Source organism: Cucurbita pepo, chromosome 3, assembly GCF_057944985.1.
Source record: "Cucurbita pepo subsp. pepo isolate OVF chromosome 3, ASM5794498v1, whole genome shotgun sequence".
Lineage (NCBI taxonomy): Eukaryota > Viridiplantae > Streptophyta > Magnoliopsida > Cucurbitales > Cucurbitaceae > Cucurbita > Cucurbita pepo.
The window spans coordinates 10,231,506-10,303,594 of NC_141800.1; the positions used below are offsets into that span (position 1 = coordinate 10,231,506).

Below are 72,089 nucleotides of genomic sequence, written 5' to 3' on the forward strand. Positions count from 1 at the left end.
GCACTTTTAGAACATCAATTATGGTAAATAACTAGCATGTTCATAAATATTAAAACTTAATGAGTTTGAATACTAACTTTTTGTAGTTCAAACTTCTTTTTCCTCACGAACCGGTTTCGAACCACCACTAGTGTCTTCCCTACTATTCTCCGGCCTTAGAACAAGATTGTGGAATCCGGTGAGTGACTAAATTTGATAGGAATTTAGTATATGTAAAGAGAGAGTTTTGAGAGATTTTCTCAAAGTTTTTCAAGAAGAATTTCCATGTACCTTGATCCCTCTATTTTATTTATTGAGTCATATTTGCATGTTGTAAATTTGAGATTACCAAATTTTGACACTCAAAATTCCACTCAAATTTGTGGGATTATGTGGCAAGCATGCAAGTTTGAGTTAAGAAAATTTTGACACTAAAAATTGCACTCAAATTTGTGGGGGTTTATTTGACAAACATACAAGTTTGGTTAAACCATATATTGACACTCAATATTCCACTAACTTAACACATGGATTTTTCCATTAAGTGAAGTCAACATTTTGACTTTCTCGATTTCAATTCAACAATTAATTTAAATAATTAATTTCAAATCAAAATAATATTAAATGATTAATTAAACAATTTAATTAATATTTAAAATTAAATCAAATGTCAATCTCAATCAATTCTGGAACATATAATCCTTATTCATCATTAAAATATTTAAATCTTATTTAAATATCTCCAATTCTCTCTTTTTGTTTAATTCGTAAATAAAACAAAAATGCGGTTAAATATATCGTATATATTTTGTGCATATTCCCTAATTTGAATTCGAACACTTCGAACTCACTCGTCACACTGTTCTATGGTTTAGTCCGATATGAGCTAGCAAGGGTCCTAATGGACCTATAGATCATGGGCTCCAACGATCCTAGATTAACCGGCTAAACTCATTAACCTTGTTTACCAACATTCGTTAACTACTAGGACACTCCACTATAGCCTAGTAGTTGCACTCCCCTCACTATAGATATATTTCTGTTCATAATTAGTAACTTGATCCTTCATAGGTTGTTCGAAACTAGAGCTTGGTCAATTTATCGTTTTATCCTTGAAGTTACTTCTTGTTCCTTATGTCCCACTAATCCTCTAATGAACAATTGGTTTGTGGTCCAACCAATAAACCGAATCGCTCCCAGGCCAATGAGAGGGTGGGGCCCCGTGTTCAAGACCTGAAGTTAGTACTTAAGAGAACTACCACTCTTCTATCCCTAAAAGAGGGTAGGAGCGAATTCCATCTTGCACCCCACGTCCCCAGCCAGTCACCCAGTCTTACCCCTGAAATGGGAGGCCTATTGAGTCGGCGAACTCGAGCCACTCTCATCCATGCAACTCTAAGGATAATTCTGAATAAACAGGAGTTCATGGTTAGCTAAGGATTAAGATCGAGTTACCTAGATCATCGAATGAAAAAAAAATCAGTCTCAACAGTAAACGACATTATAAAGTGAGTGATTTTCTTCATGGTCCGATCTTATTCCATACTCATTGCATAGGATGCCCCCACTCACATGTCTCAGCATGTACAATTTAGTGATCACATTGTTTATATCATATACAAAAGTTGGCCACATCCTTAGTGTCCTTAGGATAAGGTACTCAGCCTTATCCCTGTATACTATAGATCATTTTAACTATATACTTGAACTTGATCCACTCTTATGTCTCTACATATAGTTCAAGTAATCATACTATAGCCAGAGTGTTCTTAGTTTATTGGATTTAGATTAATAATCGTAAAATTCACTTTATTCAATAACGATTTTTACTGAATAAACATCAATAATAACTTTATTAAAAATAGAATATGTTTTTGTTTACAAACTATGAGTTTTAGGACATAAAACCCAACATCTCTTTACCACCCTCAACTTCTGATTCAGCCTCTATTGAACCTACTACTGATTCCTCTTCTTCTTTGGGCTCTCATCCTTTGATCACTCAAGCCAAAGTTTGTATCTTCAAGATTCATCATTCAACAAATCTTGGTATTTTGGGCTCATCTAGACTTCTTTTTGCTCTTCTTGCATCCACTAAGCCAAAAGGATTCGAATCTGCGGCTAAGAATCCTACTTGGGTCGCTGCCATGGATGAAGAAATTCGAGCTTTACAACAAAATGACACTTGGACTTTGATTCCTCACCCTGCCAACACCAACATCGTGGACTCTAAATGGGTGTTTTGCATTAAATATTTACTTGATGAATCCGTAGAGCGTTTCAAGGCTTGTCTTGTTGCCAAAGATTATACTCAGGTTCCTAGTCTCGACTACACTGACACTTTCAGTCCGATTGTCAAAGCTACCACCGTCCGTGTTATGCTTTCTATTGCGGTCGCAAATAAATGGCCTCTTTGGCAACTTAATGTCAAGAATGCTTTCCTCGATGACACTCTTATTGAACTTGTTCATATGTAACAACCTCCTGGGTATATTGATCCTCGATTTCCCACTCATGTCTGTCTATTAAAGAAAGTCTTATATGGCTTAAAGCAAGCTCCTCACGTCTAGTTTCAACGTTTTAGCTCACTTCTTCTAACATTTGGTTTTTCTTGCAATCGCACAGACACGTCCCTTTTTGTCTTTCATCAGCAATCTAATCTTATCTATCTGCTTCTTTATGTTGACAACACTATTGTTGCTGACAACAATTCATCTCTTATTGACAGCTTTACTCGCAAGGTTCATTTTGAGTTTCCTGCCAAGGATTTGAGTTCTCTCAGTTAATTTCTTGGTCTTGAAGCTTTATCCACTCCTAATGTTCTCTTTATTATTCAATTAAAATAGCTCGAGAATTCTTACTCGTGCTTAGTTGCTCAATAGCAAATCAGTCCAACCCTCATGGTTGTTTCTCAACACCTGACTGTTTATGGTTCTTCTTTCTCTAATCCTACTCTCTATCGATCTCTTGTTGGCGCCCTATAGTACTTGACCATTACATGTCCAGATACAGCCCATGCTGTCCATTTTTTCAATCAATTTTGGCATGCCCCTACGGCAGATCACTTTCCTGCTATCAAACATATTATTCGCTATGTCAAGGAAACACTCCACTTTGGTCTTACCTTTCATCCACCCACTGTTCCTAGTGTGCTAGTGGCTTATTCAAATGCTGAATGGGCTGGTTGAACCGACACTCGTCGTTCTACATCCAGCTATTCTATTTATCTTGGTAACAATCTCGTTTCTTGGAGTGCCAAAAAGCAACCTACTGTCTCATCTCTTGAAGTGCCTAAACTAACCAAAGGGCCATAAAAACAAGATGAATGCATCTACCCTAGCTTCGATTCCATGGCTTCCACAACGTCGACGTCATCCATGCAAGGGTACTTTACCTTTACCTAAAAATAAGAATAACACGTAGCTTGAGTATTTTAAGGAAACTTAGCAAGTAACCCTATTATTGAGGTCAGAAATGCCTACACAAGCAATCATGGTGGGACTTATTCTTTTAAAAATATCATAATATCATGACATGGCTTTGGGCTCCGCTTTCCAATTCAGGTAGGGTTGGACGTGCAGTGCTTCCTCACACATGGGCCACACACATGCCCATGGACCCACCAGATGAGCTGTATATGTAACCCAAGCTTGGTTCGTTGAGCTAGCGCACGCTAGCACTATGGACACCAACGACGGTAAGAACCCACATGATATCATGACAAACATAAATATCGTAAGGTACACGTCCTTACTAATCATAACGGAGAAGTATCTTGATGCACATAACACACATAAATGCATGAGATCTCCATATCTTAAAATCATGATATATGTTTAAGATACAAATTGTACCTCCTTTCATTCATGATATAACGTGAATATAGATTATACATAATTATACTTATCACATCTTTCATAATTAGTGTACATAAGTTCGAGGGTTGCGCATCATGTGTCATTGATAATATAATATAACTCCATATTATGGCATGAACATATTATAGCATAAATTACAACATGGCACAGTATAACATGACATAACCTAACAAAATGGAGCTCTACAACTTAGCATAATATAGCGTAAATGTAAGATAGTACACATCATACAACGATAAAATATTATACGTGTAGAGACACAGTGCATGTGTCGTTCATATAATAATCAAATCATCCAACCAAACCAACATTAAGGTCCCTTACCTGAGTAACTTAACTTAGAGTCAGTAATTTATCCGTGGAGCTAGTCCGGATCTTTCACTTGAAATTCAAGTCAACTTATATGAGTTTACAACATCAAGTTAAAATATGTTTGAGCGATTTAATTTACCTAATCTTCATAATTAAACCTCTAATTTAGCTTAGAACATTTTAAATTGGCCAAACAATGGTCGTACTTATCTTAAATGCCTCTGAAATGCAAAAATCGACTTTGATAGGGTCAGAAACGATAGGAAAGAGGTCCAAAATAGTGGAGTGGGTTAAAAATGGCTAATCGATTAGACTAAGTTGTTAGAGTTGCTAGAAGCCGAGCCAAGTCGTCATCGAGAAGAGGCATGGGTCTCAACGTCTGGTTGGGCGTGCGGGTTTGGGAACAAGTCACGGGATTTAGATGCGCGTAGGCCGAGTCACCGGGTCTGGTTGGGTTGGGCTTGGAGTCTGGCAGATCTAGACTGAAGGTTATTGGGTTGGATTTGGTGTGTCTGTGATTGCGTTGGACCGAAAATAAATGGGCTGAAGGCTATTGGATTTCATCGAAGCCTATGACAAGTTTTGCTCCAAACCTGTTGTCTAGGCGCTACCTTTAAAGCTCCGGTTTCTAACTTCACTTTCCAAGCTTCAAACTTGGATTTGGGAAAATTCCTTTTGATTTTTTCTTTTTTATTTATTTATTTATTTATTTATTTTGTGATTTTTCTGGCTTTTTGGCAATTTTTTTTAATTAAATTTTGCACGTGAAGGCTATGCCAAAATACCAACGCAAAACATGGGTCCCGGTCCAATACAATAGACACTCGAACTCCATGCAATCTAACGATTTCCCTATGTCTAACTATACCCAATTATCCTCCTTATAGGTGATCTTACTTGGTAGAAAGTGTGCCGACTTGGTCAATCTATCGACAATCACCCATATCATTGTATACCCTTTCAACATTCTCGGTAGACTTATAATAAAGTCTATAGCTATATTCTCTCACTTCCACTCTAGCACGCTCAGAGGTTGCAAAAATTCTGACGATCTCTGTCTTGGTGTCTTCACCTGTTGGCATACTAAGCACTTACTCACAAACCTGTGTTTCAAATCTTGGAAACTCGCTTCACATGCCTCAATCCGCATAAACTTAACGCCCTTCCTAGTCAAATACATCAGCGGTGAGACTATAATGGCAAAATCTTATACAAAATACCTATAGTACCCTGTCAAGCCCAAGAAACTACATACATTAGTATTCGTAGTTGAACGACCCACTTAGTGACTGCTTCCACCTTTGCGGAGCCTACTAAAACTCCATCCTTTGACACTATGTGTCTGGTGTCTGATAACTCTCTAGGAGTAGAGTTATAATGATCTCTTTTATATTTAATTTTGCATTCATACTCACCATTTTCTCATTAATTGTTCTATTTATTCTAATTAATAAGAATGAATTAGTTGATTGTCCTTCAACATGAAAAGAGGATCAATTTAAATAAATAGAGTCTAATGGTACATTTAAGTGAGTTATTTGGTAAACTTTCAGAACATTTATATTGAACCATGATATTGTAGCATATTTGGAAACAACCTTTCTAGCGATGACATGTCTGTACAAATTGTTGACCAGATGCCAAAGCAATTTTTTCGGAGATGACGTAAAATTTTTAATCTAAATCAAAAAGTCACGTGGGTCATTGACTACCAATTAGATGTTGTTGGATCGATATGACAACCCTAGAGAGGGGTGAATAGGGTTTCAACAATGTAATTATTAAATTTTTTTTAATAACAATCAAACTTGATAACATGTAATAAAACTTAAACAATAATTTAGAACTTAAATATGAAAAGGGTTAAGAAAATATAACACCGTAGTTTTTTAGTGGTTCAGTCAAACTCGACCTACCCCACTCCCCAAACACCTCTTGGGAATTTGAATAAAACTTTCTGACTCTCTCCTCGAATCAGAGCCCAACCGCTACACCGCTCTTTTCACGAGTGCAAGAGCAAACTCAATTCTTTCCACGGCTCAAGATCAAACCGGTACACCACTCTTTTTACGAGTTCAAGAGCAAACTCAATCATTTCCACGGCTCAAGATCAAACCTGTACAATTGTGTGAAATCTTATAAAAACACACCACAACACTCTGAAATAATAGACATCTCTCTCAAGAATAAGATAAAAAAAAATAGAATTGGAAGCTTTGTAGAGAGCAACAATGGAGGCTTTTTAAACAAAATTAGATCGAGGAAAGAAATGTTCTGTGTGTTGTGTTGTGAAAAATACTAAAAGGTGATGAGTTTAAATAGCGATAAGTTGTAAAAATAGGGATTGATACGGACCACACGTGAACCGAAATGTGGACCACGAAAAATAATATTTATTTATTTTTAAATTTATCGTAAAAAATTATAGACCACATGTTTCATTTATATATATATATATATATATATATATATATATATATATATATATAATAATAATAATAATAATAATAAAATGTTAATGAAAACGACGTAGGTAACCTTTTAAAAGTAATTGAAAAGTTTTATAAATATAATTAAAATCATTATAAATGTAATTGATATAATTTTGCAAACAATTTCTTTCTCAAAATTAGTTTTCATTGCATATAAATGAAATCATTATAATTTCTTTCTATTTATTTAAATCATTATAATTTCTTTCCATTAATTTAAATCAATAATTTCTTTCCATTTATTATAATTTCTTTCCATTTGAAATAACAACTAGTTTTCATAAATGTAAATAAAAAAATTATAATTAATAATTTTTCATTTAAGAGTAACACCAAGATTTTAGTTTTTGATAAATGTAAATGAAATCATTATAATTTCTTTTCATTTAAAAATAACCAAAAACTTTTATAAATGTAATAGAAATGATTTTATAATTCAAATACTCCTCTTTTAATTTAAAAGTAAAGGAAATCTTTTATAAATGTAATTAAAAACTCCACCATTTGTTACCCTACCAAATTTATAAATGTCATACTTCGTCGGTTTCTGATGTCAATTTTGCCGCTGGTCCATGATGTCAATTTTGTTACCACATCATCACGTCAGGTATCTCATTTTGAATTTGATTGGTTCATGATGTCAATTTTGCCGCCACATCATCACGTCGGATATCTTGTTTTGACTGAAACTTCTTCATTTTATCTCTAATTTGAGGAACTAAAAAAGACGTTGAATCGTTATTCCCAACCTTACACTATGGACAAAATACTGAGAATGATTAATAATTGAAGGTAGGTTTGTTATCATCAAAACATCAATTAATTAATTAATTAAAATTAATTAATTTGAGATTAAGGGCCAAAAAGCCAACTGATGTTTCCTAGGTGGACGAACTATCCCTTCTCAACCCTAAACGGGAAGAAAGAAACGCTGTAAAACAGTAAATATTTTCTTAAAAGAGGGTAGCCACCAAAGAGGAAAAATGGAAAGACAAGAACAGAGGATGCTGCTGTGATAACCAAAGAGAAGGAGGTAGAAGAACCCTAATTCAGCCGCGGATGACAGCAGAAAGAGAAGGAAGATTAAGAAAAGATAGATTAAGGCAAAAAGGTGGACGAGAGAGCTCAAAGGAGTTAAACTTCCATTGAAAAACGACAAAAAAAAAAAAAAAAAAAAAAAACTTGATAACTCTCTTTTCTTATTCTATTAATTTTTCATGATTAAGATGTTGATTTCTCTATTTAAATCAATTTTTATGGAGAGTTCTAACATTATAGCAGAGGCAGGAGAGTTTTATATAGTTAAAGCATGTTGACGATGTGATTTTAGTTTATTAAAAAGTTTTTATTAGTGATTTACATGTTTGTTTAGTAGGTCACTCTACATACACAATTGTTCTGTTGTTTGAAAGAAGAAAGAGAGCAAGAAAATTCTCTTTAATACTCCCGTTCCATTGCAATGATACTTGAAGGTTAGAAATATTTTCTCTTCTAGAGCCTGTTAATAGAAGTTACAAAATGGTTATGAAAGTAATCACCACACATGACCTCAGAAGAGGACTTGGAATCTATTAAAAGGAGTTTAAAGTCCACCACAAGTTTCTACAACTTATCTATTTAAGTTCTTCTAATCCAACCTTCCTCGTTGTTCTATGCTTTTTTACCGCAATTATCACTATGCATATATATTTTTTAGAGAGTTTAAACTCATGAACACGCTTTTGTGGTTTAAAAAAGTTACTAGAAAATAGGTTTTATGTAGAATCTATAATTTACTTATTACTTTCTACTCGTGAAATTGTATACTTGCACTTATTCTTGTGAACTTTACCTCATTTTACTATATATCTTCACGAGTGATCAATGTCCTAAAAATGAGACCTTTCGTAACCGAAATTCGCATTTGGAGCATTTGGCATACAACTTGTTCTCCCTCAAAATTGTTAGGACTTTCTGGAGGACTTCTCGGATCGTTTTAGAATACACAAGGATGTCATCTATGAACATGATAACAAACATTTCAAACACCCCTTGAACACTCAATTCATCAACTCCATGAACATGACATGGGAATTGATGAGTCCAAAATACATGACTAGGGATTCATAATGACCGTATCTAAACGTTGTCTTGGGTACATCCCCGTCTCTGATCTTGATTTGATGATAACCTAACCATAGGCCTATCTTGAAAAACACTGTTGCTTCCCTATACGAGGGAGAAGACACTTATTCTTCACTTTTCTCTTATTCAGTTCCCTATAATGTTGGATATGATCCACGATCGAAATATGTCGAAACAAGTAAAGGAAGCAATAGAACAACGTGAGGGGAGAGATCTTTTGAAGGAAAGAAACCTTAAGCAATTTGCTTTTCAATTCTCTTTGTTGTTATGGTGAAAAACATACATCTCATGAGTATTTATGGTGGAGAAAACACTAACTAGCTTCTAAGATCTTCCTCACTAAAGTATAAAACTTAGTCCACACACACAAAATTTGGTCCACAATTTGTCAACTACTACCAATTCTCCTATAGTTAGTTCCATAAGTTAGTAGCATATTATAATAAATCTACCCACAATTCTCTTGAAGTTACACCATAAGTTAGTGACTTATTTTACTAAGTCAAGTTTATAAGCTCACAATCTCCTCCGTTAACATAACTTTGTTCGAAATTTTCACTCCCAACAATTCCTGCATCTCTGCAAACTTAATCTTGTTAGGGCCTTGGTTAGAATATCCGCACGTTGCTCTCTAGTGCATACGAACTCCACAACGATTTGTCTCTTCTCAACACACTCACGGATGAAGTGGAAGCGAGTGTCAAGCTGCGTCCCTGAAATACAAGATTCTTCATCAGTGCAATCACAGATTTGTTGTCGACGTAGAGAGTTACTAGCTTTAGTTCACTTCTAGTCACTTCACTCAAAAAATTTCTCAACTACAAAGTATCTCACGCTTTTTTTTGAAATAGTTGCCCTTGCAATCTTCTCAAAGCCCGACTCGTCAATAGCCTGGAACAACATGTATAATGTTGCCTTATCCTTTGAACGTAATTCTTTTAACGCCTTGTTTTGTGCTGCTGTACCCGTGGTATCTTTTGGTTCTTTGAACCTTCTTCGACCACCTCTCATGCATCTTGAGAATCGGGAAGAGCTTCCATTTGGATGCTCCAATTCTCCATCGGCTCTAATGGTACCCACCACCTCCCATGCATCTTGAAAAACCATAAACATCCACTTTAGCAACCACAATTTTCATTCATGAAATGGTACCCACCATGCTCAAATTAATGTAAATAAAGAGCCTAAAACTTGCTTTGATACCAATTGATGGTGTTAATATAACACATGCGGAAGCAATTTGGAATCGGTTTCTTTTTCCTCACAAACCGGTTTCGAACCACCACTAGTGTCTTCCTACTATTCTCCGGCCTTAGAACGGAATTGTGGAATCCGGTGAGTGACTAAACTTAATAGGAATTTAGTATATGTAAAGAGAGATTTTCTCAAAGTTTTTCAAGAAGACTTTCCATGTACCTTGATCACTCTCCTTTTCTGACACGAATCCCTCCGCCGTTCGTCTTCTTCCTCTCATCTCTGCGATTTTCCAGAAAATCGATTATTTTCTATTTTCTTTGTATTTTCGTATTTCTTTCTACACAACTCGGATTAACGTGATTCTTTCACGAGATTTGTAGATCTCATATCCATCTACATATAGGTATTTTTCTTGTAATTTATTTCTAACCACATACATAATAAACTTAGTCCAAAATTGGCAAGATCATCAATACTTACATCCTTGGGTGAAAGCCGGAACTCCTATTTTCGATCTGAATCGATCAAGACTTCCTTCACGGATTATGAGTGCAATACTCTCTAGATTAACATACTCAAATTTCAGAATCTAACTCTCAATATTTCTCATAGATTTGAGGAAAATTCGAAAACAAAGGTTCAAGAACTTACCTACGGATTTTCTCCGTTCCTTGACGGTTTTGAAGGATTCAAGGGTCTAGAATTCTTCCTATAGATACTGTGAAGTATTTGTGAAGAAATCTTGACCTAAATTGAACTCCTCGTGGCCGGATCGGAAGTGGCAGTTACTTCTCCTTCTCTCTAGAACCTTCTTTTACTTTCTTTTCTTTTCTTTTTCTTTTCCTCTCCCACATTTCCATTTTTATTTCTTTTCTTTTATTCCTCCTTTACTATCCTCCATTTCATGTTCTTCAGAGGAAGATGGCAGAAAAACCAAAATACCCTTTCGAGGTTGACTTTGACCATTTTTCCTAATTTTCCACCATTTTTCTTTTTATATTTTTGAGATATTTCTCAACATTTTTCTCTTCTACCTCGTCTCAAAATTCTGTCTCTAAGATCCTCAATCAAATCTCGGAAGTTCAACTTAAAGAGGAAAAATTAGGTTTTGAGTTTCTCGTCGGAGCTCGGGTATTACAACTTTGGCCTTACCTCTCATCCATCCACTGTTCCTAGTGATGGTGTTAATATAACACATGCGGAAGCAATTTGGATCTTAGGCACTTTTAGAACATCAATTATAGTAAATAACTAGCATGTTCATAAGTATTAAAACTTAATGAGTTTAGATACTAACCTTTTTGTAGTTTAGACTTCTTTTTCCTCACGAACCGGTTTCGAACCACCACTAGTGTCTTCTCCACTATCCTCCGGCCTTAGAACGGGATTGTGGAATCCGATGAGTGACTAAACTTGGGAGGGATTTTGTATATGTGAAGAGAGTGTTTGTGAGAGGTTTTTCTCAAGGTTTTTCACCAAGAAGAAGAAGACCTTCCATGTACCATGATCACTCTATTTAAAGAGTCATGTTTGCATGTTCATGCAAATTTGAGATCACCAAATTTTGACACTTAAAATTCCACTCAAATGTTTGGGATTATGTGGCAAGCATGCATGTTTGAGTTAACCAAATTTTGACACTCAAAATTCCACTCAAACTTGTGGGGTTTATTTGGCAAGCATGCAAATTTGGTTAAACCAAATTTTGACACCTTAAAATTCCACTAACATGTATTTTTCCATTAAATGAAGTCAACATTTTGACTTTCTTCATTTTAATTCAACAATTAATTTGAATAATGAATTTCAAATTAAAGTAACATTAAATGATTAATTAAACTATTTAATTAATATTTAATATTAATTCAAATGTCAATCTCAATCAACTCCGACACATAATTGATTAAGATATTTAAATATTATTTAAATATCTCAAATTCTCTCTTTTTGTTTAATTCGTAAATAAAACAAAAATGCGGTTAAATATATCGTATATATGTAGCGCATATTCCCTAATTTGAATTCGAACACTTCGAACTCACTCGTCACACTGTTCTATGGTTTAGTCCGATATGAGCTAGCAGAGGGACCTAATCGAGCTATAGATCATGGGCTCCAACGATCCAAGATTAACCAGTTAAACTCATTAACCTTGTTAACCAACATTCGTTAACTACTAGGACCCTCCACTATAGCCTAGTAGTTGCACTCCCCTCACTATAGATATATTTCTCTCTATTTGATATAACCATGATTAGTAAGTCGATCCTTCACAGGTTGTTCGTAACTAGAGCTAGGTCAATTTACCATTTTACCCCTAAAGTTACTTCTTGTTTCTTATGTCTCACTGATCCTCTAATGAACAATTGGTTTGTAGTCCAACCAGTAAACCGAATCCCTCTCAGGCTAATGATAGGGTGGGGCCCCTTGTTCAAGACCTGGAGTCAGTGCTTAAGGGAACTACCTCTCTTCTATCCCTAAAAGTGGGTAGGAGTGAATTCCATCTTGCACTACACGTCCCCAGCCATTCACCCAGTCTTACCCCTGAAATGGGAGGCCTATTGAGTCGGCGAACTAGAGCCACTCTCACCCATGCAAATCTAAGGATAATTCTGAATAAACAGGAGTTTATGGTTAGCTCAGGATTAAAACCGAGTTACCTAGGTTATCGAATGAAAAGAAAATCAATCTCAACAGTAAACGACATTAGAAAGTGAGAGTGGTTTTCTTCATGGTCCGATCTTATGCAATACTCATTTCATAGGACGCCCCCACTCGCATGTCTCCACATGTACAATTTAGTGATCACATTGTTTATATCATATACAAAAGTGGGTCGCATCCATAGTGTCCCCAGAATAAGGTACTCAACCTTATCCTTGTACTATAGATCATTTTGACTATCTATACTTGAACTTGATCCACTCTTATGTCTCTACATATAGTTCAAATAATCATACTATAGCTAGAGTGTTCTTAGTTTATTGGATTTAGATTAATGATCGTAAAGTTCACTTTATTCAATAACAATCTTTACTGAATAAACAACAATAATAACTTTATTGAAAATAGAATATGTTTTTGTTTACAAACTATGAGTTTTAGGACATAAAACCCAACACCTAGTGCGCTAGTGGCTTATTTGGATATTGACTGGGCTGGTTGTCCCGATACTCGTCGTTCTACATCCAGCTATTCTATTTATCTTGGTAACAATCTCGTTTCTTGAAGTGCCAAAAAGTAACCTTCTACCTCACTCTCCAATTGTCAATCTGAGCATCGTGCTCTTGCCACGACTACTGCTGAACTTCTTTGGCTTACGCATCTTTTGCATGACCTCAAGGTCCCTATTTCACAACAACCCTTACTCTTATGTAACAACAAGATTACTATTTTTTTTTAGCTCTAATCTTTTCTCACAAGCAAACCAAACATGTTGAACTAGATTATCATTTCCTTTAGGAACTTGTTATTGCTGGCAAACTTCACACATAGTATGTACCTTCCAATCTCCAAGTTACTGACATCTTCACAACCTCTCTTTGAATTTTTCAGATCCAAGTTTCATGTCTGGTCAAATCCGACGCTCAGCTTGCGTGGGAGGGGGTGTTAAGGATATTTAGCCTTGAATTATGGTTTACCATATGCATCATATTTGACCGTTTATTATAGAAAAATATCTAGATATTTGTCTTCCATTATGGCTTAGCAAAGATATCATATTTGTCCTCTTATTGTAGTCAAATATCTTATATCCATTTATTGTTCTTTCCATATCATTTGTAATTATCCATAGTTCTCTATTCTGTAAATGATTATAAATAGAGAAACTTCACCACCATTTAGTTATGGTGGTTTTAGTAAATATTTTCAGAAATGATAGGCTTGAAGGCAAAGAGGAGGAATACAAATCCTCCCAACAGAAGGGTATGGACTCTAGCCAGAATAGTCAAAATCAAAACCATAGTCAAAATCAAAACCATGACCATCTGTCTTGCTTCATATGCAAGGGGGCTCATCAAGTATCTAAATGCCCACATAAGGTGGCACTATGTGACTTATAAAAAAAGCTCAAAGTGAATTCAAAAGTTAAGTATGAACGAGTAGAAATAATACCATTAGCTAAGAATTTTGGACACCTCCATGTGGGGGCACTAAAGTACTTGCCTGCTCTCCAAAAGAGAGTGGAAGAAACAGAAGAGCCAGTGGAACGCAATCTATGTATGTTGAAGCCTGGTTTAATCATAGAGCGGCCAAAAACACAATTGTCGACTTTGGAGCCACCCACAACTTTATGACAAAGACCGAAGTAAAACACTTGAATATCTTTTGGCATCGAGACACAAGAAAGACGAGGGTCATCAATTTGACATATTTACCCGCTTAGGAGTTGTGAAGAGAACTCCCATCAACCTGTGGACTTGGACTTGGACTCGACAAACTAACTTTACGATAATTAAGATTGACGATTTCGACATTGTGTTAGGGATGGACTTCCTACTAGAACACAAAGTCATTCCCATGCCCCTAGCAAAAATCTTAGTAATAACGAGGTTCAACTTGCGATTATCAAGACAAATACACGTCATCCAGGGTTGAAAATGATGTCAGCACTACAGTTGAGAAAGGATCTAAGCCATGATTAACCTATGTTCGCTGCCATTACCGTATTTGAAGAGGGAAGTCCAAGCGAGTCAACCCCAACACAAGCCTCATGGACGTGGAATGTTCTTGGTCGGGAGAAGCTCCAAGCAAAGAAAGTAGGAGAAGCTCCGACAGAGAAGACGCCAAGAGTCAACAAACCAAGAAGTGGTTTTCAACAGTTCCTTGCAGATTGGAAGAGACTCCTCAATGCTAAGATCAGCTGGAAGCGCGTTAGAGACCTGAAGTCAGCCTCAACCTACATCACTGAGTTTGTGAAGAGTCGATTGACAGAGATGTCAACCAATTGATTGAGGAAGGATGTCTCAATCATGCTTGTCCAAGGTGTGTTGTCTATAGCTATATGTCGAGTGTCCCAGTCATGCTTGTCTAGGACATGTTGTCCATGGTCGCATCAACTCAATCTTGTGGTCTATACCCAACGAGGAGGTAATGTTCTTGGGGAACTCTCTAGCATTACCCCACGATACTCATCTAGTACCTACCGAATTTCTATGGGGACGAAGTTTTTTGATCCCTCAACTTCGACCAAAGGTATGGCCATGAACGTGGGTTCGTTGTGTGCAAGCCCTCGTTTCAATTGGAGCACCGATATCAACCTTATCCCATTAGACTTCTTGATACTCGCCTGGAAAACGGTGGGGGCAGATCTTGATATAACCAAGCATTTGGCCAAGGGCTAAGGATGACTTTATGTTCCAATAAGAATTCCATTCCAAGTACAAACATCAAAATCGTCCATCTTGATGATCACAAATTTTACTTGCCCACTCCACATCCCCAATTTGAGACGGTCATCCTTGCTATTCCAAGGATAGGTAGGGCTACAGAGTTGATGGCCTTCATTTTTCTCGAGTCTCGATGCCAATTTATGTTCAGCCTATTTGCCTCTGTCTCAGTCATAAAGTTATGGGTGGCTCCTGAATCTGTTAAAGATCACGTATTTGTTTAGATTTGATTTGATTTTGATTTGTTTACTGGTTTGTTACCAGATTTTCTCCCGATATTTTAGGTAGATTTTCTGAATATCTTTTGTATTCTCTGTATAAATATGGAGCATTCTTGCTCTCCAAAATTCAATCTTCTCATCAATCATTCAATAACTCACTCTTTCACTAACAATTGGTATCAGAGCTATCTTCTTAAGGGATCTGTGAGATCAAAATGGGAGGAGAATCCAGTTTTTCCGCTGTTGCACCACCAATTTTCGATGGAAACAATTATCAAATGTGGGCAGTTTGTATGGAGACTTATTTGGAGGCCTTGGATCTTTGGGAAGCAATAGAAGAGGATTACGAGGTTCCTCCGCTTCCAGCAAATCCTACCGTAGCACAAATCAAATTACAGAAGGAAAAGAAGACAAGGAAATCAAAGGCGAAAGCTTGCCTATTTGCCGCTGTATCACAAATGATCTTCATGCGAATAATGTCCCTCAAAACAGCAAAGGAAATCTGGGATTATCTCAAGGCCGAATATGAAGGAGATGAGAGGATTCGTGGAATGAAAGCCCTAAATTTGATTAGGGATTTCAAGTTGCAGAAGATGAAGGAGTCAGAGTCGGTGAAAGAGTACTCTGACAGACTTCTCAGCATTGCCAACAAGGTGAGATTACTTGGTTCTGTTTTAAATGATTCAAGGATCGTTGAAAAGCTGCTAGTCACTGTTCCAGAGAAGTTTGAAGCCACCATTACTACTCTGGAGAACACCAAAGACTTGTCAAAGATTCCTCTTACAGAGCTCTTGAATGCTTTACAAGCACAAGAGCAAAGGAGGTCTATGAGGCAAGAAGGGGTGATTGAAGGTGCCTTACGTGTTAAGCATCAAGACAGCAACAGGTATAAAAACAATAAAAATTTCAAAAATCAATTGACATATGGAAATTCATCTGCCAATTATCAGAAGACAAAAGGAGGAGGTTTCAAAAAATCCTATCCACCTTGCCACCATTGTGAGAAGAAAGGTCATCCACCATACAAGTGTTGGAGAAGACCTGACGCCTTCTGCTCCAAATGCAATCAACTTGGACATGAAGTTGTGATCTGCAAAGCCAAAGATCTGGTGAAAGAAGTAGATGCACAGGTAGTTGATCAAGAAGAAGAAGAAGAAGAAGAAGAAGATCAATTGTGTATGGTCACTTCTTCCTCAAGCAAAGAATCAAGCGAGAGCTGGTTGATTGACAGTGGGTGCACAAATCACATGACATATGACAAGGAGTCTTTTGAGGAATTAAGAGATACCGAAGAAGATAAGAGAGTGAGGATTGGCAATGGTGAACACTTGGAAGTCAAGGGTAAAGGCACATTAGCTATAACAAATTATGAAGGTACAAAATTTATTCCAGATGTTTTATTTGTGCCTAAAATTGATCAAAATATCTTAAGTGTTGGTCAGTTACTTGATAAAGGCTATAAAGTGTTGTTTGAGAATAAGCAGTGCTTGATCAAAGATGCTAGTGGCAAAGACTTGTTCAATGTCAAAATGGAAGGAAAAAGCTTTGCTCTAAATCCGACGGCCTTTATATCCAGAGTTAGTGCCACTGAGATTTGGCACAAAAGACTTAGACACTTTCATCATCGAGGTTTGCTTCAGATTCAATCAAAGAAGCTGGTAGAAGAACTCACTGACATTGATGAGGACATGTCTCCTTGCCGTACTTGTAATTTTGGGAAGCAACATAGGCAACCCTTTCCTAAACAGGCATGGAGAGGCTCGAAAAAGCTGCAACTGGTTCTTACTAAGCTTTGTAGTCCTCAGCGAACACCATCATTAAATGGTAATCTTTATTACATTGCTTTTATTAATGATCTAACAAGAATGTGTTGGATATTCTTGCTGAAGCAAAAGTCAGAAGTTGCGGGTGTAATTTGGAAATTCAAAGCAAAAGTTGAGAATGAAGATGCATGCTTGATTCAGACTATAAGATCAGATAATAGCAAGGAGTACACTTCAGAAACTTTTAACTGGTTTTGTGAAGAGGCTGAAATTGAACATCAATTGACAACACCATACACTCCTCAACAGAATGACATCACTGAAAGGAGGAATAAATTCATAATGGAGATGATGAGATGCATGCTTCATGAGAAGGATCTTCCAAAACGTTTTTGGGGAAAAGCAGCAAACACTATTGTGTGCTTGCAAAATCGAATTTCAACAAAAGCTGTGAAGGATCTGACACCATTTGAAGTTTGGTATGGTTACAAACGTTCTTTAAAGTTCCTTAGAGTATTTAGGTGTAGCGCCCGAAAAAAAAATGGTTACAATAGGGGCAAACTAGTCATTTCGCCCTTATTAGTTGAGGGGTCTGTTTTGGCTGAGTTAAAATGGGGAAAAGAGAAAGAAGAGGGAAAGAAGATTAGGGTTTTGAGGAAGGGGAGGAGATCGGATTAGAACCGACGCCGGAGAACCGAGTCCCCAATCTAAACCGTTGAATAGCTCGAGGCAAGGTGCTCTCACGAATCGCACCTTCCTATTTCGACAAAACGTTCAAGAACTTCAGGTTAGTCCACGAGTATCTACATTGAGAAGTCATCAAGATTTTCGTGTGCTAGCAACGTTTTGTGTTGATCCTTGGACTCTTACCCCCCAACAGCACTATCTGGTTAAGTTTTGAAGTGAAGGCGGCCAAGATCGGCGTTCGAATCGGAGTTTAAAGATAACGTGATTTTCGGTAAGAACTTGTGTTTTTCTCCGAATTTGAACTCAAATAATAAGATCTGTGATCATCAGAAAAATTTAAGAAAATTCTTTCCAAGGAGTAGAATATGAGGTCTACAAGTTTCGTGAAGAAAATTTAACGAATCGGATTACGGATTGGAAGATAAAAAAATTGGGAGAAAATAGATCGAAACGGGAAAGAGACCTGAAAAATGAAGGCAGGAGAGAGGGTGGAGGCCGCCACGCGTCGGACGGCGTGCGGAGGAGAGCGGCGAAACTGGTGATTGACACGTGTCGATCACCGGCTGGTGAGGCGCGTCCTCACCCGGCAGCGGGCACGCGTCAGGCGCGCGGACCCGGCCGGCCCGACCCGCGCCGCACGCGAAGCGCCCGACCCGGTGCCTCTGACCCGCGCCTGCGCGGGGGAGAAGCGTATAGGGCACGCGCGCGTAGTGACCTTCCAGGGCGCGTGCGTCGCGCGTGAGGCACTGTTTTTCTTCCCGTTCGGTCTCTGTTTGCTTGTTTTCCGACCCGATTTTGATGCTGACCCTATTATTATGTGAATTAGGACCTGTGAAGAAAATTCCAGAATTGTTGGAATCCATTCCATCAAGAAAACTCGAACTCGGGAAGGCACGCGTCGACCAAGTAAGTAGCCATTTGGACTTCCACAAGCAGTACTTGTAGGAACCGCTAGGAACAAGCATGCATGCTACCACCTATGAAATTAGCTAGCCCGACTTAGCGTCTTATTATAGAAACTGCGAATATAAGATGATTATGGAAAGCTAGATACAAAATGTGTATTAAATCTGTTTTGGTTGAGACTCTGATAATATATGTATGAATGAGGGGGTTGGGAAACTTGTGAAATCTGCGTTACGGGTAAAGATGGACGTTATCTTCCCGTTGAGCATGTTTGATAATTTTGCATGAACTGCTGCGTGTAAACTCTATTGTATGATGATTGCTTGGATTATCTTTCTGGATGAATAGGAAGAAATTATGAGCTTAGATTAGGATGCTTATGGCTAAATAAGCTAGACGAGACCCTAGACTGGGGGACCTCTAGAATACCGTGCAATTAGACCCGTGAAATGATTACCGACGGAACCAGAACCCAGAATTCCAAACCCGATAGGTTTGTGACACCAGGCACGAGAATCCTAGAGAAACACGAATCTAAGTCCAAGGCACCAAGTTCCACCCTAGAAAGAATAATAGGTCACCACGGTAACTGTGGGTAGCCCGCTAGAGTTGAGCAGTGAAGATAGTGTCATCAGAACCTCCACTTCCCTCTCTCCTCCGATACCATACCGTCGAGATAGAGCTCTGGTACGGTGATCGTTGAGCTTTGCAGATCCGGATAGGGAAGTGTGACAGGTGTCCAGACCTAGTGGTGATAGCTAAGGGGTCTTCTGAACAGGACTCCTGGGCCGTAGAAACCCGTCCCTGAGCGAGGGACGTGGAGCCACTTAGGATGACTCAGTAGCTGACCGACACATAGGGGGTCGCACCCCGTTTTGTGGATGTATGGTCCCGTGTGAGGGTCGTCAATTAACCTCCACGGATGATGTTCAGAGAGAGAGTCACGTATTCAAATCCAGCCATACGATCCCCTCAGATTTGCTTATGAGGTCGCGCCTCACCTCAGGACACTGATCATTTCACTGCATAAGATGGGCAAGCCTTTTATGATACAGAAAAGAGAGTTGTAGCTTAGATCACCCTGATCAGAAACCCGAGAAAGACCGTGGTTACCTACCAAGATAAGGATGCGAAAAGAGCCTACAAGTAGGCTACTTACTGAGTATTCTTTTATACTCATTCCTTTCTACTCCTTTTTTTTCAGGCGAGTGAGGCCAGGGATCGAGGCGGGAATGCATGCTGAATCTTAATGCCACAGAAGAGTGTCCCGGGGCGTCTAGGAGTCTGTGCATAATTTTGTTTAGATTTGTCATGCATCGTTTTGTAAACCGCTTACTTACTATTCATATTTGAACACCTTGTTTTGGATTTTAAACCTCCTTCATAATTGTTAAAGTTTTCTTTTGTGTAATCTCGTTTCTCTATTGGTTCTTACACGATTTCATTACATAGTCTGTTGGTCCGGCTCTTAATTTCGAGATTCAAATTTTGGGCTGTGACAGTTTGGTATTAGAGCATGGTTTTAAGGTCCTGTAGACATTAGGTTGTAGAGTCTTATATCTCTGTGGCTTAAGTTTCGACACGCTCCGCCGCGACCTGGTAAGTTCTCTGATAATTGAGAAATAGGAAGACTTGAGTTATATGTTATGGGATCTAAGACGAGGATTAAAATATTAAGGATGTGCTTCTTTGAATTAGGCACAATGAGAACGCATTTTTGACTCACTCCCCTCTGTTGTCAGATAATGGCGCCTAAGAGAGGAGGAGATTACCTTGGGCCTGGTCCTAGGAGGGGCAGGAGAAGGGTCGAAGAGGACCCAAATCTTCATTTCCTCGAGATGGAGCAGCACCCACCTCTGGAGGAGAACCCAGAACTGACCTCGAATGAGGAACAAATGCCGCCACCGGCGCCCGTGCCGAGGCGAGCTCGAAGGAAGGCCGAGCCTCGAGTTATTCTTGAGACTGCTCCTCAGGATCAGGAACCTGAAGAAGCTCCACCAGCGCCAGCACCGATTCCTGTGGTGCCTGCTCAGTCGACGACGACAATTTCAAGGGATGAGTTTTAGGCTTTCATGACAGCCACCATGGAGACTCAGGCACAGATGGCTCAGATAATGCAAACTCTAGCAACAAACCAGACCACTGTGCAGGGGACGAGTGATCCGGGCACGACTATAGAGTCCCGTTATTTGAAGGACTTTCAGAGGTATAAACCGCCCACTTTTGACGGGGGTAAGATGGACCCAGTTGCAGCTGAGGTTTGGCTGGAGGCTGTAGAGACAGCTTTTATATACATGAAATGTCCTCCTGAATATCAAGTCCATTGTGGGACTTACATGCTGAAGGGCGAAGCTCATTTTTGGTGGAAAGGTGCACAGAGGGCCATTACACCAGAGGAAGGGTATATTTCTTGGAATCAGTTCAAGGAAGCCTACCTATGTAAATATTACCCAGTGGTTGCCCGACACAAGTGTCAAACAGCATTCCTAGAACTGAAACAGGGGGACAAAACTGTTGAGGATTATGATCTGGAGTTTAATAAACTGGCAAGGTTCTGCCCTGAGTATGTCAGTAACGAGAAGATGAAAATTGATCGTTTTATCGCTGGTCTCCGAATATTGCTTCAGGGTCCAGTTTTGGTACAAACAACTTCAGATTATGCTGTAGCCTTGAGAGTGGCAACAGTGATGGATATGCCACGGCAGGTGGCAAAGCAAAATGTGCTAGTGGTGACCACTCAGAATGCCTTTGGCCAACGAAGAAGGCCTAACAGAAACTCTTTTAGATCTGACAGACAGCCTCGAGGACGTTTTGAACGTAGGGGTAGAGCCCCAGTGTATAACAGACCTGAATGCCCTAATTGTAGGAAATATCACGAGGGAGAGTGTTTTGCTGGAACAGGAGGATGCTTTGGTTGTGGCAAGCTAGGCCATCGCATAGCTGACTGCCCTCATAAGAGAAACCATGAGGGAAATAGACCTGTTGAACAGTATTAGAGGGGTCGTGGAGCCACACAGCAAGCTCGAGCTGTGGCCCACGCTATCACGACTAGGAAAGCAGAAGAGACTGACACAGTGGTGACAGGTACACTACCTATCCTTGATCACCGTACTACCCACTCATTTATTTCTGAGGGGTTTGTGAAATCTGCAAACCTAGAATTAGAACCCCTAGAGATTCCTCTTACTGTGTCTACACCAGCAAATGAAGCAACTAAATGCTTGACTGCTACCCATAGGGTTAGGGGTGGTAGTGTGATAGTTGCAGGGCGAAAACTTGTAGCATCCTTGATTGTTTTGTGTATGCAAGACTTCGACGTGATCCTAGGGATGGATTGGTTGGGCGAGAATCGAGCCCTCATCGATTGCGAAGCAAGAAAGGTAACCTTTAGGCCCCTGATAGGAGAGAACTTTGAATTCAAAGGGGATATATCCAGAAGCACCCCTAGGGTCATCACGGCGTTGAAGGCTAGAAAAATGTTGAATCAGGGAGCCTGGGCAATTCTGGCTAGTGTGACAAAAGTCAATAAGACCAGTCTAAAGGTATCCTCTTTTCCTGTGGTTGGGGAATTTGAGGATGTATTTCCAGAAGAGCTCCCAGGGTTGCCCCCTAATTGAGAGGTAGATTTTGTTATTGACCTCGAACCAGGGACAATACCGATATCCAAAGCGCCATATAGAATGGCACCTGCAGAGCTCAAGGAGCTAAAGATACAGTTACAAGAACTTTTGGACAAGGGATTCATACGGCCTAGCGTCTCACCTTGGGGAGCCCCGGTGCTATTTGTTAAGAAGAAAGATGGAACTATGCGATTATGTATAGATTATAGAGAATTAAACAAAGTCACAATCAAGAATAAATATCCTCTCCCAAGGATAGATGACCTGTTTGACCAATTGCAGGGTGCAACGGTGTTCTCTAAGATCGATCTGCGATCAGGATATCACCAGATGAGAATCAGAGAGGAAGACATACCTAAAACAGCTTTTAGAAGTCGCTATGGACATTATGAGTTCATAGTCATGTCTTTTGGATTAACCAACGCTCCTGCAGTGTTTATGGAGTTGATGAACCGAGTGTTTAAGGAATTCTTAGACACCTTCGTGATTGTGTTCATTGACGACATCTTAGTGTATTCTAAGTCTGAAATGGAGCACGAGGAACACCTGAGGAGGGTCTTAACTCTACTGAGAAACCATCAGTTGTACGCCAAATTTTCGAAGTGCGAATTTTGGCTGTAGGAAGTGGCTTTTCTTGGACACGTGGTATCCAGTCAGGGGGTAACTGTGGATCCAGCTAAGATTGAAGCAGTCTTGAAATGGCCTAGACCAACCACGGTCACTGAAGTAAGAAGTTTTCTGGGTGTAGCAGGCTACTATAGAAGGTTTGTAAAAGATTTCTCAAAAATGTCTGCAGCGTTGACACAATTAACCAAGAAGGGAAAACCTTTTATCTGGACTCAAGAGTGTGAACAGAGTTTTCTAGAACTGAGGAAGAGGTTGGTCACTGCGCCTGTACTTACAGTGCCTGACGGATCAGGCGGACTTGTGGTGTACAGCGACGCTTCAGGAAAAGGGCTAGGTTGTGTACTCATGCAAAAGGGCAAAGTGATAGCCTACGCCTCTAGGCAGCTGAAAGAGTATGAGCGCAACTACCCCACCCACGATCTGGAACTAGCAGCCGTGGTATATGCATTGAAAACCTGGTGTCACTACCTGTATGGGGAGAGAGTTCAAGTGTACACGGACCATAAGAGCCTCAAGTATTTGTTTACACAAAAAGAACTCAACATGAGACAGCGGAGGTGGTTAGAACTAGTTAAGGACTACGACATTGAAATACTTTACCACCCTGAAAAAGCTAATGTAGTGGTGGACGCCTTGAGCAGAAAGACAGCCCACACATCTGCCCTGATCACGAGGCAGAAGTACCTACAGGATGAGATACAGAGGGCTGGAATAGAAGTCTTGGTTAGAGGCATTACCGCTCAACTAGCGCAACTGTCGGTCCAACTCACCCTCAAGAGACGTATCATTGAAGCTCAGAGAATTGATACGCACCTCAGTAGGATCTGAGGTCAGCAAGAAACTGAGAGACCAGACGGATATTCAGTCTCTTCTGAAGGGGGTTTGATGTGGCAGGACCGATTATGCGTACCTCGGGATGAGAAGATCCTACAAGAAATCATGACTGAGGCACACAACACGTCCTACACGTTCCACCCTGGTAGTACTAAGATGTATCAAGATTTGAAGTGTAGTTATTGGTGGCCAGGAATGAAGAAGGATGTGGCTGAGTATGTGAGTCGGTGTTTGACTTGTCAGCAGGTAAAGGCCCTGAGACAGCGACCAGCAGGGTTGTTGCAACCGTTGAATATCCCGCAGTGGAAATGGGAGGAAATAAGCATGGATTTCATCGCGGGCCTACCAAAGACTCGACGAGGCTTTAATGTCATCTAGGTCATTGTGGACAGATTGACTAAAGTGGCCAACTTTATACCCGGTAGAGCTACTTACCGAGTGGACCAGTGGGCCCGGTTGTATGTTAAGGAGATAATCCGCCTGCATGGCGTGCCAGTGAACATTGTGTCTGACAGGGATGCTAAGTTTACTTCTAACTTCTGGAAGGGGTTACAGAAGGCGTTGGGAACGCAACTCAAGTTCACTACAACTTTCCACCCTCAAACCGATGGGCAAACCGAGAGACTTAATCAGACCCTAGAGGATATGTTGAGAGCGTGTGTAATAGACTTTGCAGGTTGCTGGGACGAGCACCTGGCCCTCATGGAATTTGCCTACAACAATAGTTACTAGGCAACCGTCCAGATGGCACCATTCGAAGCTCTATATGGGCGGAGGTGCAGGACCCCTATATTCTGGGAGGAGGTAGGCAAGAAACAGTTGTTGGGGCCAGAGTTGGTACAGACTACCAACGCAGCGGTACAGAAAATCAAACAGAGGATACTCTCTGCACAAAGTCGGCAGAAGAGTTATGCAGACTCTCGTAGGAAAGACCTCGAGTTTGCAGTGGGTGATCACGTCTTCCTGAAGGTAGCCCCCATGAGAGGAGTGCTAAGATTTGGGAAGAAGGGCAAGCTGAGCCCGAGGTTCGTGGGACCCTTTGAAGTCCTAGAAAGGGTAGGGCTTGTGGCCTACAGACTAGCATTGCCACTCACACTCGCCGCGGTGCACAACGTATTCCATGTATCGATGTTGAGGAAGTACACCCCAGATCCCACTCACATCATTGATCACGAAACGCTTCCCATCCGGAAGGACCTATCGTATGAGGAGAAACCCATAAGGATATTGGCACATGATGTGAGAAGACTACGAAGAAGGGAGATTCCCTTAGTGAAGGTTTTATGGGAAAACCATAGAGATAACGAGGCCACCTGGGAATGTGAAGATGACATGAGGAGATCCTACCCCGAACTCTTCCGAGAAGGACCGACTTTCGAGGACGAAAGTTCCTAACGTGGGGAGGATTTTAGCGCCCGAAAAAAAAAATGGTTACAATAGGGGCAAACTAGTCATTTCGCCCTTATTAGTTGAGGGGTCTGTTTTGGCTAAGTTAAAATGGGGAAAAGAGAAAGAAGAGGGAAAGAAGATTAGGGTTTTGAGGAAGGGGAGGAGATCGGATCAGAACCGACGCCGGAGAACCGAGTCCCCAATCTAAACCGTTGAATAGCTCGAGGCAAGGTGCTCTCACGAATCGCACCTTCCTATTTCGACAAAACGTTCAAGAACTTCAGGTTAGTCCACGAGTATCTACATTGAGAAGTCATCAAGATTTTCGTGTGCTAGCAACGTTTTGTGTTGATCCTTGGACTCTTACCCCCCAACAGCGCTATCTGGTTAAGTTCTAAAGTGAAGGTGGCCAAGATCGGCGTTCGAATCGGAGTTTAAAGATAACGTGATTTTCGGTAAGAACTTGTGTTTTTCTCCGAATTTGAACTCAAATAATAAGATCTGTGATCATCAGAAAAATTTAAGAAAATTCTTTCCAAGGAGTAGAATATGAGGTCTACAAGTTTCGTGAAGAAAATTTAACGAATCGGATTACGGATTGGAAGATAAAAAAATCGGGAGAAAATAGATCGAAACGGGAAAGAGACCTGGAAAATGAAGGCAGGAGAGAGGGTGGAGGCCGCCACGCGTCGGACGGCGTGCGGAGGAGAGCGGCAGAACCGGTGATCGACATGTGTCGATCACCGGCTGGTGAGCCGCGTCCTCACCCGGCAGCGGGCACGCGTCAGGCGCGCGGACCCGACCGGCCCGACCCGCGCCGCACGCGAAGCGCCCGACTCGGCGCCTCTGACCCGCGCCTGCGCGGGGGAGAAGCGCGTAGGGCACGCGCGCGTAGTGACCTTCTAGGGCGCGTGCGTCGCGCGTGGGGGCGCGTGAGGCACCGTTTTTCTTCCCGTTCGGTCTCTGTTTGCTTGTTTTCCGACCCGATTTTGATGCTGACCCTATTATTATGTGAATTAGGACCTGTGAAGAAAATTTCAGAATTATAGGAATCCATTCCGTCAAGAAAACTCGAACTCGGGAAGGAACGCGTCGACCAAGTAAGTAGCCATTTGGACTTCCACAAGCAGTACTTGTAGGAACCGCTAGGAACAAGCATGCATGCTACCACCTATGAAATTAGCTAGCCCGACTTAGCGTCTTATTATAGAAACTGCGAATAGATGATTATGGAAAGCTAGATACAAAATGTGTATTAAATCTGTTTTGGTTGAGACTCTGATAATGTATGTATGCATGAGGGGGTTGGGAAACTTGTGTAATCTGCGCTCTGGGTAAAGATGGACGTTATCTTCCCGTTGAGCATGTTTGATAATTTTGCATGAACTGCTGCGTGTAAACTCTATTGTATGATGATTGCTTGGATTATCTTTCTGGATGAATAGGAAGAAATTATGAGCTTAGATTAGGATGCTTATGGCTAAATAAGCTAGATGAGACCCTAGACTGGGGGACCTCTAGAATACCGTGCAATTAGACCCGTGAAATGATTACCGACGGAACCAGAACCCAGAATTCCAAACCCGATAGGTTTGTGACACTAGGCACGAGAATCCTAGAGAAACACGAATCTAAGTCTAAGGTACCAAGTTCCACCCTAGAAAGAATAATAGGTCACCACGGTAACTGTGGGTAGCCCGCTAGAGTTGAGCAGTGAAGATAGTGTCATCAGAACCTCCACTTCCCTCTCTCCTCCGATACCATACCGTCGAGATAGAGCTCTGGTACGGTGATCGTTGAGCTTTGCAGATCCGGATAGGGAAGTGTGACAGGTGTCCAGACCTAGTGGTGATAGCTAAGGGGTCTTCTGAACAGGACTCCTGGGCCGTAGAAACCCGTCCCTGAGCGGGGAACATGGAGCCACTTAGGATGACTCAGTAGCTGACCGGCACATAGGGGGTCGCACCCCGTTTTGTGGATGTATGGTCCCGTGTGAGGGTCGTCAGTTAACCTCCACGGATGATGTTCAGAGAGAGAGAGTCACGTATTCAAATCCAGCCATACGATCCCCTCAGATTTGCTTATGAGGTCGCGCCTCACCTCAGGACACTGATCATTTCACTGCATAAGATGGGCAAGCCTTTTATGATACAAAAAAGAGAGTTGTAGCTTAGATCACCCTGCTTAGAAACCCGAGAAAGACCGTGGTTACCTACCAAGATAAGGATGCGAAAAGAGCCTACAAGTAGGCTACTTACTGAGTATTCTTTTATACTCATTCCTTTCTACTCCTTTTTTTTTCAGGCGAGTGAGGCCAGGGATCGAGGCGGGAATGCATGCTGAATCTTAATGCCACAGAGGAGTGTCCCGGGGCGTCTAGGAGTCTGTGCATAATTTTGTTTAGATTTGTCATGCATCGTTTTGTAAACCGCTTACTTACTATTCATATTTGAACACCTTGTTTTGGATTTTAAACCTCCTTCATAATTGTTAAAGTTTTCTTTTGTGTAATCTCGTTTCTCTATTGATTCTTACACGATTTCATTGCATAGTCTGTTGGTCCGGCTCTTAATTTCGAGATTCAAATTTTGGGCTGTGACATTAGGTGTCTTTGCTTCACTCACATTCCACAGGTCAAGTTTGATAAGCTTGACAAAAAGACAGAAGCTGGCATTTTTGTTGGGTATAGCATTATATCAAAAGCTTACAAAGTTTTTCAACCACACATTAGTTGTGTTATTGTGAGCCGAGATGTTCATTTTGCTGGAAATGAGCAATGGAATTGGGAAGAACTGACGAAGGTGAATCAGATTTCTAATGCACCAAACAATTTAATCTTTGGTAGCATGTTAGAAGAGTCTAAAGATGAACGACAAAATGCTTTGGTTGATGATGCACCTGCCCGAGGAGGAGCTTTCAGTGATCGAGAAAAACAAAATCTAGGGTTTGGTTGATCGACCTCTAAACAGAAAGATAATTGGAGCAAGATGGGTGTTCAGAAAAAAAAACTTGGAGTTCACAGCATCTAAACAAGGAGGAGTGTTAAAGATTACGTATTTGTTTAGATTGCTGTCAGTTAGTATCTAACTAAATCTCTGTTAGAGTTAGGAGTTAGATTTAGTTTTTGATTTGATTTGATTTTGATTTATTTACTGGTTTGTTACCAGATTTTCTCTCGATATTTTAGGTAGATTTTCGGAATATCTTTTGTATTCTCTTTATAAATATGGAGCATTCTTGCTCTCCAAAATTCAATCTTCTCATCAATCATTCAATAACTCACTCTTTCACTAACAGAATCGACCATTGTACTCGGCCAATTTGTGGTTAACCCATGCTTCTACGTGCATGAGGCCTCTTTCGATCGGCTATTTTGAATCCCCTACCTCCTTTTGTAGAGTGGAAGGAACTTCAAGGCTCCCATACAAGGATTTTCTATGTTTTCCAGCGGCAGTTTCCCGGTTTCTCCACCTTCTGACTTCGCCTCTGAGTCCGCGTCCAGAGCTGCTTGGAATGCTTGTAGTGATGCTTTCTTTGGACACTCATATACTCTGTGATTTTCTCTCATAGGAAGCAGAAGGGAGGGGACCGATTGAAATGAATTGAAATGATTCTGATTGTAGGGTCCTCGGCCTAAGATTCCAGATCCTTGTTGGGGTTGTCTTTGTTTTCCCCCTCTGACTCTCGATCTGCCACCTCCTCCACTTCTGAGCGGATTGGATACCTAGCTGCGAGTGCCTCCGCTCAAGGTAGTTTAGTTTCACCTAGCGTCTTAGGGCTGTTCGTTGTTCAGGTAAAACAGTCGTTCAGATGTAGCATAGGTCGTGGAGAGGTCTTCTATGTTTTGTTCATATAGTTTGGACTTCGTCATGACTTTAATCCTTATGTGAAATGGAAGACCTTGTCTATCTCAAACATGAATGTCAAAACATTTGTGTTGTGGACTGCTTGACATACTCCCAGATACTCCCCGTGTGTTTAAGGTCTCGCAACTTTCGTTTGGCCAAGATTTTGACATTATGTGGGAAAAATTGGGATTGAAGTTCCTGTTTTAGTTTTTCCCAAGTGTCTATTGTGTATCCACCCTCTTGGATATCTATGTACTTTGACTACCACCACAATTTTGCATCTTCCGCTAGATGCATGGTGACCGAGATGACCTTTGCTTCTTTTGTTTCAGTGTCCATCGCCTTAAAGTACTACTCAAGATCAAAGATGAAATTCTCTAGGGCCTTGGCGTCTTGAGCCCCAAAGAAGGGCTTGGGTTCCAAAACCTTGACCTTGTTGGGCTTACTCGTTCTCCTTGTAGGGTTTTGATTTTCCATTGCCCTTACGAGAAGGTTCACTCTAGCACTTATATCCGCCATTTCTGCCCTGACCACGTCGAGGGCATCCTTCACATCTTCAGATTGCCCAATACCATATATACAATTGCTTTTTGGGAGTTGTCTAAGTCATCGACTCACTCCTCAATCAAGCCAGCAGAGCCTGTCGAGTTGTCTCCCGCTCGAAACCATTAGTTTTTGTGGTTTTTGCTTCTATGTTGTCCATTCGATACATCAATTCCTGAATGGGCAATTCATCTAACCAACCCACTACTGTGGCAAGGGTCTTGTCGGTGAGTTCTTTCACCCCGCTTGTCTCAGTACCAAATACTGCCAGGGACTTCCCGCAAGTATTGCATCTGTTCTTCTATGTTGACTAGTCGGTTGACATGAGACTTCTTCAACTATTTGGTCATAGCCATGTCTATCGAATCACTTTGGAGCCAACTCAACTCTAATACCAAAGGTCACAATCACACTTTTCTTGACAGCGAATTTGACGATTGTGCAGCACTCACTCTCAACACTGAGTGAGCCAAGCTAACTTAGAATCGCGTCGACTATGGACGAGCAATGTATGCTTAAGTCTCTGGTCCCGTTTTGAGAATAAGGTTTTAGAAAACGGAGGTAGAGAGATTTTAAAAGAGAGTTTGAAAGCAAGATTGAGAAAGAAAGATTGAAAGTGACGTTTTATGACTACAAGCAAAAGGCAAAAGGCAAAAAAAAAAAAAAAAAACGACTTAAATAACATGTAACTTTTCGGGTAGGGAGAGTTTGACAACTAGTCGCATCGCCTGCCTTATAGTACATTTTGAGGCGATTCATGTATGACAGGCCTAGACGTGATCTCGCCGAACGATCATACAAAATCTAGGTGGGAGAAGTTGTCGACGGGTCGCATTGCCCTATAGTACCTTTTGAGGCATTTCATGTCTACCCGTGTGGACATGATTCTTCCTAACGATCATACATCTAGAAAATACAATAAAGAAAATATACATAGCAGTAAAGGAAAACAATAAAGTGACAATAAGAGTTTTGGCGCAACCATGGGCAAAGGACTCTTAATACGACTCTTAGTTGTTAGAACGCTGGGAGTGTTTTTATCTTGCCATTACCGCCGCTGATCTTTGGGGTAGCACATGAAAATGTTAGTCTCTGATGCGTATTGGGAGCGAAAATATGGGTTTATTTCGTGCTGATTTTGAGGTAATGCATTAGTGGGGCAGCTCCAACTTAAAATTCAACTGTGAGCATTAAATTGCTTGAACAAAATATCAGCGAGCATCTGATAAACGGCATTGAATTGATAAGAAAAATCAGCGAAACTGATTATTACATCCACCTACCAGCATTCAAGAGTGATGCAACCAAAAATGAGAAAGGGGAATGGGCAGAGGCCGCTTTGTTCCAATCCCTGGTTCATTGAAGAAGGAAGCGACCAAGTTGTGTGCGTCGTGGTGGGAGCGAAAATATGGGGGCGATTTGGGCGGTTTCAATCGTGCAGACGCTGCTATTTTTGGCTTTCTTCCATTTGGCCGCTTCCTATACTGATTCCCGCGATGGTAAGTTTCTACTTAACCTTGTTTCTTTGTTTTCTTAATCTGCCATTTTTCAGTATGAAGCCTTCCATTGCAAAGAAGACAAAGCCAAGATTTCGTTTACTTTACTTCTCCAATCAAATCATTTCTTCCTGATGGATGAACAAAAAAGGGGCGCTTAATAAAATGTCTTCTATTCGCCCACGCTATCAATTTTTCTTCCCGACTTGCCTTACTTTCATTTCAATTAACTCACCACATGATGAGGTTCATTAAGAACCGTTAAAGTATTGATATAAAGATTGATGAGTGATTTTATATTGTTTATGTGCAAGAGCTCATGTATTTGAATATTATTTTCTTCCAATTAGTGTTAATTTCTATTTCTTACACCTACAATTTTCCAAGTTGTCTGTAACCATTCATTTAAGCTCTTGGAAGGATGTTTTGAAATTGATTGACGATTTAAGAGCTAGAGTTTTTTAGTTCCTATACAATTTGTTAGAATGATCGTTTAGAAACTACTGAGTGTCACAGTGAAGCAGATTTTGAGTACCAGTTAACTTTGACAATGTGAAGAGGGTGGATGGGAGCCTTCTAAGCTTCATGCTCATGTTGTTGGTGCAGCTACAGTTCTTCGAGCTTTGAAAGATGATTGGCAAAATACACCACCAAGCTGGGGTGCATCAAATGATCCCTGTGGAGCCCCCTGGGAAGGAGTTCTTTGCAACAATTCAAGAGTCGTTGCATTGTAAATATCAATTCCTTATGATTTACAACATTTCTCTTCCCTTTAGTTTTACTCCTTATCAATCCTTGAACAAGGTTTCGGTTCTGTTCATTTCTCTTTAATATTTTGGTTAAACCCACTCACTCAGTATGTGTGCTAACCTCTTAGGAGATTGTCGAGTATGGGCCTAAAAGGTAAACTTGGTGGTGACATTGGAGGCCTTACTGAACTTAAATCATTGTGAGTCGCATCAATCTCTTAGTGGTTGAGTTAACAGGAGCAATATGAAATAATATGAATTCTGACCATACTTGCAAGAAACTTTTCTGTTTTCTAGTTTAGCAAGCAGTACCAAACTGTTGATTGAGGTCATTGAGTTTCTAAATGTTGTGTAATTGCAGGGACCTTTCAGCGAATCGAGGCCTCATTGGTTCGATCTCCCGGGCGCTTGGGAGTTTGCTGAAATTGGATACCTTGTAAAGAGCGCTGATAAGCAAACAAATTTGATGCCATTAAACTTTTATGCTTTTGTTTTTCTAGAGCTATGATAGTTATTTTCATTTTCAATTTTCAACTTTCAGGAGCCTTTCTGCGTGTGGATTTAGTGGTACAATTCCGGAAGAACTAGGCAATCTTGCTGAGCTAACCTTCTTGTGAGATATAATTTATTGATAAGAAAAAAAGGATCTTCATAGTGTCTCTTTTCCAAGTAGAACTTTTATCTATCTCAGGTCTTTATATTCAAACAATTTCTCTGGAACCATACCGGCTACTCTAGGAAAACTCTCCAAACTCTACTGGCTAGACCTGGCAGATAATAAGTTGACTGGTCCTCTTCCAGTTTCCACTTCCGAATCTCCGGGTTTAGATCAACTTTCTGGGGCTAAACATTTGTGAGTATTATTTTCTCCAAGCAGCCCAATCAAGTGCGAAGCAATATATGTAGAAATAGATGTATCTACAGAGCCCCAACAACATCAAATTAAACCTTGACTTCGTGAATTGCAGTCATTTCAGCAAAAACAAGCTGTCAGGAGCCATTCCACCTGAACTTTTTAGCTCTGAGATGGAATTATTACACATGTAAGTGGATATCAATTCAACAGCTCTGTTCAATCATATTGTCTTCCAAATCTTACTCAATTCTTTCCTCAGATTATTTGACGGGAATAATTTTTCTGGGAGTATCCCACCAACATTAGGACTTGTTCAGTCCCTTGAGGTTCTGTGAGTATAAGTTACTTAGCCTTCAATGTACTATATTGTTATCTTATATAATTTCCTCTCCACGACTTATTGAAGCTGTTCAAATATGTTACAGTCGACTTGATCGAAATTCTTTAACAGGAAATGTCCCATCAACTCTGAGCAACCTAATTAATATCAATGCATTGTGAGTACTTATCATATAAAAATTACTTTTTTGGGTAGTTAATCAACTTCCTTTTTGATCTCCTTTACTGCGTGCTTCTTTCAGGCATTTGGCCAACAATAAGCTAACAGGTCCACTACCAAACTTTACTCAAATGAGTTCACTAAGTCACGTGTAAGCATAGGACAAGGAGCTAACATTTCCATTTTGATCTTCATTATATTAGTTCACTGACTTGTTAAGTTTGTCTTTGCAGGGACCTTAGTAACAACTCATTTAACTCATCAGTAGCTCCGGAATGGTTCTCAACTCTACAATCTCTCACCACTCTGTAAGTTCTACATCACCGTTTTTTGAAATTTTTGACATTTAATGGTAAATGTCTATCCTAACATGGTTTCAGTATTGTTGAATATGGGTCAATACGAGGAACGCTGCCAGAAGGAATCTTTATCTTACCACATATACAGCAAATGTAAGCTTTGTTTAAACATTAAGGTGGAATTCTTAATTGCAATAAATAATTTAATGTTATCTAAAATTTTCACAGAAAACTGAAGAACAACGCATTTGGTGGGACATTAATTATGGGTGACAGCATCAGCCAATCGTTGCAGCAAGTTGATTTGCAAAATAACGATATTTCCTCAGTTACCTCTTTTTCGGGATATACTAACACATTGATGTGAGAAAAATGCTTACCATTTTCTTAATGTTAGATTCCATGTTGTTCTTTGCATTTACCTTTATTCATTCATGAGTATCATTTGTAGGCTGTCGGGAAATCCTGTGTGTAAAAGTAGTGTCCTCTCAAATACGAACTATTGCCACCTTCAACAGCAACAAACAAAACCATATTCTACGAGCCTTGTCAATTGTGGTAGTAAGTCATGTCCTCCTGATGAGAAGCTGAACCCTCAGAGTTGTGAATGTGCCTATCCATATGAAGGGACCTTATACTTTAAAGGATCCTCTTTCCGGGAATTGTCCAATATAACTCTATTTCACTCATTGGAAACGAGCCTTTTTAAAACTTTCAACAGCACGCCTTTTATTCAAAGCCCTTTCGTTAATATTGATGATTATCTTCAGATACAACTTGCACTTTTTCCATCCCACGATAGGTATTTCAGTAGGGAAGACATCCAGAAGATTGGGTTTGAATTGTACCATCATAATTTCCAGCCTCCCGATATGTTTGGGCCATACACTTTCAATGCATCTCCTTATCATTTTCCAGGTAATCTTAATAATCATTTTACCTAAAAAGGTTCCTTAGTTATGCCTTAGCATTAGCCATGATGAACTGATGATAAAAGCATGAATGCCTCAAGCCATCAATGGGGGATCAGATTCAACGAACACCAGAATGGTAATTGGAATAGCTGTTGGCTCTGCCTTTCTTGTTCTATGCCTCATTGGAGTTGGAACATATGCAATTCAACAAAAGAGACGTGCAGAAAAGGCCCAGCCACATGGTAAATGATGTTAATCATTATTGCTTTTATCACCATGCTGTGAGTTTGTACGGTTGTTGGTCGGTCAGAGATCTTGTATTCTAACCAAATTGCTCTAAGCTTATATCTAATCCATCTTTCTGGGTACCAAAAGGAAACGATAGTGGAGATGCGCCACAATTAAAGGGAGCTAGATGGTTTTCTTATGATGAACTTAAACAATGCACAAATAATTTCTCCACGAGTAACGTGATAGGATCCGGAGGATTTGGCATGGTAAATGTACTAATGATTGGTCATTGCTTTCCTGAACGTCCCTTCCTGTTTATCCTGTTGTTGTACAAATTGCTACAGAGTTGTTTTAGCACGGTCGTCATCATTGGTACAGGTATACAGAGGAACGCTGAAGGATGGAAAAGTAGTTGCAATCAAAAGAGCTCAACAAGGATCAATGCAGGGTGGCCTTGAGTTCAAGACAGAAATTGAGCTTCTTTCACGAGTTCATCACAAGAATCTTCTAGGCCTAGTGGGATTTTGTTCCGAACAAGGAGAACAGATTCTTGTTTATGAATTCATGCCTAATGGGACACTTAGAGAGAGCCTATCTGGTAAGTTTCCTCGACTCTTTTGGGCTGTCTATCTCATTTATGTCAAAAAAAAGTGGTGTGAAATTGAAGTTGGGAATATTGGTGCTTTTTTTGTGTTAATGCCCCATTGAATATCTAACTGCAAATAACACGTGTTTAGGAAAATCGGGTATTTATCTTGATTGGAAGAGAAGACTTCGTATCGCACTTGGGTCGGCCAGAGGCCTGACTTACTTACATGAGCTTGCTAATCCTCCCATAATCCATAGAGATATTAAGTCCACCAACATTTTACTAGATGAACGTTTAAATGCAAAGGTTGCAGATTTTGGCTTGTCCAAGCTCGTCTCAGACAGTGGAAAGGGACATGTTTCTACTCAAGTCAAAGGTACAATGGTAAGTAGTTTATGCATCATATTTTTGTTGTGTCAGCATTTCAATCAAGCGTTTTCTAGTAAAAATAATATTTGATTGACAATGTAGCATAGGAATGAGGAAATCACAGTTTACTTAGAAAATTAAGATATCAAGGTTGGTTTAGCATAAACGCAAGTAATTAACCTCTTGAAAACTCTAATATTTAGTTTCTTCCATTAAAAACAAGGATTGTTTGTAGTTGATAAAAGGAAAATGCACTTCCCAAGGACATTGGAAAACAAGGCTGTGTCTTCTTTGAGTTTTTCCTTTTAAGCTTCCCCTCAAGGTTTTTAAAATGCGTCGGTTAGGGAGAGGTTTCTACACCACTGTAACAAATGTTTCGTTCTGCTACTCAGCTGATGTGGGATCTCATAAATCACCTCCCTTCAGGGCCTAGTGTTCTCACTGGCGCTCGTTCCCTTCTCCAATCGATGTGGGACCCCCAAATCCACCCCTTTCAGGGTCCAACATCCTTGCTGGCACACCGCCTCATGTCTGCCCTGCCCCCTTGGGGGCTCAGCCTCCTTGCTGGCATATCGCCCGGTGTCTGGCTTTGTTACCATTTGTAACGGCCCAAGCCCACCATTAGCAGATATTGTCCTTTTTGGGCCTTCCCTTTTGGGCTTCCCCTCAAGATTTTTAAAACGTGTCGACCAGGGAGAGGTTTCCACACCCTTATAAAAAATGCTTGATTCTCCTCCCCAACCGATGTGGGATCTCACCTTTTGAATTGCGAAAACTATAACAACCCTTGCATTTGTTTAGAGTTTTTCATACTATTGTCCTGTTGTAACGATATGTTGATGACATTCATGTGCAGGGTTATTTGGATCCTGAATATTACATGAGTGAACAATTGACTGAAAAAAGTGATGTATACAGCTTTGGAATAGTTATGTTGGAATTGATAACTGCTAAGCTGCCAATTGAGAAAGGAAAGCACATAGTTCGTGAGGTGCGTACGTTGATGAATAAGAGTGATGAAGAATATTATGGTTTGAAGGATATAATGGATAAATCCATCATCGTTAATACAACAAATCTTATTGGGTTCGGAAGGTTCTTAGAGTTGGGCATGCAATGTGTTGAAGAGGCAGCTGCTGAGCGTCCCACAATGAGTGATGTGGTCAAGGCAATTGAGAGCATTTTGCAGAATGATGGAATCAATACAAGCTCAACCTCAGCATCCTCATCCGCCACAGACTTTGGGGCTTCCAAAGTTGCTTCCAGACATCCTTATAATGATTCTATACTCAAAGAGGGTGTCAACAGCCAATGATTAGTGGATACTCTTCTCATGTAGAAATGGGCAGTAATGTTTGATATGTTACTGAAGAGCAGTAAATACTAGCGTCTAGACTATGAATTGTGATTTTGCAGGAACTTCCACTTTGGTTGGGTTGTTCTGTTGTAATTACAATTATGTTTCTAATTATAGGTTAATTTTGAGGTGAAATTTTGGCACTTGGGTTTTTAAACTACAGATTTCGTCCTGTGCCATAACTAAAGATTTCATGAAATGGCACATAATCTGATATCAAGGCACGACCCTATGTGTACCAACTCTTGATTACTATTGAGTATGATTGCAGACCCTTATCCCACATCGTCATATAAATCCTCATACACTGGTACATGCCTTCCTCAATTGAGACGAGTTCATGATTAGGGGTGAGTTAAAGATATAACAAATCATCCCCGCATGGTATAAGAACAGTTCATCCGATACAAAACAATTAACGATGAAGTATACTTAATACATATATAACGTCTCTAGCCCTTGCGGCCTTGCAACTTTGTGTAGATAATCATTTGAAGCTCTCTTACACATGCTATCATTGTTGGCCTTTCACTGCTCTCTGTCCGGACGCAACGTGAAGCCAAGTTTGCAAATATGGCTATGGATTCCATTGTGTATGAACTTCGACTCATCTCAGGATCTATCACTTTACGTAACTTTTTTCGATCATTCAATATATGCCTTACCTGTACGACAAGGTTTTGATCACTGGGGCCCTGGTTCAAGTCCACTGCTCGGCGGCCTGTGAGGAGCTCAAGAAGAACCACTCCAAAGGCATACACATCACTCTGCACGCTCAGTTTTCCTGTCTATTATCAAACCAACAACTTCAAAATTGTTTCTTTCGATTTTTTTTTGGAAATGATTGAGACATTTTATCTGTAATTTGAAACCAGGTGAAAAGAGAAATGATGTTATTTGTGTTTAAAGGCAATACCGAAGTATACTCAGGGTCGAAGTATCCAAACGTGCCTAGGACTCTTGCAGTCACATGTGATTCTTGCCCTTCTGGCATGAACTTGGCAAGTCCGAAGTCTGATATCTATCAAGCAAATAATACGAGATTAAGATCAAGAACATTACATAAAATCATAACTACACCCTATTTTTTTTTTATCTTTTATTCACAATCGTTAGGGTTAGGAATCACGAAGTTCCATCATACTATGAGCAGTTTCTCCAAAAGGTCTCATACCCATGATCATCTCGTTAATTAGCCAATGTGGGACCCACTCCCAACAATCCTCAACAATTAGTATGTAACATATTTTGTCCTCATTGAGTGGACTTTGGACTTCCCCTCATGGTTTTTGAAATAAGTCTGGTGGGGAAAGGTTTCCACACATTTATAAACAGGGTTTTGTTCTCCTCCCCAATCGATATGGGATCTCACCATCTACCCCTTTGGGACTAAGCATTCTCATTGACACTCATTCTCTTCTCCAATCAATGTGGGACCCTTAATCCACCCCTTTTGGAGACCAGCGTCCTTGCTAGCACACTGCCTCGTGTCCACCCCTCAGCCTCCTTGCTGACACATCGTCTGGTATCTGGCTCTAATACCATTTGTAATCGTCCAAGTCCACCACTTCCTCTCAAGGTTGTTAAAACCATCTGCTAAGGGAGAGGTTTCGACACTGTTACAAAGGGGTGTTTCGTTCTCCTTCTCAACCAATGTAACATAGTACATCGTTCCCTTATATTTGAAAATGGGTACATAACCGAGAAGAAATGACGCACTCTCTCCATATCAAAGATTTTATATCTAATCGTTATTGTTGATACTCTTAACTAATATGACAATGGGGTTTGCTTACCTTTGCATCCAAGTTGGAGTCAAGAAGAATATTTGTGGACTTGAAATCCCTATGGACAATAGGCATCCCAGCAGCGGAGCTTGAATGGAGATAGGCCAATCCCTTGGCAGCCCCAAGTGCCACTTTCAGCCTCCCTCCCCAATCCATCTTTGATTCTCCGATCCCTAAAACACCAAATCAAAGATTCACTTAGCCAAAAATTCAATCATTATTATCTAAACCCAAGAATTTGGATTCAAACTAAAACAAAAACCAACGACCATTTAAATGATCTTGAAGGTTCCCTTTGTGCATGTACTCATAAACTAGAAACCGATGCTTCCCATCCGCACAATAGCCAATCAACGAAACAAGATTTGGATGGTCCAATCTGCTCAGAATGTCCACTTCCACTCGGAACTCACGCTCCCCTTCTGCTTCCTTAAATGGTGGCAGCTCCATTTTCTTGACCGCTACCACCTTCACAAAACAAAGGTTAGTTTGGTGCCAATTTGAACATAGATCAATGTTTAAAGGAGCAAAACAGACCTCTCCCGACCGCAAGGTGGCTCGATAAACACGACCAAAGCCGCCTTTACCGAGCAAGTTGGCGTCGCTAAAGGAACAGGTGGCCTCTTCCATTTCCCTAAGGGTGAAGACAGTGGAAGCATGGTGTCTTTTGGGGGGTGTTTGAAGGGTTTGTTCTTGAAGCTGCCACAACTCAGCTGGTCTATAGATCCCTGAGGAACACAAGTTGGTGAGGGAAGAAAAGAGACGAGAAAGGGAGAGTTGAAGATGATACATTTGATATAACATACAAGGGTCCTCCGTTTGGTGTTCTAATTGAGATGACTTTTTTCGTCTACGCCTCTTGTTCCATGCAGAAACCAAGGTAAAAGGCATCATTTTTGATGCCCAATGAACATGATCTCTTCTTCACACTTCCTCTTCAAAGGCCTCCATATTGTATCATTTGATTGATACTGAAAAGGCAATCTGTCAAAAATGTGCAACAAACAAGGAAGAAGAAAGCAAAAGGGTTTGGGCGCAGAAATGAAGATATTGTGCTTCAACGAAAAGAAAAGAGAAAGCAAAATGTTGGTTATTGAAAACGAAATGCAAGCTGCAATTCTCCCTTCTCTTTATTTTGTAGCTTAAGACTTGGCTGTTGGGACGTCCTTATCCGTTTTTGTTGAACCTATCATTTCTTTTTCTTTTGTTTTTTTTCCTTGGATTATTACGTTTATTCTATATTTTTCAACATCTTTTTGTTGATAAGCAATTCTATAGTTTTCCACAAAATCGCATGTAAAAAAATATTAATATGAATTACATCATCACACCGGACTAAAGAAGAGGTACATGAATAAAATAATTGAACGTTACTATCTTTACCAACAAAGTATATCTTATTTTTATAGTTCAATCATACGAACTTCAAGTTAAATGTGTTTTGCTTGGAGTAATTTTATGTTGGGTGATCTCTGGGGAGTTCTTTTAAAAACTATGTGAGTGAGAAAAAAGTATACCGAAAGAAATCATTTTTTTTTTAAACTTCTCTTTCTAAATGAAAATTTTTGGTAGAGTTAGGATGAGGAATAAAATAGGCGTAGGCCTAAATTAAACATCCCTAATCAGAAACTTGAGCAGTAAATTAACTATTCAAAATATCAACTGCTACATGGATTGATGGGAGGAAGTAAAAATATGTGAAGTCTTTTATTTTTTTTAAAACAACATATTCAAAAAAATTTAAAATGCAAAAACAAGTACATATTTATAACATTCAAAATAGAGTTCAAGTTTAAAATAAATTAAGGAACAAATTACCAAACAAAATTGGAACATAATGACTCAAAACAGCGGAAGCTCTCGACTTTATTTTGGTTCTTTATGACACCTATTCAAGAGCCGCTCTTGTCCTCCACCAATATGTAGTAATTACTTGAAAAAATATGTAAACACTAGAGTGAGTATAAGACTTAGTAAATAGACTACTTATAGGCTTTTAATCATATTCATGATTGATGCTATGATACTATACTCTAAGAGAGGTTCTAAGTCCTTAAAACTGAGTCAGTCTAATGTCTTGACTTTTTTGCACACTTACATGATTCCTTGTTTTTTTGACAAGTTTAAGGAGAGTGGAATTCCATCTAAACATCCACTTCCACTTCATAGGACAATGCACTAGTCTTAGTCTTAAAACATTATTCCTAGAAGAGGTACTTTATAACAACCTTATTTTTCTATTAAAAGCAAGGTCGTCACTACATGCATGACATAATCATTGCGAGTGTAAACCTTCATTTAAATATTTCATAAATGATATTATGGACTTAAACGTTTATAATAAAATCTTTAAAACAATATAGCGAAAAATAAATAATGTGAAGTTTAAATAAAATAAAACAATGCCCTAATCTAACATAAGGGCTACAAATAGCATGAATGAATCTACACTAGCTTCAATGCTATGACTGTCACTGCGACATCGTCATCCGTGCAGAGGTGTTTAACTTTACCTCAAAAATAAAAGTAGCACGTGACGTGAATATTTAACGACCTTAAATTTCGCTATTTAACCTAAGGCTACTATTATACATTTAACCTAACCTTTAATGCGAAATTACTCTTATGAACTCTTATCATTAATGCAACATTAATTTCATATCTCATTTATTACTTCAGGAATAACAAATACAAAGAAAAGAAGAAAAAACATTACTGAATTAAATGTCCTATACTACTAACCTATGACCTACTAAATATAAATACGACTCAACCTATACTAACCTATATTTCGTTAAATGTAAATACAATTCAACCTATATTAATCTATACTATTATTAAAGGCAAATACAACTCTACTAACTTATACTATTAAATTTGAAATGCGAACCTATTCTATGCATGTGTTACAGTCTCGGTGTTGCGATGCCTCCGTCAGCCTTACAGGGCACCTTGCCTTTATCTGAAAAATGTAGTAGCACGAGGCTCAAGTATTTTAAGAATACTTAGTAAGCGACCCCTATCAAGGTTATGATGCAAGAATAAGCGAATCCACTGATGGGGCCTATCATAACAGTTTATTTTCCTACGGTAGTATCCTAACGAGCAGCTAGGATGTGTACTTTATACTCTACACACGCACATATGTGCGAGTGTGGACCCACCAGTCAGTTCACACACCATTGGGCCCCTTTCCTTGTTGGGCGAGCATTCTTTAGTAGCTCTCTATGTTGGACACTCGTTAGAAGTAGTAGCCGTCACGGTAGCATTATGTAAAACGTAATGGTCGTTCTTCTGCCTGGTAGTGTACGCGTCCGTACCCTCGTGATGGAATAGAGGTATCCCCCAATGCATGAACACACATTAATGAATGAGGTCACAATATTTTTCCATTTTCGACATTATTAAATATAACCCCTGCTATCATTTTATTCATGTCATACCATTTCTCATTTCCGTTACCATATCATTCATGCTTCTAATGAGGATTATATTTCATGCTATTTATCGTGTTTCCGTGTAATTCATATCATGTTGTATACATGCAATTTAATAGATATAAGATAACGTTTCATGCTTTTCGACATAACATTTGATAACATGTAGTTCATACAGTAAATACCTTAACAGTCACACAATACAATCCAAGCATAACATATCCCATCCGATTATATCGCATATCAATTCATCCAAGACAACATAACGTTTATATGCATAGCATTTACGTAGTAAATCTTAACGGTCTAACCATACAATTTATGGCACGTGCAAAACCATGGCCTTCAGGAATTTTGGGTGCAGGTGGACTGGGCCGAGGCGTTGGGCTGAGGCGGATTGGGCCGTGGGTGGTTTTCAGGCTGGAGATGTTGGCTGGAGGTGGATTGGTTTTCGAGTCTGGGTCGTGGTTTACGTTGGTGGATTGGTTTCGGGGTGGTTTTCGTGGCAGAATGGGGTGGATTGGGCGTTGGATCTCTGTGGTTTGTCTTCGTCTGAGGCGTGGATGAAGGTTCGAGGATGGAAGTGAGGGTCTCCGGTGATCCGTGGGAATTGACTGAGGTCGGGAGTGGTGAAGGAATGAAAGCTCTGCATAATTTTTTTCAATAAAATAAAAAAGGAGAATGAGTGGTTGCAATGAGTGGTGGCAATTAAAGGTCGCATATGCTAAGATTTGGTATGCCCTTGTCCCTCAATTCATCTCTCATTCTTGCATTGGTTTTGAATTCAAAATGAACCGATTTGAGATCAAGTCTAGTAACCCATTTGCTGCTTTCAGATCCTACAGCTTGGTTTCGTGTGTTAGATCGCTTGATAATGGACTTATGTGTGTTGGATGATGAAAGTCCCAAAGCAAAGAATATTCTCTCCATTCTTATGAGGTCTTTTGGAGAAGCCCAAAGTAAATCTATGAGAGTTAATGATCAAAGTGGACAATATCATACCATTGTGAAGAGTTGTGTTCGTCTAACAATCTGCCGAGTTGGACCTTCACTTCCTTGCCCACCATATGTTTGAAAGAATTCAAGCCTTGTAACAATGCTCTCTAATCCCCATTTCTTTTCGAGAAGCATTTTTCTGCAAATATGATAGAGCTCTTTCAACCTAATTTGAAAGTGGGTTACCCAACGATTCACTCCACTCCACTACAAAGTCGTTATAAATTTTGAGGGACAAGTCATGTAACGCCCCTAATTTTCTTTAACCTAATTATTGACGTCACCCATGCATACATAACTCATTAAGCGGAAGCTCATCATAAATAACCTTGGAAGAGTCTTTCACAAACATTCATAAATCCAAAAAAAAAACCTAACCTCCGAAAATAAACCTTCAATAACTGAATTCAAAATAAATTCAAATAAAGCAATACTCAATCCTATAACTTAAAGCAGTCTAATAAAACTAAACTCCTAAAAATATCCCATCTCCAACTTCCATGGTGTCCTCAGCTCCGCGGTCGACCGTACATTGGCGCCTTGCCTTTACCTGAAAAATGTGGTAGCACTTGGCTTGAGTATTTCTACCACATTGGCTTGAGTATTTTATGAAAATACTCAGTAAGCCACCCCACTGTTGGGGTTAGGAATGCAAACACATGCAACATATGAGCGGGACCTAACTTTTCATAAACTTTTCATAGCCTTGGGCGCTTTTCGATTCCGGGTAGGGTTGGATGTGTGGTACTCCTTCACACATGGCCCATGTATGCATACATGGACCCACCAGGCAGTCTCATATACATACCCCCTGGGCCTAGCTTGGTTGGGCACAACGTATTACATATCGCCGGACACCACAGAATAGAAAAGGACCCGCATGATATCATGGCGAACATAAATATCGTAATTCATTCTTTCGTATCATAAAGGGGAAGAATCCCGATGCACGTGACATATATATATGCATGAGGTCCCTTAACATATCTAACATGACATTACATAAGCAGTGCTAACATCGCATATACGGTCCTTACATTACATGGCATCTCACATGACCTACATTACATGGCATACTACATAACATGAAAATACATTCCAGTTGCATAAACATCTCATGACATGACTCGATAGTTCTACGTGTATCTATGACATCGATCAACATATTCATGACATATAATACTAACATCTCAGTCATAACTTCACATAACATAAACAGTCAACAGTCAACATAATTCATACATCACATAACATACACAATCTACAGTCAACACAATCTATACATCACATAATCATATCATATAAATATGGTACATGCAGGGGCCACAGGGCACGCACCACCATACCACACGTAGTAAGCTAACTCCAACAGTAAGGTCACTTACTTCGATGGTCTTGGTTGAAGTCTCTCACAACGAGCTAATCCCAGCAGTTAAATACGTCCTATGATAACCACATAAAAACTTAGGAACCTTTCATAACATACCATAGCTAAACCTCATGCTATTTATCAAAATAAACCCCCGACCTAATCTGTCTTTAACGTTTAGGAACCATAATGACCTCGGATGGTAAAACTAAGGGCAGAAACGGCTTTCCAAGGGTCGAAAACCTTGAAATCGATATATTATAGTGATACCGAGTCACCAAGCCGAGCTGCCGAGCCGACCAATTAAGTCGTGGGTTTTGATGGAGCCGAGCCACCGTACACGTCAAGCCGAGCTAAGCTGCCACGGGATACGCGTGCGAAGCAATGCACGCGTTTGTTGGGCTCGTATTGGGCCGGAATGAGCGTGGCCCGTGTTCGTCTATGGACTAGGCTAGAGACCGAAGTGGCCCGACCCGAATCTTTCGTCTTCCTTACCCGGAAGACCTTGATAACCCTAAATGAAGGTGCACCGCTGCCGATGACGACACAGTCTACCCGCTTCCGATGATGGTGACGTGGCGTCTTCCTCTGGTTCCGACGGCCTACCTTCTTTAACGCAGTGATCCCGACGTCGACGCTTACTTCCATTCGATTCTTTCTCTGAAACAGCAACGCTAATCGATTCCGAGAACTCCTCGAAAACTAGCGAACCAACCACACGTTTTTCCCCTCTAACACTCTTGATTTTCCCGCACTCTCAGATACCCTCGAAAACCCAAAATGTTTGGAGAGTCAAAGTCGTTTCCAAGGAAGGAGGAGAGTTGAATATGGGAATATAAAAGGTCTTGATGACTTTTCCATTAAGGCAGTAATTTCTTGCTAGAAATCGCACATTTTCCTGCGATAATAAATGCAGCATAATATCTTTTCATATATAGAAATAAAAATAACAATCAACCAAATAAGACAAAAATGGAAAATATGAAATGTTACAAGTCAAGCCAAAATAAAAAATAGGATAGAACGTCGACTAAGGCCAACCAAATAGGTGACCCTACCATCATAGGTCTTGAATGATGTGACATGTTGACACAGGCCCGTGGTTTCGCACGTGTCATAAATTGTGTGTTTAGACCGTTATGATTTAATATGTAAATGTTATGCAAGGTGAACATTATGCAGTCTTTGATGAATTGATAAGATTATGATGCATATTATGTTACGCTCATATTGCATTTATATGATCGTGATGATATGTACGGTATGATTTGAACGTGATGAATTGTTATGTTGGAAGCATGAAAACGTTTTATGTCATGTGAATTGTATGTATAGCATGATATGAATGACATGAAGAACGATAAATAGCATGAAATTTAACCCCGGTACAAGTGATACAAGCATGAACGATATGATGACTGATATGAGAAATGGTATGATATTAAAAATATGATAGCTGGGGTTATATTTAATAATGTTGAAAATAAAAAAATATTGGGACCTCATGCATTGGAAGATACTCCTATTTCATCACGAGGGTACGGATGCGTACATCACTAGGCAGGAAAACAACCATTACGTTTTACATAATGCTGCTGTGACGGCTGTCAAGGATATTTAGCATTGAATTACGATTTACCATATCATAATTGACCGTTTATTATATGCAAATATCTTGTATGCTTTTATTGTTCTTTCCATACCATTTGTAATTTACGATCATTCTGTATTCTGTAAATGATTATACAAAGAAAACTTTCACCACCATTTAGGTGTCGTGGTTTTAGCAAATATTCTCATGGTATTAGAGCTTCTTCGGTCTAACAACGCTGATTCCTTTTTCTCTATGGTTTCCGAATCCTCTTGTCATCTTCTTCCTTTCAACACTCTAATGCATATGATTACCACCAAACATTGTTCCTCCAATTATCTTATTTGAAAAATCCAACTTCTCTCTCCTAGAGAGTCAAGACATGCTGGGTTATGTTAATGGAACTATGATTCCACCACGTGTCAGGACGGTATGACCGTGATAGAGAACTACATTCCCAGGCTACTACTTCTAATTGGTGTCCAACATATTCTCAGACTACTACTTCTAACGGTGTCTGGCATAGAGAGCTACTAGAGAATGCTCGCCCGACAAAGAAAAGAACCCAGCAATGTGCGAACTGACTGATGGGTCCATACTCGCACGTATGAGTCATGTGTAGAGTATAAAGTACACATCCAAACTGCCCGTTAGGATAGTACCGTAGGAAAATAGACTGTTATGATAGGTTCCGTCTATGCATTCGCATGTTCTTCTTCATTAGTATTCTTAAAAGAAGGGATGTCGTAGAAACTACTCAACCATAAACAATTTCAAATTTCCTCTATTTTGTTTTCGCTATAAGTTAGTAGTAGAAATGAAAAACAAAACTAAAAAGACTTGTCCGAAGAAAGGTATTTGCATCATTGTATAATTCTTGCTCTTTCAAATAAAGCAGTGTTATAAGCTAAAAGCGAGTAAGCAACAACAACAGCTTTGATAGCATATAACCCAGGTAGGAAGAATTAACCACTAGTCGCATTCCCCTACAGTAAAACTTAGATATTTTAGTCATGATGGGTGTAGATATAATTTTGGTGACGGGTCATACACCCCGGTATTGACACAAAAAAAATAGTAAAGACCTATCTGACATGAAAGCAAGTAAAAGGGGTTTCGAATGAGTATGCGCCTATGGACAACAAACCATTGACAAGCATGACTGAGACATTCGACATGCAATCACAGACAACATGCCTTGGGCAATCATGACCGTGACATCTACCCCCACTTAATTGGTTGACATCTCTGTCAAACGACTCTTCACAAACTCAGTGTTGTAGGATGAGGTTGACTTCAGGTCTCTTGACGCACTTTTAGCTGATCTGAATATTGAGGAGTCTCCTCCAATCTACTAGGAACTTTTGAAAACCACTTCTCGGTTTGTTGACTCTTCATATCTTCTTTGTTGATGTGTTTTCTACTTTCTTCGCTTGAAATTTTTTCTTCTTTGCATGATGTTGTACCACCTACTTCTGTTTGATGTCTTCTTGGTCGGGATAGTAACGTTTCAAGTTACTAACATTGAGAATAGGGTTAGTCCACATACATAGGATAAATTAGATCCTATATGATGTCTTCTTAACCTTGTAGATAACTTTAACTGGTCCATAGTATTTTTATACAAGTCTTTCATTCTTGTTCTTTGAACTCGAAGTTGATCTTGATGACTGAGCAATTTACCGTGAGGAAATTATCGGAGGAAAAACAGCCGATTGTTGGAGGAAGAAAAAAATAAAAAGGAAAAACACAATAGAGAGATAGACGTATTTTAGATTTTGGTGAAGAATGGAGGATCAGAAATGACTTACTAAGACCCCTTTCCTTGCTTAATCCAAACAATTTCTTTCCTTGGATCCTTTGGGTCTTGCATAGATGCTTTTCCTTCATTTTTGGGGCGTTACAGTGTATTTGATGCAGAGGTTGTTTAATCTACAAATGTCTTAAGGTAGCTTTGTTGCAGATCATATAAATTAGTTCAACGTGATTGAAAGACAATTGAGCTCGGTTGAAATTATGTTAAAAAATGAAATTAAAGCATTGATTTTGATGTCATCTTTACCCGAGTCGTGGTATACTGTTGTTGCTGCAATCAACAGTTCACGAGAATCTGATAAACTGAAGTTTGATGAAATTCGAGATGTATACGAAAGTATTCCCAAATGGAAAATTGGAGATTCATCAGGCAATGCTCTCAGTGTTGATCGAAGGGAAAGAAGTAAATCAAAGAGCCCAAACAAACATGGGCGATCAAAATCAAGGAATCGAAAAAAATCTCCAAACAAACCAAACGTGGAGAAAAATGACACTTTCGCACATATGGTACAAAATTGAAGAAAAACAAAATCACAAATTTGAAGATGACAATGATTCTATTTATTCAGCATAAGATACTAAGGATGATCTAATTCTTATCATGAACAGCCAAATTGAATTCTGGATTTTAGATTCAGTTGCTTCGTTTCATTTGTCTTCATGTAAGGAATTGTTTCAAAATTTCAAATAAGGAAATTTTGGGAAGGTGTATCTTGCCGACAACAAAACGTTGGAGATTGAAGGGAAGAGAGATGTCTACATACAAACTCTAGCAGGAAATGAGTGGACATTATAGGATATCAAATATATTCCTGATCGTAAGAAGAATTTAATCTCTATTGGTCAGTTGGATAGCACAGGTTTTGCAGCCCAGTTTCGAAAGAGTTTAGGGAAGATTCTGAAGGGTGTCATGGTGGTAGCATGACACGAAATCTAGAACCCTATACACCTCTGTAGGGTGAACCCTATACACAACTCGTAGTAACAGCAACTATGTTTATACACCCTGCAGTAATGTCAATAGACTTGCACATATGAGTGTCAAAGAAATGAAGATGATGGCTGCTAATTTAGTTTTAGAAGGCCTAAAATATATTGATATGGGTGTTTGTGAGAGCTGCGTTATGGAAAAATATAAACGAGTTAGCTTCACAAAGGCTGCTAGAGAACCAAAGAAAGTGCGATTGGAAATGGTCCATACAGACGTTTGGGGACCATCTCCAGTTTCATCATTTCTAGTACCAAAATTCCATTGGTTAGATGTCTCGTACTCTGCAGCGACAACTCTCTATTTTCCTAAGGCTAGTGAGATATCTCACGATCACTCTTTTCCTCCTCACCATATCTAGATACTATAACTTTGATCAATAATTGTCTTATATGGTTAACATTCACTCTTTAATGTCCGAGGACATTTTATAACTACCACGAAACTCAAAACATACAAAAAATTCATACAAGTTTTACAACATATCATATACTTCAAAATAGGATTAGCCTGCTTACTCGATCACGACGACACGTGTCATTGAGCTGAGTCATAGAGATATACGACTCTTTATCCTAAGAAAAAATCTGTATAATCTAAAATCCGACTGCTCTTATATCAAACAACTCTTTATTGAACTCTAGTTATATTCTTCTTTTTCTCCCTTTTCACTTCTCTAATTAGCGATCTTACTGTCCCATACTTAGGGAAAGATGGTCATAATGAAAAATTTACCCTAGCATCTGATTTTCCTATTTTTTTTACTATTTTCTTTTATACTTTTAATGAATTTTTTAAATTTTTGTAACTATTTTGTTCTTCCATATCTATTAAAATTTGGTCTCTAAATCTCTCAATAAAATCCTAAAAATTTGAACTTAAAAAAAAATTGAGAAATTAATCCTCATTTGAACTCGTGTTACAGCATAACATAACATAATACATGTCAAACACTCACAAAGTACAACACGTGGAGGGGCTACGGAGCACACAATGTTAATACTTCGTACAATTCATCCAACCAAGCCAATAGTAGCACCACTTACCTGGTTGGTCCAAAGAGAAGTCACTAAATTTTTTGTATTGATGTTCGTTAGATCATACTCATCGATGTCTAGTTCCAAAGCTAAATCCATACTGACTTCCTTCTCTCTTTCTTTTTCTCCTTCTTTATTCAAATCCGCATTGGTTAGGGATATAGAAAGGATGAGTTGGAGATTGAGAAAAGGGGAGAGAAATAAAGAATGTAATGGAGGAAGAGGAGGAAATGGGAGGAAGTGGAGAACATGGATAAAATGAGCACCCACGCAACTCTTAAGCCAGTTTGAACTCCTAGTACCTTAAATAAAGTTGGTCTCGTCTAATAAAACAGGAATTTCTCTTAAGATCATTAAAATCTTATAGACTCCAAGCTCAATATCATAAATACAATTATGCCTTATCTTGAACACGCCAACCATGAAACTAAAGTGGGTTCAATTTAACTCCATTTTATTGCCATCTTGAATGATGTATACGGTATATTCTTGGTTTACCTTAAAGTTGTTTGGCATGATAGTTTATATTAGTTAAGCTTTTTGCAAGATCACAGTTAAAAGACAACAACGATGAACCTAGGTCTATTAGTCATTTCAAAGACAATTTCTTTCTCCATCTTATCGTTAATAACAGTTCAACAAAATCCATATTATTGAAAGAAACAAGTTTACGACTCATAACACCAACTACCTAAATTATGGCCTAAAAATTTGAAAACATAAGTTGTAGTTGATAATTACTCAAAAATTTCCCTAAATCAATGAACTCGTGTCCAATTAGTCAATCCTAAAGATTGTAACTAGCATAGAGTAATTGAAGCTCCACATGAAGTAATTTAAAGTTCCCGTTACTTAACTTAAGTTTATCTAATCTTTAATGAAGCATAATTTGCACTTAGGTTCACAAAATACTTATAGACTCCAACTCTGAGTACTATTAATGCAATTATGTTTCATATGAGTTTGTCATAAATGAAACTAAGGTGCATTCAATACAACTTTATTTTGTTGTCATACGAGGCAAAATAGAAGAATTAAATCAAACAAACTGATGAACTGAACCGAATCAATCCAACCCAAATTGATTAGTTTGTTTCCTTTGTTGGATTGTTGGTTTATTTGATAACCCTTGTATATTATAACAATTCAATATAACATTCCTTACTTACAAGTAAAATATTAGACCATCAACTTTTCATTTTATAACCGTCCAACCACTTAGAGAAAAATATATGTGAGTAGAAGCTAAAAATATTGGGTATTTAAGAAAAGACATTTGGTTTAGGGGTACGACCCTCACTTAGGGTGCAACCTCAAATGCCCCAATGTCTAAATCTTTTCTTATCCAAGGACTTCATATTTATATAAACTTGTTGTTCCTATTATTTAATTTTCAAACATACCTCTTAACTTCTCTACACCAATTGTTGGGCAACAAAGTTGACAGAAAGGAATTAGAAAAGAAATATCAAAACTTAAGCATGTTCGCAATGGCTTAGCCATTCAGCACCAACCTAAAGTCTTTCTTTACCTCCCAAGGCTTTATACTTACCATCTTAGAAAATAAAGAAAAAAAAAAAAAAAGAAGAAAAACAAAAAATAAGTTGATCAGGCTTTATACTTACCATCTTAGGAAATAAAGAAAAAAAAAAGAAGAAGAAAAACTAAAATTAAGTCGATTAAAACTATAATGATAATTCTCTTAATATCATTTCATGTTTCCCACTTTGGGTAAGTATGCCTATCCAAATCTTAATTAGGTCTAGTAGAAAGCTCTTTGTTCTTATTATGTTCTTGTTTTGTTCTCCAAGACACATTCTTCATCCAAGGCTTCAGTTCAAGCGCATCGAGGACTTCATGTGTTTCCTGCAATACGACAAAATACGACCTTAATACCTAGGCCCAAGGATTCATACATATGTTTTAAGTGGCATAAAAAGGGCATTTGGTCCAGTGGTATGATTCTCGCTTTGGGTGTGAGAGATCTTGCGTTTGATTCTTGGATGCCCCTTCAAGAGAGATTGTAGAATAAAACGAAGTAAATAAATACAATGCTTGCTTTGCATGCGAGAGGTACGGGGATCGATACCCTGCATCTCCAAAATTGTGGTGCAAGTATTGTGGGGATGTAGCTCAGACGGTAGAGCGCTCACTTAGTATGGGAAAGAAACTATTTGTTATATATTATTTCTTTTCAAATTTTTCATATTTACGACATAATGAGCCGGGATAATTTTTCATTTTCACTATTATTGATGACGAGACATATAGGATTTTGTAACATAAGAATCATGAGGATGTAACTCAGATGGTAAAGTGCTTGCTTTGTAAGCATGAGGTATGGGGATCGGAGTAGCGATATTTCTTCATTTTCACTATTATTGATAACGGATATTTCTTCATTTTCACTATTATTGATGACGGAAAATTTAGGGTTTTGTATCATCAAATATATTTTTTACTTTTAATTTTCCATTATTCATGACATGTTGAGTAGCGGTTTTGTATTATTAAATATATTTTTTACTTTTAATTTTCCATTATTCATGACATGTTGAGTAGCGATATTTCTTCATTTTCACTATTATTTATGACGGAAAATTTAGGGTTTTGTGATTCAAGAATTGTGGGTATTTTGCCCAAATTGTAAAGCACTCGCGTAGCATGCGAAAGGTATGGGGATCTATACCCTGCATCTCCAAAATAAACTATTTGTTCTAAATATTTTATTTCTATTCAATCTTTCCTTATTTATGACATAATGAGCCAAGATATTTTTTCATTTACACAATTATTGATGACGGAACGTTTAGGGTTTTCTAATGTAAGAATTGAGTGGATGTAGATCAAATTGTAGTGCGCTCGCTTCCCATGTGGGTAGTACAGGGATCGATACCTTGCATCTCCAAATGAATGGATTACTAAATATATTATTTCTTTTTAAAAATCTTATATTTATAACATAATGAGCAAGGATAGTTTTTCATTTTCACTATTATTGATGACGAGACATTTAGGGTTTTGTGATGTAAGAATCGTGGGGATGTAGTTCAGATGGTAGAGCGCTTTTCCTTATTCATGACATGTTAAGTAGCGATATTCTTCATTTTCACTATTATTGATGATGGAAAATTTAAAGTTTTGGGAGATACAAGAATTGTGGGGATATAGCTTAGATGGTGGTACACGATACCCCGCATCTCGAAAAGTAACTCTATTCAATCTTTCCTTATTTATTTCATAATGAGCCGAGATATTTTTTCATTTTTACTATTATTGATGACGAGACGTTTTTTGCATCTCCAAAAGTCCTTATTTATTTCATAATGAGCGGAGATATTTTTTCATTTTCACTATTATTGATGACGGGACGTTTTCTACATCTCCAAAAGTCCTTATTTATTTCATAATGAGTGGAGATATTTTTTCATTTTCACTATTATTGATGACGGGACATTTTCTGCATCTCCAAAAGTAACTCTATTCAATCTTTCCTTATTTATTTCATAATGAACGGAGATAGTTTTTCATTTTCACTATTATTGATGACAGGACATTTTCTGATGTAAGAATCATAGGAATGTAGATTAGATTGTATATCGCTTTCTTAGCATGTGAGAGGTACAGGGATCGATACATCGCATTTCTAAAAGAAACTATTTGTTATTACTATTTTATTTCTATTGATTTTTTCCTTATTTATGGCATAATGAGTAGCGATATTTTTTCATTTTCACTATTATTGATGACAGGATGTTTAGGGTTTTGTGACGTAAGAATCGTGGAGATGTAGCTCAGAAGGTAGAGCGCTCGCTTTGCATGCGAGAGGTACGAGGATCGGCACCCCGCATCTCTAAAATAAAACTATCTATTATTAAATATGTTATTTCTTTTCAATTGTTCCTTAGTCACGACATGTTGAGTAGCGATATTTCTTCATTTTTACTATTATTAATAACGAGAAATTTAGGATTTTGTGGTGCCAGTAATGTGGGGATGTAACTCAGATGGTAGAGTGCTCGCTTAGCATGCGAGAGGTATGGGGATCGGGAAAAATTTAATGTTTTGTAAAGTAAGAATCATGGGGATGTAGCTTAGATGGTAGAGCACTCGCTTGTGAGAGGTATGGGGTGGGGACTGGTACCCTGCATCTCTAAAGGATAACTATCAATTATAAATATATTAATTATTTTCAATTTATTTTTATTTATGACATAATGTGCAGAGATAGTTTTTCATTTTCACTATTATTGATGACGAGACATTTAGGGTATTGTGATGTAAGAATCATGGGGATGTAGCTCAGATGATAGAGTGCTCGCTTACCATGCTAGAGGTATGGGGATCAATACCTCTTATCCTTGAAAGAATTGCATTTGAATCTCTAGAAGAAACTATTTGTTATTAATATTTTATTTTTATTCAATATTTCCCTTATTTATGACATAATGAGCAGAGATATTTTTTCGTTTTCACTATTATTGATGAATTTAATGTTTTGTGATGTAAGAATCGTGGAGATGTAGCTTAGATGGTAGAGCGATCACTTTGCTGATGGTGTTAGTATAACACATGTGGAAGCAACTTGGATCTTAGGCACTTTTAGAACATCAATTATAGTAAATAACTAGCATGTTCATAAGTATTCAAACTTAATGAGTTTGAATACTAACCTTTTGTAGTTCAAATTCTTTTTTCCTCACGAACCGGTTTCGAACCACCACTAGTGTCTTCTCCACTATCCTCCGGCCTTAGAACGGGATTGTGGAATCTGGTGAGTGACTAAACTTGGGAGGGATTTTGTATATATGAAGAGAGTGTTTGTGAGAGGTTTTTCTCAAGCTTTTTCACCAAGAAGAAGACCTTCCATGTACCGTGATCACTCTATTTAAAGAGTCATGTTTGCATGTTCATGCAAATTTGAGATCACCAAATTTTGACACTCAAAATTCCACTCAAATGTTTGGGATTATGTGGGAAGCATGCATGTTTGAGTTAACCAAATTTTGACACTCAAAATTCCACTCAAATTTGTGGGGTTTATTTGGCAAGCATGCAAGTTTGGTTAAACCAAATTTTCACACCTCAAAATTCCACCCAGATGAATTTTTCCATTAAATGAACTTTCTTCATTTTAATTCAACAATTAATTTGAATAATTAATTTCAAATTAAAGTAATATTAAATGATTCATTAAACTATTTAATTAATATTTAATATTAATTCAAAAGTCAATCTCAATCCAACACATATTTGATTAAAAATATTTAAATCTTATTTAAATATCTCAAATTCTCACTTTTTGTTTAATTCGTAAATAAAACAAAAAATGCGGTTAAATATATCGTATATATGTAGCGCATATTCCCTAATTTAAATTCGAACACTTTGAACTCACTCGTCACACTGTTTTATTGTTTAGTCCGATATGAGCTAGCGAGGGACCTAATGGACCTATAGATCATGGGCTCCATCGATCCAAGATTAACCGGTTAAACTCATTAACCTTGTTAATCAACAACACTCGTTAACTACTAGGACACTCCACTATAGCCTAGTAGTTGCACTCCCCTCACTATAGATATATTTCTGTCCATTTGATATAACCATGATTAGTAAGTCGATCCTTCACAGGTTGTTCGTAACTAGAGCTGGGTCAATTAGACGTTTTACCCCTGAAGTTACTTCTTGTTCCTTATGTCCCACTGATCCTCTTATGAACAATTGGTTTGTGGTCCAACCAGTAAACCGAATCCCTCTCAGGCAAATGAGTGGGTGGGGCCCCTTGTTCAAGACCTGGAGTCAATACTTAAGGGAACTACCTCTCTTCTATCCCTAAAAGTGGGTAGGAGCGAATTCCTTCTTGCACCCCACGTCCACAGCTATTCACCCAGTCTTACCCTTGAAATGGGAGGCCTATTGAGTCGGCAAACTCGAGCCACTCTCACCCATGCAAATCTAAGGATAATTTCGAATAAACAGGAGTTCATGGTTAGCTGAGGATTAAGATCGAGTTACCTAGGTCATCGAATGAAAAGAAAATCAGTCTCAACAGTAAACGACATTATAAAGTGAGAGTGGTTTTCTTCATGGTCTGATCTTATGCAATACTCATTGCATAGGACGCCCCCATTCACATGTCTCCACATGTACAATTTAGTGATCACATTGTTTATATCATATACAAAAGTGGGCCGCATCCATAGTGTCCCCAGAATAAGGTACTCAGTCTTATCCTTATACTATAGATCATTTTGACTATATACTTGAACTTGATCCACTCTTATGTCTCTACATATAGTTCAAGTAATCATACTATAGCCAGAGTGTTCTTAGTTTATTAGATTTAGATTAATAATCGTAAAATTCACTTTATTCAATAACAATCTTTACTGAATAAACAACAATAATAACTTTATTGAAAATAGAATATGTTTTTGTTTACAAACTATGAGTTTTAGGACATAAAACTAAACATTTTCATGCGGGGATGTAGCTCAGATGGTTTTATTTCTATTCAATATTTTCTTATTTTGACATATTGAGCAGAGATATTTTTTTATTTTCACTATTATTGGTGATGGTAGGTTTAGGATTTTATGACGTAAGAATAGTGGGGATGTAGCTCAGATGGTAGAGCGCTCGCTTTGCAGGTGAGAAGTACGGTGCGATACCCTGCATCTCCAAAGGAATCCTACTACCAAATATTCAATTTCTATTTCAAAGTTTTCTTTATTTATGACACAATGAGCCAGGATAGTTTTCATTTTCACTCTTGTTGATGATAGGACATTTAAGATTTTATTATGTAAAAATTGTTGGTATGTAGCTAAGATGGTAGAGTGCACTCTTTGCATGCAAGAGCCACGGGGATCGATACACTGCATCTCCAAATAACTATTTGTTATTAATATTTTATTTTTATTCAATCTTTCCTTATTTATGACATAATGAGCAGAGATATTTTTTCATTTTCACTATTATTGATGATGAGAAGTTTAAAGGGTTTGTGATGTAAGAATTGTACGGATATAGCTTAAATGGTAGAGCGCTTACTTTGCATGCGAGAGGTACGGGGATCGCTATCATGCATCCAAAGGAAAACTATCAATTATTAATGATCAAAGGGAGATTTTTACTATTATTGATGACGGGACGTTTAGGGTTTTGTAATGTAAGAATTGTGGAGATGTAGGTAAGATGGTTGAGTGCACTCTTTGCATGCGAGCGGTATGAGGATTTTGGGTTTTGTTATGTAAGAACTGTGGGGATGTAGCTAAGATGGGTAGGGTGCATCTCAGAAACTCATTAATATTTTATTTCTATTCAATTTTTCCTTATTTTTGACATAATGAGCAGAAATATTTTTTCATTTTCACTATTATTGATGACGTGCAGTTTTGGGTTTTGTTATGTAAGAATTATGGGGACGTAGCTAAGATGGTAGAGTGCATCTCCTAAAGAAACTATTCGTTATTAATATTTTATTTCTATTCAATTTTTCCTTATTTTTGATATAACGAGCATAAATATTTTTTCATTTTCACTGTTATTGATGACACGCAGTTTTGGGTTTTGTTATGCAAGAATTGTGGGAATGTAGATAAGATGGTAGAGTGCTCTGTTTGTGTGATGTCCCACATTGGTTGGGGAGGAGAACAAATCACCCTTTATAAGAGTGTGGAAACCTTCCCCTAGCAGACGCGTTTTAAAGCCTTGAGGGGAAGCCCGAAAGGGAAAGCCCAAAGAGGACAATATCTGCTACTGGTGGATCTGGGTCGTTACAAATGGTATCAGAGCCAGTCACCGGACGATGTGCCGGCCTTCTCGCTGTTCCCCGAAGGGGGGTAGACACGAGGCGGTGTGCCAGTAAGGACGCTGGACCCCAAAGGGGGGTGGATTTGGGGGTGGTCCCACATCGATTGGATAAAGGAACGAGTGCCAGCGAGGACGCTGGGCCCCGAAGGAGGGTGGATTGTGATGTCCCACATTGGTTGGGGAGGAGAACAAATCACCCTTTATAAGAGTGTGGAAACCTTCCCCTAGCAGACGCGTTTTAAAGCCTTGAGGGGAAGCCCGAAAGGGAAAGCCCAAAGAGGACAATATCTGCTAGCGGTGTATCTGGGTCGTTACAGTTTGCATGCGATTGGTTTGGGGATCGATACCCCGAACACCCCGCTCTGTATTCCTAAATGCTCTATAATATGGTGGTGCCTTAATGGGATAGATATTTTATATGGATTGTATACGCCTTTAAATGTGGTTTGCTACACGAAAAAAAGATAGGGATAGTTAAATTTTGAAGTCACTTTTGAAAAGTATGGGGTGGGATAAATTGTATTATTGCCTATTATTTCTAAGAATATATTAAGTCTTTGGACTAATGTTTGCCCTTTGTAGAGATGGCATATAATAGAAGAATTCATAGTACCGTTCTCCTTTATAGCAATTCATAGTACCACTCTCGTTCTCCTTTAGAGCAATTCATAGTACCACACATTGTTCTCCTTCTGAAGATGTTTATGGATTTAATCTACCTATTATTTCTAAGAATATTAAGTCTTGGGACGAATGTTTGCCATTTGTAGAGATGACATATAATAGAGCAATTTTTCATAGTACCGTTCTCCTTTAGAGCAATTCATAGTACCACTCATTGTTCTTCTTTTGAAGATGTTTATGGATTTAATCCACTTACGCCTCTTGATTTGCTTCCTATTCATTCTAATATTTTTGTGAGTAAAGCAACCACAAGTAAGGCAGATCTAATCAAAACTGTAACGACCCAAAATTTTCTACTTAATTTAAGGTCGCTACTGTATACGTACCATAAACATTGAATGCGGAAGACTTCATTTAAATTCCATAAAACATAACCTTTATCTTAAAACACAACCATGGACTTACATGTTTCGAAAACATCTTTAAAACGACGAAACAAAAGACTAAATAAAATAAATAAGCGTTTAAGTTAAAAACATCTTATTCTAGCCTATGTCTAAGAAAATAAATACCACTATCCTATGCATGTCCCATGGTCTCGAGTTGTGATACCGTCATTAGCCCTACAGGAATGCCTTGTCTTAACCTGAAAAATCTAGTAGCATATGGCTTGAGTATTTAAAGAAATACTCAGTAAGTGACCCCACTATTGGGGTTAAATGCAACAATCACATGCAATGAGATGATGAGTCCTATCTTTCATTCCATTTTTCCTACGGTGCTGTCCTAACGGGTGATTTTGGACGTGTATGATATACTCTACACACAGCCCATATGTGCGAGTATGGGCTCACCAGCTAGTTCGCACACCCCTGGGCCAGTTTCCTTATCAGGTGGACATACTCTGGGAGCCCTTTAGGCCGGACACCCACTAGTAACCGTCACGGCAGCGCTATGCAAAACATAACGATCGTTGTTCTGCCATTGGATGTATGCGTTCGTACCCTCGTGATGGGATAGGGGTATCCCCCCAAATGCATGAGCACACATAATTGATGAGGTCCAAAAACTTTTCCATTTTCATTATCCTTTAATACAACCCCACTAGCATTGTGTACATATCATATCATTTTTCATATCGTTTCAGATATCGTTCATCATTCATGTCATATCGTTTCTCATTCTTCAGTTCTCAAATCATACATAATTCTAACGGGGTTATATTTCATGCCATTTATCGTAATTTCATGTCATTCATATCATGCTGTATACACACAATTTAAGAGATCTAACATAACGTTCTATGCTTTTAACATATCATTTCATCATATACACATCATACCATGACATATTGCATCACAATGTATCATGTAATAAACAAGTCATAACGTAAACACTTTGTAATCATATCGTTCTCTAACTTATCATAGCCTTAACGTTCTTATACCTATCACAGACATATCATTACGTGAACGTACCTTAGTCATCTCATCACAAGAACTTAACCTAACGCTATCGTTCTATCAATCTATCAAAAACCTATCCCTTTAAACCCGTAACGTTTCATGTGATTGTTGCATTCTTATATGGTTAACGTACCTTAGTCATCTTAGTCATCTCAGTAAGTGACCTAACCGTTACCTTAGTCATTACGTGAACGTACCTTAGTCATCTCAGTAAGTGACCTAACCGTATTCTTCCATCAATCTCTCTTATCCATATCACTCCGGTATGCAACCTAACCTTAACGTTTCATGAACGTATTTTACTCCTATCGTTACATTTTATTTTGTGCATCATTCTTGTATCCTATCTCAAACATATCCTTGAACACATCGTACCATAATTATTATTATACAATTCACATATTATAACATATACATAACATATAGGAAGCATATTGATCCACAGACAATTCACACATGTCAATATATATGACACGTGCAGAACCACAAGGCACGTGTCAACATCAAATATAACTATGCCGATAGTAAGGTAACTTACTTGGTTGGCTTAAGTCGTTGTCACGTATATATCCTTAATGAAAGTTCGATTCCGTCCTTTGAAATCCAAGTCAACCTATGTGAGCCCATGACATCAGTTTCAAGTTTGAACTCTATAAAATTGTTTCTCTAATTTACCTGGTTAAAATTCTGATATTTCGTGTTAGACAAAATTTAATGGAGTTCCATGCCCTCTAATATTTCCTGTTTATTTTTAAATTTTGTTCAACAAATCTTCCTTCAATCTTCCCTCCTCCCTCTTTGTAATTATTTTCATTTTGTAAATAGATTTTCAATTAGCTAAACAGTTTTAAATAAGATATTATTCTAACTCTATATTATTTTCATTATGTAAACAAATATTATTGGCAAATTTTAATGGATTGTTTGGCTAGTTACACATTTATGGATCTAACAACTAAAATTTGATTGATTCTAACCTTATTTCCTATCCCTTCCAATGCTAACAAAAAATCTAATTAATTGAATATGGGATTTGATCCTAAAATAATTTCTTATAACCATAACTACAAAGGAAAAAGGAAATCTGAGATAGGATTTTACCTAATAACAGACCAAAATCTCCCAAGGTAAATCTGCATCATATCCTCCGTTGAACCACCATTTTACTTTTTCTCACATCTACATTTCTTTTTGATGAACTGTGATATCTTCGCGTTGAGGAAAGAGGATGATGTTGGATGAGAGGTTAGTGGAGAGAGGTGGGTAAATTTTATTTTTAAGTAATCCTTTTCAGTTATTTATTTATGAATTATTATTATTATTATTATTTTGACCTATATAGTTTTTTATAATTATTTTTATTTTTTTGGGCTATTACAAAAACATTGCATAAATAGGTGAGAGGAGACAATTGAGAAACAAAATTTCAAAGTTGCTTAAATAATTAACAAAGGATAGAACGAAATCATTTTTCAACTCGATAACTGGGTTTGGATACATTTTCACAAGGAGCGATACCCATCTCAAAGGAAGACAAAGTTACATGTAAGAGGGGATGACCCTTATCAAGTCCTTGAAATAATTAATAACAATGCATATAAAATGATCTTCCTAGAGAATTTGCAGCACATTCTACTTTCAATGTTGTTGACTCGAGTCTTTTTGATGTAGGTGATGATTTTTCTTATTCGAGGACGAATTCTTTTGAAGAGGGGGAAGATGATAAGGATCACGGTGTTCCAAATGTTCCAACTGGACCAGCCAAGAAGATTCAACAAGCATTCACTCTTCATCTATAAAATTGGATAGTCTTGGTTCAACTCTCATTTCATGTGTTACAAGCTTATTCGATTGAGGAAGGACCATTTGGAGCTTTAGAAGTGAATATTTACACGGTTCAAGTAGAGGATGAAGTTGGAAGCATCATTACATGAGTTGTTAGAAAACTTTATTTATTTCTAATTCATAGAGTATGTAATGGTCAAATTGTCAAATTGACCTCGTCATTGGTGGAGATTAAGGGGATTGAGATTAAATCCAAGCCACTAACTTCTTTTGTGGGGAGACTATAAATATCCACAAATTATTATGTAAAAATCAGATTTGAGAGGAATGAAATTGATCTCTCAATTTGAGAAGTTTCCCTTAAAAATCCAAGCATTATCTCTGTCATTTCTAAGTTTCAAGCAATTGTTGGGGTAGAATTGCATACGAGTCATTCAGTCTTTCAAGTTCGATTGTGTGGTTGAGTGAAATTCTCAACGTTCTACTTATTTTTTCTTGTTTCTTCTCTTCCTATTCATGGTAATTATCCTAATACAAACAAGTTTTTTTTGTTAGGGAAACTATTAAACATATGGGTTTTGTAATTACGAGTTTTGTATAAAATGAAGTAAATACAAATGGAGTAAGTATATATAACAATAAAACTAGCACATTTTTTTTTTTTAACATGAGATAGAAGTGAACGTAGTAATAAAAAGAAACTACATAAACTTAAAAGAAGTTAAATCTCATTTTATAGTATAAATATTGTTAAATGGTAGCAAAGAAGTAGTTTTAACATATCAATCTAGGTTTTGAAAACTAAATTTAAAAATTAAAAAATTTAAAATTTAAAATAAATATAAAATAAAAGTGGTTTTCTAAGATTTTGGTGAATTTTACTTAAAATTCAGATAGTATTGTTTCTATATTTATCCTAAAGGAATGCCTATACTCTAGTGGCAATGCAGCTTCAACCAATTTATCTTAAAGGAATGCATATACTTTAGTGGCAATGCAGCTTCAACAAACAAATTTGAGTATGGTCATTCATAATCTCAAACGTATAAGGTAGGAATTATAGGATATGAACTTTATTTATGACAATATTTCTTAATAATATTAATTGAAGTACAAATAACTTTATTTATGTCAATATTTTTTAATAATATTAATTGAAGTACATCCAATTGATTTGAAGAACAAATTATACTATGTGATGGACAACGTGAAATTAACGTGACAATAATAGTAGGTTCTAAAGCACAAAAAAACGTGGATAAATTTCAAATCATGAGGCACAAAAAACACATGGACTAGCAACTAAAAATGATTGATCCACTACCCGGGCATTTGGTCTAGTGGATAAATTTTAAATCTTGAGTTCGATTCATGAAATGCCCCCACAATTATATCAAGTTAAATAGTTTGTTGTTTCCTAAAAAAATTAAGGTGAACAACCTAGTGCTTTAATAAATACTTTTCCTGATGATTACATATTAATGGTGTTGTTAGGTTGAATGGGAGTAAATCAATAGATTATCTAATCTGGATGATGTACTACTAAGTTCAGATTGCGCCTAATACTCCTTCACGAACGAAGTAATAATCAACCTCAATCGATGAAAGATTGGATTGGCGGACAGATAGGTGGCACCAATATTGTCACACCACAGGCTAAGTGCTCGTTCTTGCGAGATCCCGAGCTCAATGTTGTCACACCACAGGCTAGGCGCTCGTGCTTGCGACATCCCAAGCTCACGCAAGAGGACTTGGATCCAGATTAATTCGACAGTGGCATAAGCAACCGCGCTCATGCTTGCGACATCCTGAACTCACGCAAGAGGACTTGGATTCACCCTCCGTACTAGAACAAGAAACTGACGATTATTTCCTTGAACTCCAGGAGATAAGATTTCCACCAAAGATATCAATAGTGTCATGTAGATAACGGAGTATCATGTAAACTGATGGGTTCCAAAGTTCTTAACCTCCATTTGCTTATTTTTTCTTTAAACTCTTGTAGAAAAACTAACTATTTGGGCTCTAGAATGTTGATATGGAGGCTGACTATTCATAGTAAAAATGTGATAGAGATATATGTATCCTAAATATTTATATAAATAGTAGGCGTAGAAAAATTAACTATTTGGGCGGTAGAAGGTTGGATATGGAGGCTACTTAAAAATGTGATAGAGATATATATCTAAATATGGGCTCGGGAAGGTCTACGTAAAAATGTGATAGAGATATATATCTAAATATGGGCTCGGGAAGGTCGGATATGGAGGCTGACTATTTATAGTAAAAATCGGATAGAGATATATATAGTAAATATTTATATACAGTAGGCGGTTATATCGGTTAAAGCAATATATATAATAAACGGAAATCATATATATATCATTAGTCAGTGCTATCAAAAGGTATATTTCTCATTATTCATATCTCTCTTTGCATACCTTGAAGTCATTAATACAAAACTTTTAGTCAATATTTCTCCTTACATTTTCTCTATCAAGTTCTTTGTGTTCATTTAGATCGAGAGTGTGCGTTGTTGTGTGATCCTAATAACTGCTATCAGAGCGAGGTGAGATTCACCACGATATGTTAAGATGGAAAGTTCAAAGACAAGAATTGAAAAGTTTGATAGATTCGATATCAGTTTCTAGAAGATGCAGATTGAAGATTATATGACCAGAAAGATCTTCAGAAACCCCTTTTGGGGGTGAAGTAGAACACCACGACCACGGAGGACTGGAAGCTCAAGGATCGTCTCACCTTAGGGTTGATCTGGTTAACGTTGTCCAGAAACATGACGTTCAACATCTTCATAGAGAAGACGACATCGGGCCTATTGAAGGTGTTATCAAATATGTACGAAAATTCGTCGGCTATGGACAAGGTGTATTTGATACAGAGGTTGTTCAATCTACAAATGTCTGAAGGTAGCTTTGTTGCAGATTACATAAATTAGTTCAACGTGATTGTCAGTCAATTGAGCTTAGTGGAAATTATGTTCAAAAATGAAATTAAAGCATTGATTTTGATGTTATCTTTACCCGAGTCTTGGTATACTGTTGTTGCTGCAATCAACAGTTCATGAGGATCTAATAAACTGAAGTTTGATGAACTTCGAGATGTCAGCTAAAGTATTCCCAAACGAGAAGTAAATTAAAGAGCCCAAACAAACATGAGCGATCAAAATCAAAGAATCGAGAAAAATCTCCAAACAAACCGAATGTAAAGTGTTGAAATTGTGGAGAAAAATAGCACTTTCGGACAGATGGTACAAAATTGAAGAAAAACACAATCACAAATTGGAAGATGACAATGTTTCTATCTATTCAGTCGAAGATACTGAAGATGCTCTAATTCTTAGCGTGAACAGCCCAATTGAATTCTGGATTTTAAATTCAGTTGCTTCGTTTCATTTGTCTTCAAGTAAGGAATTGTTTCAAAATTTCAAATAAGGAAATTTTGGGAAGGTGTATCTTGCCGACAACAAAACCTTGGAGATTGAAGGGAAGAGAGATGTGTGCATACAAACTCTAGTAGGAAATGGGTGGACGTTATAGGATGTTAGATATATTCCTGATCAATAATTTGATGTCTATAGGTTAGTTGGATAGCATAGGTTATGCAGCCGAGTTTGGAAAGAGTTTGGGGAAGATTGTGAAGGGTGTCATGGTGGTACCATGACACAAAATCTAGAACCTTATACACCACTGTAGAGTGTATAAACATGGTTGCTATTGCTAAGAGTGCTTTCAATTAAAGTCTACTTGAATTGGGTGCACTCTGAGCAACAACAATCATGTTTATATACCCTACAATAGTGTTAATAGACTTGCACATATGAGATTCAAAGAAATGAAGATGATGGCTACGAATGGAGTTTTAGAAGGCCTAAAATCTATTAATATGGGTGTTTGTGAGAGCTGTGTTATGGAAAAATATAAACGAGTTAGCTTCACAAAAGCTGCCAGAGAAGCATAGAAGGTGCAATTGGAAATGGTCCATACGGACGTTTAGGGACCATCTCTAGGTTCATCATTTCTACTACCAAAATTTCATTGGTTAGATGTCTCCCACTCTGTAGCAACAACTCTCTGTTTTTCTAAGGCTATTCAGATATCTCACTACCACTCTTTTCCTCCTCACCATATCTAGACACGGTAACTTTGATCCAGTATTGTCTTATATGGTTAATATCCACAATAAGGACATTTGGTCTAGTGGTATGATTCTTGTTTTGCTTATTTGGTCCAGTGGTATGATTCTTGTTTTTGGTGGGAGAGGTTTTGAGATCAACTCTTGAATTTTCCCTTTAATATATAAGGCCTAAATAATGTATAAATCCAATGCACTTAATTTGTTTCACTTTGTGTTTTTTTAGGTAAAAAAATTTATTAATTAAGAATTTCGTGTTTTGTTTCACTTTGTGTTTTTGTAGGTAAAATAATTTATTAATTAAGAATGTCGTGTATCAATCAAATGCACTTAATTTGTTTCACTTTGTGTTTTTGTAGGTAAAACAATTTATTAATTAACGATGTCGTGTATTGATTGAAAAGTTAAAAAGGTTGATGATTTTCTTTTTGTTAAATCCTTGAACTTCCTCTTATACAAAAAGACCTACCTCACCTTGTTGAACTTCCTTTTAGCTCCTCAACTCCAAACAAATATAGATTTCAAACTTTGAGAGAAAAAATCATATCGAATGAGATTAGCTCCTCAACTCCTAAATCTATTTTCTCAACTTCCTCAACTTCCTTTTAGCTCCTCAACTCCTAAATCTATTTTTTCAAAATAGGAAGTATGGTAAATCAAAATAGATTAGTGTCACGCCACAGGAAGTATGGTATGGTGGACCTCAATCCGTTAGTGTCACGCCACAGGAAGTATGGTAAATCAATTTTCTCAAAATAGAATAGTGTCACACCACACAGGAAGTATGGTATGGTGGTATGGTGGACCTCAATTCGTTAGTGTCACGCTACAGGAAGTATGGTATGGTGGATCTCAATCCCAAGAAAATAACTCCGTTGGTGTCACGCCACAGGAAATATGGTATGGTGGGCCTCAATCCCAAGAAAATAACTCCGTTAGTGTTACACGCCACAGGAAGTATGGTATGGTGGACCTCAATCCCAAGAAATGGTATGGTGGACCTCAATCCTAAGAAAATAACTCAAAATAGATTAGTGTCATGCCACAGAATTAGTGTCACGCCACAGGAAGTATGGTATGGTTGGAGAGAAAATAACTCAATATTAGTGTCTCCCAAGAAAATAACTCACCACAGGAAGTATGGTATGGTGGACCTCAATCCCAAGAAAATAACTCAAAATAGATTAGTGAAAATAGATTAGTGTCACGCAGAACTCAAAATAGATTAGTGTCACGCCACAAGAAGTATGGTAAATAATCAAAATAGATTAGTATGGTAAATAATCAAAATAGATTAGTGTCACGCCACAGGAAGTATGGTAAATCAAAATAGATCTCAAAATAGATTAGTGTCACGCCACAGGAAGTATGGTAAATCAAAATAGATTAGTGTCACGCCACAGGAAGTATGGTAGATCAAAATAGATTAGTGTCACGCCACAGGAAGTATGGTATGGTGGACCTCAATCTCAAGAAAATAACTCAAAATAGATTAGTGTCACGCCACATAAAGTATGGTAAATCAAAATAGATTAGTGTCACGCCACAGGAAGTAGTGTATGGTGGACCTTAATCTCAAGAAAATAACTCAAAATAGATTAGTGTCACGCCAAGGAAGTATGGTATGGTGGACCACAATCCCAAGAAAATAACTCAAAATAGATTAGTGTCACGCCACAGGAAGTATGGTAAATCAAAATAGATTAGTGTCACGCCACAGGAAGTATGGTATGGTGGACCTCAATCGCAAGAAAATAACTCAAAATAGATTAGTGTCACGCCACAAGAAGTATGGTATGGTGGACCTCATTCCCAAGAAAATAACTCAAAATAGATTATTGTGACTCCATAGGAAGTATGGTATGGTGGACCTCAATCCCAAGAAAATAACTCAAAATAGATTAGTGTCATGCCACAGGAAGTATGGTATGGTGGACCTCAATCCCAAGAAAATAACTCAATATCTCCTTACATTTTCTCTATCATGTTGTTTGTGTTCATTTAGATCGAGTGTGTGCGTTGTTGTGTGATCCTAATAATTGGTATCAGGGCGAGGCGAGAAACACCACGATCTGAGAAGATGGAAAGTTCAAAGACAAGAATTTAAAAGTTTGATGAATTCTATATCAGTTTCTAGAAGATGCAGATTGAAGATTATATGTACTAGAAAGATCTTTAGAAACCCCTATTGGGGGTGAAGCCGGATACAATGACCGCAGAAGAGTGGAAACTCAAGGATCGTCACGCCTTAGGGTTGATCTGGTTGATGCTGTCCAGAAACACGACGTTCAACATCATCAAAGAGAAGACAACATTAGGCCTATGAAAGGTGTTGTCCAATATGTACGAAAATCCATTGGCTATGAACAAGGTGTTGCCAATTATATACAAATGTCTGAATGTAGATTTGTTGCAGATCATATAAATTAGTTCAACGTGATTGTCAGTCAATTGAGCTCAATGGAAATTAGGTTCAAAAATGAAATTAAAGTAGTAATTTTTATGTCATCTTTACTTGAGTCGTGGTATACTGCTGTTGCTGCAATCAACAGTTCACGAGGATCTGATAAACTGAAGTTTGATGAAATTCGAGATGTCAGTGAAAGTATTCCCAAATGGAAAATTGGAGATTCATCTGGCAACACTCTCAGTGTTGATCGAAGAAAAAGAAGTAAATCAAGGAGCCCAAACAAACATGGGCGATCAAAATAGAATCGAGAAAAATCTCCAAACAAACCAAACGTAAAGTGTTGAATTTGTTGAGAAAAATGACACTTTTGGACAGATTGTACAAAATTGAAAAAAAGCAAAATCACAATATATTATTTCTTTTCAATTATTTCTTATTTACGACATAATGAGCAGGGATAATTGTGGGGATGTAGCACAGATGGTAGAGCAATTGTTTTGCATGCGAGAGGTGCGGGGATCGTTACCATGCATCTCCAAAGAATACTATCAGTTGTTAAATATATTATTTCTTTTCAATTTTTCTTATTTATGACATAATGAGGAGAGATAGTCTTTCATTTTCACTATTTAGTTTTTTTGTTATTTATGACATAATGAGGAGAGATAGTCTTTCATTTTCACTATTTAGTTTTTTATTTTCACTATTATTGATGACGAAACCTATGGGTTTTGTGATGTAAGAATTGTGGGGATGTAGCTAAGATGGTTCAGTGCTCTCTTTGCATGCGAGAGGTACGGAGATCGATTGCCCGCATCTCCATTAGTCTTCTTTTATTAATGATCAATCAGTAGAATGGATTCTATTTGTTAGGTTTAGTATGATTACTTGAACTATATGTAGAGACATCAGAGTGGATCAAGATTACTTGAACTATATGTAGAGACACAAAATTATCTATAGTACAGGGATAAGGTTGAGTACACTATGGATGCGGCCCACTTTTGTATATGATATAAACAATGTGATTACTAAATTGTACATGTGAGTTGGGGCGTCATATGCAATGAGTATTGCATAACATTCGACCATGAAGAAAACCACTCTCACTTTATAATGTCGTTTATTGTTGAGACTGATTTTTTCATTCAATGACCTAGGTAACTCGATCATAATCCTGAGCTAACTATAAACTCCTATTTATTCAGAATTATCCTTAGATTTACCAATCATGGTTATATCAAATGGACAGAAATATATCTATAGTGAGGGGAGTGCAACTACTAGGCTATAGTGGAGTGTCCTAGTAGTTAACGAATGTTGGTTAACAAGGTTAATGAGTTTAGCCAGTTAATTTCGGATCGTTGGAGCCCATGATCTGTAGGTCCATTAGGTCCCTCTACTAGCTCATATCGGACTAAACCTTAGTACAGTATGATGAGTGAGTTCGAAGTGTTCGAATTCAAATTAGAAAATATACGCTAAATATATACGACATATTTAACTCTATTTTGTTTTAATTATGAATTAAACAAAAAGAGAAAATTGGAGATATTTAAATAAGATTTAAATATTTTAATTATGAATAGGGATTCATAATCAATATTTGGGGGAATTCATTGGGATTCGCATTTTATTTAATGTTAAATTTTAATTAAATTGTTTAATTAATCATTTCATATTATTTTGATTTGAAATTAATTATTTAAAGAAAGTCAAAATGTTGACTTCACCCAATGGAAACATCCATGTTTGAGTTATAGGAATATTTGTGTCAATATATGGTTTAACCAAACTTACATGTTTGCCCCACAAAATTTGAGTGGAATTTTTAGAGTCAAAATATTGTTTAACCAAACATGCATGTTTGCCAAATAAACCACCACACATTTGAGTGTCAAAATTGGGTTAATTCAAATTTGCATGTTTGCCACATAATCCCACAAATTTGAGTGGAATTCTGAGTGTCAAAATTTGGTTAATTCAAACGGGCATGCTTGACACATAATCCAACAAATTTGAGTGAAATTTTGAGTGTCAAAATTTGGTAATCTCAAATTTGCATGAACATGCAAATATCATGCAAATACGAATATATAAATAGAGTGATTAAGGTACATGAAAAGTTTGCTCGAAAAACTTTGAGAAAATCGCTCAAAACTCTCTCTTTACATATACTAAATTCCTATCAAGTTTAGTCACTCATCGGATTCCACAATCTCGTTCTAAGGCCGAAGAATAGTAGGGAAGACACTAGTGGTGGTTCGAAACCAGTTCATAAGAAAAAAGGAATTTAAACAACAAAAGGTTAGTATTCAAACTCATTGAGTTTTAATGCTTTTGAACATGCTAACTAATTTACTATAATTTATGTACTTAGAGTGCCTAAGATCCAAATTTCTTCCGCACTTGTTATAGTAACACCATCAATTGGTATCAGAGCAAGTTTAAAGCACTTTATTTACATTAATTCGAGCATGGTGGGTACCATTTCATGAATGAAATTTTGTGGTTGATAAAGTGGATGTTTATGGTTTTGGCAATTTTTTTTATGCTTCCATTGTATTCAATTATTGTAATTGGCCTATTGTGTATGGGGTTTAATGAGTGAAGAAAGGTCTGTAATTTTTATGGAGTCATTAGAGTTCATTTTAGGTTGTAATTGATCAAAAATGGAAGAGCTAGCAAGCTGAACTAGAGAAGAAGATGGAAAAGGCGGTTCAGGTGTTTTTTTTTTGCCAGCTAGGGTCTGGTTCAACGTTTTTAGGGTTGGTTCGACCTGTTCGTGATCCTCGGGAGCGGTTCAAGTTATTTTTAATTATTAATGCAATAATTTAGTTAATTGCTTGCTTTAAAATGCCAAAACCAATCCACTTTAATGTGTTTAATTAATTATGCATTATGAATGTATGTTTTAATTAAATAGAAAATGTATATGCATAAAATATGTCATATAGATTTTAAATCCCACCATAGGCTAAGCATGTTTCATCTATTCCAAGTATGTTATAAGTGTTATAATGTATAGTATGCAAGTTTTAGGGTTCCATGAGTGATAGATATAAATTGTTATATTATTGCATGGAATAGATGATTATATAATTGTTATATAAAGCATGTTATAGGTTATTTTCAACGTCATAAAATGAGACAGACGTTAAAATCTATAACAAAGATAAATGCATGCTCACTTAAGGTTAACAACCAAGCACGATCAATTTTAATAGTTAAAATAGGTCGATATCTTGTAAAACTACGGTTACAAGAAAGCTCACCTGGCATGATCTTGTCTAAGGCTAGAGGTACTTAAGTTGACGGTTTACGGAACACCTGCTACCTGGAGATCGAGTCAGTACTTGAGCTTAGTTAGCCCAGTTTTATGAGCATGCGTGAGTGATGTAAGGATTTTTTTTTTAAAAAAAAATGAAAAATCACCTAGACCATAGGTAAAAATCTAGTATAAATGTTATACTTGAAAAATGACCTAGACTTAAGTTATATTTAATTAGCCGGAATATACCTAAGTAATAAGTATACCCAACCGTCTAAAATATTTAGTGGGAGGAAAAAGGTATATGAGATACATCTTTTTCTTTTTACGCTCTCTGGAAAATTCACACCGTGAGATTCACGCTCGAGCTCATG

At 38.0% G+C, this 72,089-nt stretch overlaps 4 protein-coding genes, 1 long non-coding RNA gene and 1 pseudogene across 5 annotated transcripts; 5 read left to right on the forward strand and 1 right to left on the reverse strand.

Annotated features, from left to right (window-relative positions):
* Nucleotides 1-16,186: 16,186 nt before the first annotated feature.
* Nucleotides 16,187-17,382, forward strand: LOC147793212 (uncharacterized). Its single transcript, XM_087121902.1, has 2 exons — nucleotides 16,187-16,967; nucleotides 17,342-17,382. The coding sequence occupies exons 1-2, from the start codon at nucleotides 16,187-16,189 to the stop codon at nucleotides 17,380-17,382; spliced, it is 822 nt and encodes a 273-aa protein (XP_086978028.1).
* Nucleotides 17,383-17,938: 556 nt separating this feature from the next.
* On the forward strand, nucleotides 17,939-20,181 carry LOC147793213 (uncharacterized). The gene is made up of 3 exons (XR_015420496.1): nucleotides 17,939-18,314; nucleotides 18,870-18,949; nucleotides 20,154-20,181. It is a non-coding gene; the product is annotated as an uncharacterized LOC147793213 (long non-coding RNA).
* An 852-nt stretch (nucleotides 20,182-21,033) lies between these two features.
* On the forward strand, nucleotides 21,034-24,762 carry LOC147793214 (uncharacterized; annotated as a pseudogene).
* Nucleotides 24,763-24,993: 231 nt separating this feature from the next.
* Nucleotides 24,994-25,425, forward strand: LOC147793215 (uncharacterized). The gene has a single exon (XM_087121904.1). The coding sequence runs from the start codon at nucleotides 25,009-25,011 to the stop codon at nucleotides 25,423-25,425; it is 417 nt and encodes a 138-aa protein (XP_086978030.1). The 5' UTR covers nucleotides 24,994-25,008.
* A 5,497-nt stretch (nucleotides 25,426-30,922) lies between these two features.
* Nucleotides 30,923-37,308, forward strand: LOC111791783 (leucine-rich repeat receptor protein kinase HPCA1). The gene is made up of 19 exons (XM_023673257.2): nucleotides 30,923-31,309; nucleotides 31,913-32,036; nucleotides 32,184-32,255; nucleotides 32,417-32,491; nucleotides 32,597-32,668; nucleotides 32,747-32,908; nucleotides 33,024-33,098; nucleotides 33,171-33,242; nucleotides 33,337-33,408; nucleotides 33,493-33,561; nucleotides 33,644-33,718; nucleotides 33,791-33,862; nucleotides 33,938-34,072; nucleotides 34,161-34,627; nucleotides 34,722-34,865; nucleotides 34,999-35,120; nucleotides 35,233-35,452; nucleotides 35,592-35,827; nucleotides 36,669-37,308. The coding sequence occupies exons 1-19, from the start codon at nucleotides 31,219-31,221 to the stop codon at nucleotides 37,125-37,127; spliced, it is 2,814 nt and encodes a 937-aa protein (XP_023529025.2). The 5' UTR covers nucleotides 30,923-31,218; the 3' UTR covers nucleotides 37,128-37,308.
* A 205-nt stretch (nucleotides 37,309-37,513) lies between these two features.
* On the reverse strand, nucleotides 37,514-40,049 carry LOC111791785 (Protein kinase superfamily protein). The gene is made up of 6 exons (XM_023673262.2): nucleotides 39,763-40,049; nucleotides 39,494-39,684; nucleotides 39,226-39,424; nucleotides 38,966-39,129; nucleotides 38,086-38,190; nucleotides 37,514-37,957 (listed from the first exon to the last, which is right to left on the reverse strand). Exons 1-6 carry the CDS (start codon nucleotides 39,848-39,850, stop codon nucleotides 37,622-37,624), a joined length of 1,083 nt encoding a protein of 360 aa, XP_023529030.2. The 5' UTR covers nucleotides 39,851-40,049; the 3' UTR covers nucleotides 37,514-37,621.
* Nucleotides 40,050-72,089: the final 32,040 nt, after the last annotated feature.

Excerpts from the sequence above, each read along its gene's own strand:
- LOC111791783 (XM_023673257.2), top strand. The coding sequence starts at position 31,219 with ATGGGGGCGATTTGGGCGGTTTCAATCGTGCAGACGCTGCTATTTTTG. Across the intron at positions 34,628-34,721 it reads ATCTCCTTATCATTTTCCAG|CCATCAATGGGGGATCAGAT; the intron begins GTAATCTTAATA and ends GAATGCCTCAAG. Across the intron at positions 35,828-36,668 it reads CTCAAGTCAAAGGTACAATG|GGTTATTTGGATCCTGAATA; the intron begins GTAAGTAGTTTA and ends ATTCATGTGCAG.
- LOC147793212 (XM_087121902.1), top strand. The coding sequence starts at position 16,187 with ATGAAGGAGTCAGAGTCGGTGAAAGAGTACTCTGACAGACTTCTCAGC. Across the intron at positions 16,968-17,341 it reads AGCTATAACAAATTATGAAG|GCATGGAGAGGCTCGAAAAA; the intron begins GTACAAAATTTA and ends TTTCCTAAACAG.
- LOC147793215 (XM_087121904.1), top strand. The coding sequence starts at position 25,009 with ATGAGAGGAGTGCTAAGATTTGGGAAGAAGGGCAAGCTGAGCCCGAGG.
- LOC111791785 (XM_023673262.2), bottom strand. The coding sequence starts at position 39,850 with ATGATGCCTTTTACCTTGGTTTCTGCATGGAACAAGAGGCGTAGACGA. Across the intron at positions 39,685-39,762 it reads ACACCAAACGGAGGACCCTT|GGATCTATAGACCAGCTGAG; the intron begins GTATGTTATATC and ends TGTGTTCCTCAG. Across the intron at positions 39,425-39,493 it reads CCACCTTGCGGTCGGGAGAG|GTGGTAGCGGTCAAGAAAAT; the intron begins GTCTGTTTTGCT and ends TGTTTTGTGAAG.